Source organism: Amblyomma maculatum, chromosome 1 (genome assembly GCF_055883805.1).
Source record: "Amblyomma maculatum isolate TAMU_Amacu chromosome 1, ASM5588380v1, whole genome shotgun sequence".
In the NCBI taxonomy this organism is placed as follows: Eukaryota; Metazoa; Arthropoda; class Arachnida; order Ixodida; family Ixodidae; genus Amblyomma; species Amblyomma maculatum.
Genome location: NC_139344.1, coordinates 495,926,260 through 495,997,825, shown reverse-complemented (window position 1 = coordinate 495,997,825; position 71,566 = coordinate 495,926,260).

Below are 71,566 nucleotides of genomic sequence, written 5' to 3'. Positions count from 1 at the left end.
GTGTGTATTAACTTGTTGCCATTCGCTTTAGCTGCTACGTGCGAACTTGAATCGCAGTTTTCAGCCTAACCCGCGCAAGCTGGATGACCTCGTTTTTCACATCATGCCTAAAAGTGCCTGTAAGGCTTTGTGTGTATTAACTTGTTGCGATTCGTTTGAGCCGCTACGTGCAAACTTGATTCGCAGTTCTGAGCCTAACCCGCGCAAGCTGGATGACCACGTTTTGCACATCATGCCTAAAAGTGCCTTTAAGGCGTTGTGTGTATTAACTTGTTGCGATTCGTTTGAGCCGCTACGTGCAAACTTGAATCGCAGTTCTGAGCCTAACCCGCGCAAGCTGGATGACCGCGTTATGCACATCATGCCTAGAAGTGCCTGTAAGGCTTTGTGTGTATTAACTTGTTGCGATTCGCTTTAGCCGCTATGTGCGAACTTGAATCGCAGTTCTCAACCTAACCCGCGCAAGCTGGATGACCTCGTTTTTCACATCATGCCTAAAAGTGCCTGTAAGGCTTTGTGTGTATTAACTTGTTGCGATTCGCTTTAGCCGCTACGTGCAAACTTGAATCGCAGTTCTGAGCCTAACCCGCGCAAGCTGGATGACCACGTTTTGCACATCATGCCTAAAAGTGCCTTTAAAGCGTTGTGTTTATTAACTTGTTGCAATTCGTTTGAGCCGCTACGTGCAAACTTGAATCGCAGTTCTGAGCCTAACCCGCGCAAGCTGGATAACCGCGTTTTGCACATAATGCCTAGAAGTGCCTGTAAGGCTTTGTGTGTATTAACTTGTTGCGATTCGCTTTAGCCACTATGTGCGAACTTGAATCGCAGTTCTGAGCCTAACCCGCGCAAGCTGGATGACCACGTTTTGCACATCATGCCTAAAAGTGCCTTTAAGGCGTTGTGTGTATTAACTTGTTGCGATTCGTTTGAGCCGCTACGTGCAAACTTGAATCGCAGTTCTGAGCCTAACCCGCGGAAGCTGGATGACCGCGTTATGCACATCATGCCTAGAAGTGCCTGTAAGGCTTTGAGTGTATTAACTTGTTGCGGTTCGTTTGAGCCGCTACGTGCAAACTTGAATCGCAGTTCTGAGCCTAACCCGCGCAAGCTGGATGACCACGTTTTGCACATCATGCCTAAAAGTGCCTTTAAGGCGTTGTGTGTATTAACTTGCGATTCGTTTGAGCCGCTACGTGCAAACTTGAATCGCAGTTCTGAGCCTAACCCGCGCAAGCTGGATGACCCCATTTTGCACAAGCCTAAAAGTGCCTGTAAGGCTTTGTTTGTATTAGCATGTTGCGATTCGTTTTAGCCGCTATGGGCAAACTTGAATCGCAGTTCTGAGCCTAACCCGCGCGAGCTGGATGACCGCGTTATGCACATCATACCTAAAAGTGCCTGTAAGGCTTTGTTTGTATTAGCATGTTGCGATTCGTTTTAGCCGCTATGGGCAAACTTGAATCGCAGTTCTGAGCCTAACCCGCGCAAGCTGGATGACCGCGTTATGCACATCATGCCTAAAAATGCCTGTAAGGCGTTGTGTGTATTAACTTGTTGCGATTCGTTTGAGCCGCTACGTGCAAACTTGAATCGCAGTTCTGAGCCTAACCCGCGCAAGCTGGATGACCCCATTTTGCACAAGCCTAAACGTGCCTGTAAGGCTTTGTTTGTATTAGCATGTTGCGATTCGTTTTAGCCGCTATGGGCAAACTTGAATTGCAGTTCTGAGCCTAACCCGCGCGAGCTGGATGACCGCGTTATGCACATCATGCCTAAAAGTGCCTCTAAGGCTTTGTTTGTATTAGCATGTTGCGATTCGTTTTAGCCGCTATGGGCAAACTTGAATTGCAGTTCTGAGCCTAACCCGCGCGAGCTGGATGACCGCGTTATGCACATCATGCCTAGAAGTGCCTCTAAGGCTTTGTGTGTATTAACTTGTTGCGATTCGCTTTAGCAGCTACGTGCGAACTTGAATCGCAGTTCTGAGCCTAACCCGCGCAAGCTGGATGACCGCGTTATGCACATCATGCCTAGAAGTGCCTGTAAGGCTTTGTGTGTATTAACTTGTTGCGATTCGCTTTAGCCACTATGTGCGAACTTGAATCGCAGTTCTGAGCCTAACCCGCGCAAGCTGGATGACCACGTTTTGCACATCATGCCTAAAAGTGCCTTTAAGGCGTTGTGTGTATTAACTTGTTGCGATTCGTTTGAGCCGCTACGTGCAAACTTGAATCGCAGTTCTGAGCCTAACCCGCGGAAGCTGGATGACCGCGTTATGCACATCATGCCTAGAAGTGCCTGTAAGGCTTTGAGTGTATTAACTTGTTGCGGTTCGTTTGAGCCGCTACGTGCAAACTTGAATCGCAGTTCTGAGCCTAACCCGCGGAAGCTGGATGACCGCGTTATGCACATCATGCCTAGAAGTGCCTGTAAGGCTTTGAGTGTATTAACTTGTTGCGGTTCGTTTGAGCCGCTACGTGCAAACTTGAATCGCAGTTCTGAGCCTAACCCGCGCAAGCTGGATGACCACGTTTTGCACATCATGCCTAAAAGTGCCTTTAAGGCGTTGTGTGTATTAACTTGCGATTCGTTTGAGCCGCTACGTGCGAACTTGAATCGCAGTTCTGAGCCTAACCCGCGCAAGCTGGATGACCACGTTTTGCACATCATGCCTAAAAGTGCCTTTAAGGCGTTGTGTGTATTAACTTGTTGCGATTCGTTTGAGCCGCTACGTGCAAACTTGAATCGCAGTTCTGAGCCTAACCCGCGGAAGCTGGATGACCGCGTTATGCACATCATGCCTAGAAGTGCCTGTAAGGCTTTGAGTGTATTAACTTGTTGCGGTTCGTTTGAGCCGCTACGTGCAAACTTGAATCGCAGTTCTGAGCCTAACCCGCGCAAGCTGGATGACCACGTTTTGCACATCATGCCTAAAAGTGCCTTTAAGGCGTTGTGTGTATTAACTTGCGATTCGTTTGAGCCGCTACGTGCAAACTTGAATCGCAGTTCTGAGCCTTACCCGCGCAAGCTGGATGACCCCATTTTGCACAAGCCTAAAAGTGCCTGTAAGGCTTTGTTTGTATTAGCATGTTGCGATTCGTTTTAGCCGCTATGGGCAAACTTGAATCGCAGTTCTGAGCCTAACCCGCGCGAGCTGGATGACCGCGTTATGCACATCATACCTAAAAGTGCCTGTAAGGCTTTGTTTGTATTAGCATGTTGCGATTCGTTTTAGCCGCTATGGGCAAACTTGAATCGCAGTTCTGAGCCTAACCCGCGCAAGCTGGATGACCGCATTATGCACATCATGCCTAAAAATGCCTGTAAGGCGTTGTGTGTATTAACTTGTTGCGATTCGTTTGAGCCGCTACGTGCAAACTTGAATCGCAGTTCTGAGCCTAACCCGCGCAAGCTGGATGACCCCATTTTGCACAAGCCTAAACGTGCCTGTAAGGCTTTGTTTGTATTAGCATGTTGCGATTCGTTTTAGCCGCTATGGGCAAACTTGAATTGCAGTTCTGAGCCTAACCCGCGCGAGCTGGATGACCGCGTTATGCACATCATGCCTAAAAGTGCCTCTAAGGCTTTGTTTGTATTAGCATGTTGCGATTCGTTTTAGCCGCTATGGGCAAACTTGAATTGCAGTTCTGAGCCTAACCCGCGCGAGCTGGATGACCGCGTTATGCACATCATGCCTAGAAGTGCCTCTAAGGCTTTGTGTGTATTAACTTGTTGCGATTCGCTTTAGCAGCTACGTGCGAACTTGAATCGCAGTTCTGAGCCTAACCCGCGCAAGCTGGATGACCGCGTTATGCACATCATGCCTAGAAGTGCCTGTAAGGCTTTGTGTGTATTAACTTGTTGCGATTCGCTTTAGCCACTATGTGCGAACTTGAATCGCAGTTCTGAGCCTGACCCGCGCAAGCTGGATGACCGCGTTATGCACATCATGGCTAGAATTGCCTGTAAGGCTTTGAGTGTATTAACTTGTTGCGATTCGTTTGAGCCGCTACGTGCAAACTTGAATCGCAGTTCTGAGCCTAACCAGCGCAAGCTGGATGACCGCGTGATGCACATCATGCCTAGAAGTGCCTGTAAGGCTTTGTGTGTATTAACTTGTTGCGATTCGCTTTAGCTGCTACGTGCGAACTTGAATCGCAGTTTTCAGCCTAACCCGCGCAAGCTGGATGACCTCGTTTTTCACATCATGCCTAAAAGTGCCTGTAAGGCTTTGTGTGTATTAACTTGTTGCGATTCGTTTGAGCCGCTACGTGCAAACTTGATTCGCAGTTCTGAGCCTAACCCGCGCAAGCTGGATGACCACGTTTTGCACATCATGCCTAAAAGTGCCTTTAAGGCGTTGTGTGTATTAACTTGTTGCGATTCGTTTGAGCCGCTACGTGCAAACTTGAATCGCAGTTCTGAGCCTAACCCGCGCAAGCTGGATGACCGCGTTATGCACATCATGCCTAGAAGTGCCTGTAAGGCTTTGTGTGTATTAACTTGTTGCGATTCGCTTTAGCCGCTATGTGCGAACTTGAATCGCAGTTCTCAACCTAACCCGCGCAAGCTGGATGACCTCGTTTTTCACATCATGCCTAAAAGTGCCTGTAAGGCTTTGTGTGTATTAACTTGTTGCGATTCGCTTTAGCTGCTACGTGCGAACTTGAATCGCAGTTTTCAGCCTAACCCGCGCAAGCTGGATGACCTCGTTTTTCACATCATGCCTAAAAGTGCCTGTAAGGCTTTGTGTGTATTAACTTGTTGCGATTCGTTTGAGCCGCTACGTGCAAACTTGATTCGCAGTTCTCAACCTAACCCGCGCAAGCTGGATGACCACGTTTTGCACATCATGCCTAAAAGTGCCTTTAAAGCGTTGTGTTTATTAACTTGTTGCAATTCGTTTGAGCCGCTACGTGCAAACTTGAATCGCAGTTCTGAGCCTAACCCGCGCAAGCTGGATAACCGCGTTTTGCACATAATGCCTAGAAGTGCCTGTAAGGCTTTGTGTGTATTAACTTGTTGCGATTCGCTTTAGCCACTATGTGCGAACTTGAATCGCAGTTCTGAGCCTAACCCGCGCAAGCTGGATGACCACGTTTTGCACATCATGCCTAAAAGTGCCTTTAAGGCGTTGTGTGTATTAACTTGTTGCGATTCGTCTGAGCCGCTACGTGCAAACTTGAATCGCAGTTCTGAGCCTAACCCGCGGAAGCTGGATGACCGCGTTATGCACATCATGCCTAGAAGTGCCTGTAAGGCTTTGAGTGTATTAACTTGTTGCGGTTCGTTTGAGCCGCTACGTGCAAACTTGAATCGCAGTTCTGAGCCTAACCCGCGCAAGCTGGATGACCACGTTTTGCACATCATGCCTAAAAGTGCCTTTAAGGCGTTGTGTGTATTAACTTGCGATTCGTTTGAGCCGCTACGTGCAAACTTGAATCGCAGTTCTGAGCCTAACCCGCGCAAGCTGGATGACCCCATTTTGCACAAGCCTAAAAGTGCCTGTAAGGCTTTGTTTGTATTAGCATGTTGCGATTCGTTTTAGCCGCTATGGGCAAACTTGAATCGCAGTTCTGAGCCTAACCCGCGCGAGCTGGATGACCGCGTTATGCACATCATACCTAGAAGTGCCTGTAAGGCTTTGTGTGTATTAACTTGTTGCGATTCGTTTGAGCCGCTACGTGCAAACTTGATTCGCAGTTCTGAGCCTAACCCGCGCAAGCTGGATGACCGCGTTATGCACATCATGCCTAGAAGTGCCTGTAAGGCTTTGTGTGTATTAACTTGTTCCGATTCGTTTGAGCCGCTACGTGCAAACTTGATTCGCAGTTCTGAGCCTAACCCGCGCAAGCTGGATGACCGCGTTATGCACATCATGCCTAGAAGTGCCTGTAAGGCTTTGTGTGTATTAACTTGTTGCGATTCGCTTTAGCCACTATGTGCGAAATTGAATCGCAGTTCTGAGCCTAACCCGCGCAAGCTGGATGACCGCGTATGCACATCATGCCTAGAAGTGCCTGTAAGGCTTTGAGTGTATTAACTTGTTGCGATTCGTTTGAGCCGCTACGTGCAAACTTGAATCGCAGTTCTGAGCCTAACCAGCGCAAGCTGGATGACCTCGTTTTTCACATCATGCCTAAAAGTGCCTGTAAGGCTTTGTGTGTATTAACTTGTTGCGATTCGCTTTAGCCGCTACGTGCAAACTTGATTCGCAGTTCTGAGCCTAACCTGCGCAAGCTGGATGACCACGTTTTGCACATCATGCCTAAAAGTGCCTTTAAGGCGTTGTGTGTATTAACTTGTTGCAAATCGTTTGAGCCGCTACGTGCAAACTTGAATCGCAGTTCTGAGCCTAACCCGCGCAAGCTGGATGACCGCGTTATGCACATCATGCCTAGAAGTGCCTGTAAGGCTTTGTGTGTATTAACTTGTTGCGATTCGCTTTAGCCGCTATGTGCGAACTTGAATCGCAGTTCTCAACCTAACCCGCGCAAGCTGGATGACCTCGTTTTTCACATCATCTCAAAAAGTGCCTGTAAGGCTTTGTGTGTATTAACTTGTTGCGATTCGCTTTAGCCGCTACGTGCAAACTTGAATCGCAGTTCTGAGCCTAACCCGCGCAAGCTGGATGACCACGTTTTGCACATCATGCCTAAAAGTGCCTTTAAAGCGTTGTGTTTATTAACTTGTTGCAATTCGTTTGAGCCGCTACGTGCAAACTTGAATCGCAGTTCTGAGCCTAAACCGCGCAAGCTGGATGACCGCGTTTTGCACATAATGCCTAGAAGTGCCTGTAAGGCTTTGTGTGTATTAACTTGTTGCGATTCGCTTTAGCCACTATGTGCGAACTTGAATCGCAGTTCTGAGCCTAACCCGCGCAAGCTGGATGACCACGTTTTGCACATCATGCCTAAAAGTGCCTTTAAGGCGTTGTGTGTATTAACTTGTTGCGATTCGTTTGAGCCGCTACGTGCAAACTTGAATCGCAGTTCTGAGCCTAACCCGCGGAAGCTGGATGACCGCGTTATGCACATTATGCCTAGAAGTGCCTGTAAGGCTTTGTGTGTATTAACTTGTTGCGATTCGCTTTAGCCACTATGTGCGAACTTGAATCGCAGTTCTGAGCCTAACCCGCGCAAGCTGGATGACCGCGTTATGCACATCATGCCTAGAAGTGCCTGTAAGGCTTTGAGTGTATTAACTTGTTGCGATTCGTTTGAGCCGCTACGTGCAAACTTGAATCGCAGTTCTGAGCCTAACCCGCGCAAGCTGGATGACCGCGTTATGCACATCATGCCTAGAAGTGCCTTTAAGGCGTTGTGTGTATTAACTTGTTGCGATTCGTTTGAGCCGCCACGTGCAAACTTGAATCGCAGTTCTGAGCCTAACCGCGGAAGCTGGATGACCGCGTTATGCACATCATGCCTAGAAGTGCCTGTAAGGCTTTGAGTGTATTAACTTGCGGCGGTTCGTTTGAGCCGCTACGTGCAAACTTGAATCGCAGTTCTGAGCCTAACCCGCGCAAGCTGGATGACCGCGTTATGCACATCATGCCTAAAAATGCCTGTAAGGCGTTGTGTTTATTAACTTGTTGCGATTCGTTTGAGCCGCTACGTGCAAACTTGAATCGCAGTTCTGAGCCTAACCCGCGCAAGCTGGATGACCGCGTTTTGCACATAATTCCTAAAAGTGCCTGTAAGGCGTTGTGTGTATTGTTGCGATTCGTTTGAGCCGCTACGTGCAAACTTGAATCGCAGTTCTGAGCCTAACCCGCGCAAGCTGGATGACCGCGTTATGCACATCATGCCTAGAAGTGCCTGTAAGGCTTTGAGTGTATTAACTTGTTGCGATTCGCTTTAGCCGCTACGTGCAAACTTGAATCGCAGTTCTGAGCCTAACCCGCGCAAGCTGGATGACCGCGTTATGCACATCATGCCTAGAAGTGCCTGTAAGGCTTTGAGTGTATTAACTTGTTGCGATTCGCTTTAGCCTCTATGTGCGAACTTGAATCGCAGTTCTCAGCCTAACCCGCGCAAGCTGGATGACCACGTTTTGCACATCATGCCTAAAAGTGCCTTTAAAGCGTTGTGTTGATTAACTTGTTGCGATTCGTTTGAGCCGCTACGTGCAAACTTGAATCGCAGTTCTGAGCCTAACCCGCGCAAGCTGGATGACCGCCTGATGCACATCATGCCTAGAAGTGCCTGTAAGGCTTTGTGTGTATTAACTTGTTGCGATTCGCTTTAGCCGCTATGTGCGAACTTGAATCGCAGTTCTCAGCCTAACCCGCGCAAGCTGGATGACCTCGTTTTTCACATCATGCCTAAAAGTTCCTGTAAGGCTTTGTGTGTATTAACTTGTTGCGATTCGTTTGAGCCGCTACGTGCAAACTTGATTCGCAGTTCTGAGCCTAACCCGCGCAAGCTGGATGACCACGTTTTGCACATCATGCCTAAAAGTGCCTTTAAGGCGTTGTGTGTATTAACTTGTTGCGATTCGTTTGAGCCGCTACGTGCAAACTTGAATCGCAGTTCTGAGCCTAACCCGCGCAAGCTGGATGACCGCGTTATGCACATCATGCCTAGAAGTGCCTGTAAGGCTTTGTGTGTATTAACTTGTTGCGATTCGCTTTAGCCGCTATGTGCGAACTTGAATCGCAGTTCTCAGCCTAACCCGCGCAAGCTGGATGACCTCGTTTTTCACATCATGCCTAGAAGTGCCTGTAAGCCGTTGTGTGTATTGTTGCGATTCGTTTGAGCCGCTACGTGCAAACTTGAATCGCAGTTCTGAGCCTAACCCGCGCAAGCTGGATGACCGCGTTATGCACATCATGCCTAGAAGTGCCTGTAAGGCTTTGTGTGTATTAACTTGTTGCGATTCGTTTGAGCCGCTACGTGCAAACTTGAATCGCAGTTCTGAGCCTAACCCGCGCAAGCTGGATGACCGCGTTATGCACATCATGCCTAGAAGTGCCTGTAAGGCTTTGTGTGTATTAACTTGTTGCGATTCGTTTGAGCCGCTACGTGCAAACTTGATTCGCAGTTCTGAGCCTAACCCGCGCAAGCTGGATGACCAAGTTTTGCACATCATGCCTAAAGTGCCTTTAAGGCGTTGTGTGTAATAACTTGTTGCGATTCGTTTGAGCCGCTACGTGCAAACTTGAATCGCATTTCTGAGCCTAACCCGCGCAAGCTGGATGACCGCGTGATGCACATCATGCCTAGAAGTGCCTGTAAGGCTTTGTGTGTATTAACTTGTTCCGATTCGCTTTAGCCGCTATGTGCGAACTTGATTCGCAGTTCTGAGCCTAACCCGCGCAAGCTGGATGACCACGTTTTGCACATCATGCCTAAAAGTGCCTTTAAGGCGTTGTGTGTATTAACTTGTTGCGATTCGTTTGAGCCGCTACGTGCAAACTTGAATCGCAGTTCTGAGCCTAACCCGCGGAAGCTGGATGACCGCGTTATGCACATCATGCCTAAAAGTGCCTTTCAGGCATTGTGTGTATTAACTTGTTGCGATTCGTTTCAGCCGCTACGTGCAAACTTGAATCGCAGTTCTGAGCCTAACCCGCGCAAGCTGGATGACCCCGTTTTGCACATCAAGCCTAAAAGTGCCTTTAAGGCGTTGTGTGTATTAACTTGTTGCGATTCGTTTCAGCCGCTACGTGCGAACTTGAATCGCAGTTCTGAGCCTAACCCGCGCAAGCTGGATGACCGCGTATGCCCATCATGCCTAGAAGTGCCTGTAAGGCTTTGAGTGTATTAACTTGTTGCGATTCGTTTGAGCCGCTACGTGCAAACTTGAATCGCAGTTCTGAGCCTAACCCGCGCAAGCTGGATGACCGCGTTATGCACATCATGCCTAGAAGTGCCTGTAAGGCTTTGTGTGTATTAACTTGTTGCGATTCGCTTTAGCCGCTATGTGCGAACTTGAATCGCAGTTCTCAGCCTAACCCGCGCAAGCTGGATGACCTCGTTTTTCACATCATGCCTAGAAGTGCCTGTAAGCCGTTGTGTGTATTGTTGCGATTCGTTTGAGCCGCTACGTGCAAACTTGAATCGCAGTTCTGAGCCTAACCCGCGCAAGCTGGATGACCGCGTTATGCACATCATGCCTAGAAGTGCCTGTAAGGCTTTGTGTGTATTAACTTGTTGCGATTCGTTTGAGCCGCTACGTGCAAACTTGATTCGCAGTTCTGAGCCTAACCCGCGCAAGCTGGATGACCAAGTTTTGCACATCATGCCTAAAGTGCCTTTAAGGCGTTGTGTGTAATAACTTGTTGCGATTCGTTTTAGCCGCTACGTGCAAACTTGAATCGCAGTTCTGAGCCTAACCCGCGCAAGCTGGATGACCGCGTGATGCACATCATGCCTAGAAGTGCCTGTAAGGCTTTGTGTGTATTAACTTGTTCCGATTCGCTTTAGCCGCTATGTGCGAACTTGAATCGCAGTTCTCAGCCTAACCCGCGCAAGCTGGATGACCTCGTTTTTCACATCATGCCTAAAAGCGCCTGTAAGGCTTTGTGTGTATTAACTTGTTGCGATTCGTTTGAGCCGCTACGTGCAAACTTGATTCGCAGTTCTGAGCCTAACCCGCGCAAGCTGGATGACCACGTTTTGCACATCATGCCTAAAAGTGCCTTTAAGGCGTTGTGTGTATTAACTTGTTGCGATTCGTTTGAGCCGCTACGTGCAAACTTGAATCGCAGTTCTGAGCCTAACCCGCGGAAGCTGGATGACCGCGTTATGCACATCATGCCTAAAAGTGCCTTTCAGGCATTGTGTGTATTAACTTGTTGCGATTCGTTTCAGCCGCTACGTGCAAACTTGAATCGCAGTTCTGAGCCTAACCCGCGCAAGCTGGATGACCCCGTTTTGCACATCAAGCCTAAAAGTGCCTTTAAGGCGTTGTGTGTATTAACTTGTTGCGATTCGTTTCAGCCGCTACGTGCAAACTTGAATCGCAGTTCTGAGCCTAACCCGCGCAAGCTGGATGACCCCGTTTTGCACATCAAGCCTAAAAGTGCCTTTAAGGCGTTGTGTGTATTAACTTGTTGCGATTCGTTTGAGCCGCTACGTGCGAACTTGAATCGCAGTTCTGAGCCTAACCCGCGCAAGCTGGATGACCGCGTATGCACATCATGCCTAGAAGTGCCTGTAAGGCTTTGAGTGTATTAACTTGTTGCGATTCGTTTGAGCCGCTACGTGCAAACTTGAATCGCAGTTCTGAGCCTAACCAGCGCAAGCTGGATGACCTCGTTTTTCACATCATGCCTAAAAGTGCCTGTAAGGCTTTGTGTGTATTAACTTGTTGCGATTCGTTTGAGCCGCTACGTGCAAACTTGAATCGCAGTTCTGAGCCTAACCCGCGCAAGCTGGATGACCGCGTTATGCACATCATGCCTAGAAGTGCCTGTAAGGCTTTGTGTGTATTAACTTGTTGCGATTCGCTTTAGCCGCTATGTGCGAACTTGAATCGCAGTTCTCAACCTAACCCGCGCAAGCTGGATGACCTCGTTTTTCACATCATGCCTAAAAGTGCCTGTAAGGCTTTGTGTGTATTAACTTGTTGCGATTCGCTTTAGCCGCTACGTGCAAACTTGAATCGCAGTTCTGAGCCTAACCCGCGCAAGCTGGATGACCACGTTTTGCACATCATGCCTAAAAGTGCCTTTAAAGCGTTGTGTTTATTAACTTGTTGCAATTCGTTTGAGCCGCTACGTGCAAACTTGAATCGCAGTTCTGAGCCTAACCCGCGCAAGCTGGATGACCGCGTTTTGCACATAATGCCTAGAAGTGCCTGTAAGGCTTTGTGTGTATTAACTTGTTGCGATTCGCTTTAGCCACTATGTGCGAACTTGAATCGCAGTTCTGAGCCTAACCCGCGCAAGCTGGATGACCACGTTTTGCACATCATGCCTAAAAGTGCCTTTAAGGCGTTGTGTGTATTAACTTGTTGCGATTCGTTTGAGCCGCTACGTGCAAACTTGAATCGCAGTTCTGAGCCTAACCCGCGGAAGCTGGATGACCGCGTTATGCACATCATGCCTAGAAGTGCCTGTAAGGCTTTGAGTGTATTAACTTGTTGCGGTTCGTTTGAGCCGCTACGTGCAAACTTGAATCGCAGTTCTGAGCCTAACCCGCGCAAGCTGGATGACCACGTTTTGCACATCATGCCTAGAAGTGCCTGTAAGGCTTTGAGTGTATTAACTTGTTGCGATTCGTTTGAGCCGCTACGTGCAAACTTGAATCGCAGTTCTGAGCCTAACCCGCGCAAGCTGGATGACCGCGTTATGCACATCATGCCTAGAAGTGCCTTTAAGGCGTTGTGTGTATTAACTTGTTGCGATTCGTTTGAGCCGCTACGTGCAAACTTGAATCGCAGTTCTGAGCCTAACCCGCGCAAGCTGCATGACCGCGTTATGCACATCATGCCTAGAAGTGCCTGTAAGGCTTTGTGTGTATAACCTTTTTGCGATTCGCTTTAGCCACTATGTGCGAACTTGAATCGCAGTTCTGAGCCTAACCCGCGCAAGCTGGATGACCGCGTTATGCACATCATGCCTAGAAGTGCCTTTAAGGCGTTGTGTGTATTAACTTGCGATTCGTTTGAGCCGCTACGTGCAAACTTGAATCGCAGTTCTGAGCCTAACCCGCGCAAGCTGGATGACCGCGTTATGCACATCATGCCTAGAAGTGCCTGTAAGGCTTTGTGTGTATAACCTTTTTGCGATTCGCTTTAGCCACTATGTGCGAACTTGAATCGCAGTTCTGAGCCTAACCCGCGCAAGCTGGATGACCACGTTTTGCACATAATGCGTAAAAGTGCCTGTAAGGCTTTGTGTGTATTAACTTGCTGCGATTCGCTTTAGCCACTATGTGCGAACTTGAATCGCAGTTCTGAGCCTAACCCGCGCAAGCTGGATGACCCCGTTTTGCACATCATGCCTAAAAGTGCCTTTAAGGCGTTGTGTGTATTAACTTGTTGCGATTCGTTTGAGCCGCTACGTGCAAACTTGAATCGCAGTTCTGAGCCTAACCCGCGCAAGCTGGATGACCGCGTTATGCACATCATGCCTAGAAGTGCCTGTAAGGCTTTGTGTGTATTAACTTGTTGCGATTCGTTTGAGCCGCTACGTGCAAACTTGAATCGCAGTTCTGAGCCTAACCCGCGCAAGCTGGATGACCGCGTTATGCACATCATGCCTAGAAGTGCCTGTAAGGCTTTGTGTGTATTAACTTGTTGCGATTCGTTTGAGCCGCTACGTGCAAACTTGATTCGCAGTTCTGAGCCTAACCCGCGCAAGCTGGATGACCAAGTTTTGCACATCATGCCTAAAGTGCCTTTAAGGCGTTGTGTGTAATAACTTGTTGCGATTCGTTTGAGCCGCTACGTGCAAACTTGAATCGCAGTTCTGAGCCTAACCCGCGCAAGCTGGATGACCCCGTTTTGCACATCATGCCTAAAAGTTCTTTTAAGGCGTTGTGTGTATTAACTTGTTGCGATTCGTTTGAGTCGCTACGTGCAAACTTGAATCGCAGTTCTGAGCCTAACCCGCGCAAGCTGGATGACCGCGTTATGCACATCATGCCTAGAAGTGCCTGTAAGGCTTTGTGCGTATTAACTTGGTGCGATTCGCTTTAGCCACTATGTGCGAACTTGAATCGCAGTTCTGAGCCTAACCCGCGCAAGCTGGATGACAGCGTTTTGCACATAATGCGTAAAAGTGCCTGTAAGGCGTTGTGTGTATTAACTTGTTGCGATTCGTTTGAGCCGCTACGTGCAAACTTGAATCGCAGTTCTGAGCCTAACCCGCGCAAGCTGGATGACCGCGTTATGCACATCATGCCTAGAAGTGCCTTTAAGGCGTTGTGTGTATTAACTTGTTGCGATTCGTTTGAGCCGCCACGTGCAAACTTGAATCGCAGTTCTGAGCCTAACCGCGGAAGCTGGATGACCGCGTTATGCACATCATGCCTAGAAGTGCCTGTAAGGCTTTGTGTGTATTAACTTGTTGCGATTCGCTTTAGCCGCTATGTGCGAACTTGAATCGCAGTTCTCAGCCTAACCCGCGCAAGCTGGATGACCTCGTTTTTCACATCATGCCTAAAAGTGCCTGTAAGGCTTTGTGTGTATTAACTTGTTGCGATTCGTTTGAGCCGCTACGTGCAAACTTGATTCGCAGTTCTGAGCCTAACCCGCGCAAGCTGGATGACCACGTTTTGCACATCATGCCTAAAAGTGCCTTTAAGGCGTTGTGTGTATTAACTTGTTGCGATTCGTTTGAGCCGCTACGTGCAAACTTGAATCGCAGTTCTGAGCCTAACCCGCGCAAGCTGGATGACCGCGTTATGCACATCATGCCTAGAAGTGCCTGTAAGGCTTTGTGTGTATTAACTTGTTGCGATTCGCTTTAGCCGCTATGTGCGAACTTGAATCGCAGTTCTCAGCCTAACCCGCGCAAGCTAGATGACCTCGTTTTTCACATCATGCCTAGAAGTGCCTGTAAGCCGTTGTGTGTATTGTTGCGATTCGTTTGAGCCGCTACGTGCAAACTTGAATCGCAGTTCTGAGCCTAACCCGCGCAAGCTGGATGACCGCGTTATGCACATCATGCCTAGAAGTGCCTGTAAGGCTTTGTGTGTATTAACTTGTTGCGATTCGTTTGAGCCGCTACGTGCAAACTTGAATCGCAGTTCTGAGCCTAACCCGCGCAAGCTGGATGACCGCGTTATGCACATCATGCCTAGAAGTGCCTGTAAGGCTTTGTGTGTATTAACTTGTTGCGATTCGTTTGAGCCGCTACGTGCAAACTTGATTCGCAGTTCTGAGCCTAACCCGCGCAAGCTGGATGACCAAGTTTTGCACATCATGCCTAAAGTGCCTTTAAGGCGTTGTGTGTATTAACTTGTTGCGATTCGTTTGAGCCGCTACGTGCAAACTTGAATCGCAGTTCTGAGCCTAACCCGCGCAAGCTGGATGACCGCGTGAGCCACATCATGCCTAGAAGTGCCTGTAAGGCTTTGTGTGTATTAACTTGTTCCGATTCGCTTTAGCCGCTATGTGCCAACTTGAATCGCAGTTCTCAGCCTAACCCGCGCAAGCTGGATGACCTCGTTTTTCACATCATGCCTAAAAGTGCCTGTAAGGCTTTGTGTGTATTAACTTGTTGCGATTCGTTTGAGCCGCTACGTGCAAACTTGATTCGCAGTTCTGAGCCTAACCCGCGCAAGCTGGATGACCACGTTTTGCACATCATGCCTAAAAGTGCCTTTAAGGCGTTGTGTGTATTAACTTGTTGCGATTCGTTTGAGCCGCTACGTGCAAACTTGAATCGCAGTTCTGAGCCTAACCCGCGGAAGCTGGATGACCGCGTTATGCACATCATGCCTAAAAGTGCCTTTAAGGCGTTGTGTGTATTAACTTGTTGCGATTCGTTTGAGCCGCTACGTGCAAACTTGAATCGCAGTTCTGAGCCTAACCCGCGCAAGCTGGATGACCCCGTTTTGCACATCAAGCCTAAAAGTGCCTTTAAGGCGTTGTGTGTATTAACTTGTTGCGATTCGTTTGAGCCGCTACGTGCAAACTTGAATCGCAGTTCTGAGCCTAACCCGCGCAAGCTGGATGACCGCGTTTTTCACATCATGCCTAAAAGTGCCTGTAAGGCTTTGTGTGTATTAACTTGTTGCGATTCGTTTGAGCCGCTATGTGCGAACTTGAATCGCAGTTCTCAGCCTAACCCGCGCAAGCTGGATGACCTCGTTTTTCACATCATGCCTAAAAGTGCCTGTAAGGCTTTGTGTGTATTAACTTGTTGCGATTCGTTTGAGCCGCTACGTGCAAACTTGAATCGCAGTTCTGAGCCTAACCCGCGCAAGCTGGATGACCGCGTTATGCACATCATGCCTAGAAGTGCCTGTAAGGCTTTGTGTGTATTAACTTGTTGCGATTCGCTTTAGCCGCTATGTGCGAACTTGAATCGCAGTTCTCAACCTAACCCGCGCAAGCTGGATGACCTCGTTTTTCACATCATGCCTAAAAGTGCCTGTAAGGCTTTGTGTGTATTAACTTGTTGCGATTCGCTTTAGCCGCTACGTGCAAACTTGAATCGCAGTTCTGAGCCTAACCCGCGCAAGCTGGATGACCACGTTTTGCACATCATGCCTAAAAGTGCCTTTAAAGCGTTGTGTTTATTAACTTGTTGCAATTCGTTTGAGCCGCTACGTGCAAACTTGAATCGCAGTTCTGAGCCTAACCCGCGCAAGCTGGATGACCGCGTGATGCACATCATGCCTAGAAGTGCCTGTAAGGCTTTGTGTGTATTAACTTGTTCCGATTCGCTTTAGCCGCTATGTGCGAACTTGAATCGCAGTTCTCAGCCTAACCCGCGCAAGCTGGATGACCTCGTTTTTCACATCATGCCTAAAAGCGCCTGTAAGGCTTTGTGTGTATTAACTTGTTGCGATTCGTTTGAGCCGCTACGTGCAAACTTGATTCGCAGTTCTGAGCCTAACCCGCGCAAGCTGGATGACCACGTTTTGCACATCATGCCTAAAAGTGCCTTTAAGGCGTTGTGTGTATTAACTTGTTGCGATTCGTTTGAGCCGCTACGTGCAAACTTGAATCGCAGTTCTGAGCCTAACCCGCGGAAGCTGGATGACCGCGTTATGCACATCATGCCTAAAAGTGCCTTTCAGGCATTGTGTGTATTAACTTGTTGCGATTCGTTTCAGCCGCTACGTGCAAACTTGAATCGCAGTTCTGAGCCTAACCCGCGCAAGCTGGATGACCCCGTTTTGCACATCAAGCCTAAAAGTGCCTTTAAGGCGTTGTGTGTATTAACTTGTTGCGATTCGTTTCAGCCGCTACGTGCAAACTTGAATCGCAGTTCTGAGCCTAACCCGCGCAAGCTGGATGACCCCGTTTTGCACATCAAGCCTAAAAGTGCCTTTAAGGCGTTGTGTGTATTAACTTGTTGCGATTCGTTTGAGCCGCTACGTGCGAACTTGAATCGCAGTTCTGAGCCTAACCCGCGCAAGCTGGATGACCGCGTATGCACATCATGCCTAGAAGTGCCTGTAAGGCTTTGAGTGTATTAACTTGTTGCGATTCGTTTGAGCCGCTACGTGCAAACTTGAATCGCAGTTCTGAGCCTAACCAGCGCAAGCTGGATGACCTCGTTTTTCACATCATGCCTAAAAGTGCCTGTAAGGCTTTGTGTGTATTAACTTGTTGCGATTCGTTTGAGCCGCTACGTGCAAACTTGAATCGCAGTTCTGAGCCTAACCCGCGCAAGCTGGATGACCGCGTTATGCACATCATGCCTAGAAGTGCCTGTAAGGCTTTGTGTGTATTAACTTGTTGCGATTCGCTTTAGCCGCTATGTGCGAACTTGAATCGCAGTTCTCAACCTAACCCGCGCAAGCTGGATGACCTCGTTTTTCACATCATGCCTAAAAGTGCCTGTAAGGCTTTGTGTGTATTAACTTGTTGCGATTCGCTTTAGCCGCTACGTGCAAACTTGAATCGCAGTTCTGAGCCTAACCCGCGCAAGCTGGATGACCACGTTTTGCACATCATGCCTAAAAGTGCCTTTAAAGCGTTGTGTTTATTAACTTGTTGCAATTCGTTTGAGCCGCTACGTGCAAACTTGAATCGCAGTTCTGAGCCTAACCCGCGCAAGCTGGATGACCGCGTTTTGCACATAATGCCTAGAAGTGCCTGTAAGGCTTTGTGTGTATTAACTTGTTGCGATTCGCTTTAGCCACTATGTGCGAACTTGAATCGCAGTTCTGAGCCTAACCCGCGCAAGCTGGATGACCACGTTTTGCACATCATGCCTAAAAGTGCCTTTAAGGCGTTGTGTGTATTAACTTGTTGCGATTCGTTTGAGCCGCTACGTGCAAACTTGAATCGCAGTTCTGAGCCTAACCCGCGGAAGCTGGATGACCGCGTTATGCACATCATGCCTAGAAGTGCCTGTAAGGCTTTGAGTGTATTAACTTGTTGCGGTTCGTTTGAGCCGCTACGTGCAAACTTGAATCGCAGTTCTGAGCCTAACCCGCGCAAGCTGGATGACCACGTTTTGCACATCATGCCTAGAAGTGCCTGTAAGGCTTTGAGTGTATTAACTTGTTGCGATTCGTTTGAGCCGCTACGTGCAAACTTGAATCGCAGTTCTGAGCCTAACCCGCGCAAGCTGGATGACCGCGTTATGCACATCATGCCTAGAAGTGCCTTTAAGGCGTTGTGTGTATTAACTTGTTGCGATTCGTTTGAGCCGCTACGTGCAAACTTGAATCGCAGTTCTGAGCCTAACCCGCGCAAGCTGCATGACCGCGTTATGCACATCATGCCTAGAAGTGCCTGTAAGGCTTTGTGTGTATAACCTTTTTGCGATTCGCTTTAGCCACTATGTGCGAACTTGAATCGCAGTTCTGAGCCTAACCCGCGCAAGCTGGATGACCGCGTTATGCACATCATGCCTAGAAGTGCCTTTAAGGCGTTGTGTGTATTAACTTGCGATTCGTTTGAGCCGCTACGTGCAAACTTGAATCGCAGTTCTGAGCCTAACCCGCGCAAGCTGGATGACCGCGTTATGCACATCATGCCTAGAAGTGCCTGTAAGGCTTTGTGTGTATAACCTTTTTGCGATTCGCTTTAGCCACTATGTGCGAACTTGAATCGCAGTTCTGAGCCTAACCCGCGCAAGCTGGATGACCACGTTTTGCACATAATGCGTAAAAGTGCCTGTAAGGCTTTGTGTGTATTAACTTGCTGCGATTCGCTTTAGCCACTATGTGCGAACTTGAATCGCAGTTCTGAGCCTAACCCGCGCAAGCTGGATGACCCCGTTTTGCACATCATGCCTAAAAGTGCCTTTAAGGCGTTGTGTGTATTAACTTGTTGCGATTCGTTTGAGCCGCTACGTGCAAACTTGAATCGCAGTTCTGAGCCTAACCCGCGCAAGCTGGATGACCGCGTTATGCACATCATGCCTAGAAGTGCCTGTAAGGCTTTGTGTGTATTAACTTGTTGCGATTCGTTTGAGCCGCTACGTGCAAACTTGAATCGCAGTTCTGAGCCTAACCCGCGCAAGCTGGATGACCGCGTTATGCACATCATGCCTAGAAGTGCCTGTAAGGCTTTGTGTGTATTAACTTGTTGCGATTCGTTTGAGCCGCTACGTGCAAACTTGATTCGCAGTTCTGAGCCTAACCCGCGCAAGCTGGATGACCAAGTTTTGCACATCATGCCTAAAGTGCCTTTAAGGCGTTGTGTGTAATAACTTGTTGCGATTCGTTTGAGCCGCTACGTGCAAACTTGAATCGCAGTTCTGAGCCTAACCCGCGCAAGCTGGATGACCCCGTTTTGCACATCATGCCTAAAAGTTCTTTTAAGGCGTTGTGTGTATTAACTTGTTGCGATTCGTTTGAGTCGCTACGTGCAAACTTGAATCGCAGTTCTGAGCCTAACCCGCGCAAGCTGGATGACCGCGTTATGCACATCATGCCTAGAAGTGCCTGTAAGGCTTTGTGCGTATTAACTTGGTGCGATTCGCTTTAGCCACTATGTGCGAACTTGAATCGCAGTTCTGAGCCTAACCCGCGCAAGCTGGATGACAGCGTTTTGCACATAATGCGTAAAAGTGCCTGTAAGGCGTTGTGTGTATTAACTTGTTGCGATTCGTTTGAGCCGCTACGTGCAAACTTGAATCGCAGTTCTGAGCCTAACCCGCGCAAGCTGGATGACCGCGTTATGCACATCATGCCTAGAAGTGCCTTTAAGGCGTTGTGTGTATTAACTTGTTGCGATTCGTTTGAGCCGCCACGTGCAAACTTGAATCGCAGTTCTGAGCCTAACCGCGGAAGCTGGATGACCGCGTTATGCACATCATGCCTAGAAGTGCCTGTAAGGCTTTGTGTGTATTAACTTGTTGCGATTCGCTTTAGCCGCTATGTGCGAACTTGAATCGCAGTTCTCAGCCTAACCCGCGCAAGCTGGATGACCTCGTTTTTCACATCATGCCTAAAAGTGCCTGTAAGGCTTTGTGTGTATTAACTTGTTGCGATTCGTTTGAGCCGCTACGTGCAAACTTGATTCGCAGTTCTGAGCCTAACCCGCGCAAGCTGGATGACCACGTTTTGCACATCATGCCTAAAAGTGCCTTTAAGGCGTTGTGTGTATTAACTTGTTGCGATTCGTTTGAGCCGCTACGTGCAAACTTGAATCGCAGTTCTGAGCCTAACCCGCGCAAGCTGGATGACCGCGTTATGCACATCATGCCTAGAAGTGCCTGTAAGGCTTTGTGTGTATTAACTTGTTGCGATTCGCTTTAGCCGCTATGTGCGAACTTGAATCGCAGTTCTCAGCCTAACCCGCGCAAGCTAGATGACCTCGTTTTTCACATCATGCCTAGAAGTGCCTGTAAGCCGTTGTGTGTATTGTTGCGATTCGTTTGAGCCGCTACGTGCAAACTTGAATCGCAGTTCTGAGCCTAACCCGCGCAAGCTGGATGACCGCGTTATGCACATCATGCCTAGAAGTGCCTGTAAGGCTTTGTGTGTATTAACTTGTTGCGATTCGTTTGAGCCGCTACGTGCAAACTTGAATCGCAGTTCTGAGCCTAACCCGCGCAAGCTGGATGACCGCGTTATGCACATCATGCCTAGAAGTGCCTGTAAGGCTTTGTGTGTATTAACTTGTTGCGATTCGTTTGAGCCGCTACGTGCAAACTTGATTCGCAGTTCTGAGCCTAACCCGCGCAAGCTGGATGACCAAGTTTTGCACATCATGCCTAAAGTGCCTTTAAGGCGTTGTGTGTATTAACTTGTTGCGATTCGTTTGAGCCGCTACGTGCAAACTTGAATCGCAGTTCTGAGCCTAACCCGCGCAAGCTGGATGACCGCGTGAGCCACATCATGCCTAGAAGTGCCTGTAAGGCTTTGTGTGTATTAACTTGTTCCGATTCGCTTTAGCCGCTATGTGCCAACTTGAATCGCAGTTCTCAGCCTAACCCGCGCAAGCTGGATGACCTCGTTTTTCACATCATGCCTAAAAGTGCCTGTAAGGCTTTGTGTGTATTAACTTGTTGCGATTCGTTTGAGCCGCTACGTGCAAACTTGATTCGCAGTTCTGAGCCTAACCCGCGCAAGCTGGATGACCACGTTTTGCACATCATGCCTAAAAGTGCCTTTAAGGCGTTGTGTGTATTAACTTGTTGCGATTCGTTTGAGCCGCTACGTGCAAACTTGAATCGCAGTTCTGAGCCTAACCCGCGGAAGCTGGATGACCGCGTTATGCACATCATGCCTAAAAGTGCCTTTAAGGCGTTGTGTGTATTAACTTGTTGCGATTCGTTTGAGCCGCTACGTGCAAACTTGAATCGCAGTTCTGAGCCTAACCCGCGCAAGCTGGATGACCCCGTTTTGCACATCAAGCCTAAAAGTGCCTTTAAGGCGTTGTGTGTATTAACTTGTTGCGATTCGTTTGAGCCGCTACGTGCAAACTTGAATCGCAGTTCTGAGCCTAACCCGCGCAAGCTGGATGACCGCGTTTTTCACATCATGCCTAAAAGTGCCTGTAAGGCTTTGTGTGTATTAACTTGTTGCGATTCGTTTGAGCCGCTATGTGCGAACTTGAATCGCAGTTCTCAGCCTAACCCGCGCAAGCTGGATGACCTCGTTTTTCACATCATGCCTAAAAGTGCCTGTAAGGCTTTGTGTGTATTAACTTGTTGCGATTCGTTTGAGCCGCTACGTGCAAACTTGAATCGCAGTTCTGAGCCTAACCCGCGCAAGCTGGATGACCGCGTTATGCACATCATGCCTAGAAGTGCCTGTAAGGCTTTGTGTGTATTAACTTGTTGCGATTCGCTTTAGCCGCTATGTGCGAACTTGAATCGCAGTTCTCAACCTAACCCGCGCAAGCTGGATGACCTCGTTTTTCACATCATGCCTAAAAGTGCCTGTAAGGCTTTGTGTGTATTAACTTGTTGCGATTCGCTTTAGCCGCTACGTGCAAACTTGAATCGCAGTTCTGAGCCTAACCCGCGCAAGCTGGATGACCACGTTTTGCACATCATGCCTAAAAGTGCCTTTAAAGCGTTGTGTTTATTAACTTGTTGCAATTCGTTTGAGCCGCTACGTGCAAACTTGAATCGCAGTTCTGAGCCTAACCCGCGCAAGCTGGATGACCGCGTTTTGCACATAATGCCTAGAAGTGCCTGTAAGGCTTTGTGTGTATTAACTTGTTGCGATTCGCTTTAGCCACTATGTGCGAACTTGAATCGCAGTTCTGAGCCTAACCCGCGCAAGCTGGATGACCACGTTTTGCACATCATGCCTAAAAGTGCCTTTAAGGCGTTGTGTGTATTAACTTGTTGCGATTCGTTTGAGCCGCTACGTGCAAACTTGAATCGCAGTTCTGAGCTTAACCCGCGGAAGCTGGATGACCGCGTTATGCACATCATGCCTAGAAGTGCCTGTAAGGCTTTGAGTGTATTAACTTGTTGCGATTCGTTTGAGCCGCTACGTGCAAACTTGAATCGCAGTTCTGAGCCTAACCCGCGCAAGCTGGATGACCGCGTTATGCACATCATGCCTAGAAGTGCCTGTAAGGCTTTGTGTGTATTAACTTGTTGCGATTCGCTTTAGCCGCTATGTGCGAACTTGAATCGCAGTTCTCAGCCTAACCCGCGCAAGCTAGATGACCTCGTTTTTCACATCATGCCTAGAAGTGCCTTTAAGGCGTTGTGTGTATTAACTTGTTGCGATTCGTTTGAGCCGCTACGTGCAAACTTGAATCGCAGTTCTGAGCCTAACCCGCGCAAGCTGGATGACCGCGTTATGCACATCATGCCTAGAAGTGCCTGTAAGGCTTTGTGTGTATAACCTTTTTGCGATTCGCTTTAGCCACTATGTGCGAACTTGAATCGCAGTTCTGAGCCTAACCCGCGCAAGCTGGATGACCACGTTTTGCACATAATGCGTAAAAGTGCCTGTAAGGCTTTGTGTGTATTAACTTGCTGCGATTCGCTTTAGCCACTATGTGCGAACTTGAATCGCAGTTCTGAGCCTAACCCGCGCAAGCTGGATGACCGCGTTATGCACATCATGCCTAGAAGTGCCTTTAAGGCGTTGTGTGTATTAACTTGTTGCGATTCGTTTGAGCCGCTACGTGCAAACTTGAATCGCAGTTCTGAGCCTAACCCGCGCAAGCTGCATGACCGCGTTATGCACATCATGCCTAGAAGTGCCTGTAAGGCTTTGTGTGTATAACCTTTTTGCGATTCGCTTTAGCCACTATGTGCGAACTTGAATCGCAGTTCTGAGCCTAACCCGCGCAAGCTGGATGACCGCGTTATGCACATCATGCCTAGAAGTGCCTTTAAGGCGTTGTGTGTATTAACTTGCGATTCGTTTGAGCCGCTACGTGCAAACTTGAATCGCAGTTCTGAGCCTAACCCGCGCAAGCTGGATGACCGCGTTATGCACATCATGCCTAGAAGTGCCTGTAAGGCTTTGTGTGTATAACCTTTTTGCGATTCGCTTTAGCCACTATGTGCGAACTTGAATCGCAGTTCTGAGCCTAACCCGCGCAAGCTGGATGACCACGTTTTGCACATAATGCGTAAAAGTGCCTGTAAGGCTTTGTGTGTATTAACTTGCTGCGATTCGCTTTAGCCACTATGTGCGAACTTGAATCGCAGTTCTGAGCCTAACCCGCGCAAGCTGGATGACCCCGTTTTGCACATCATGCCTAAAAGTGCCTTTAAGGCGTTGTGTGTATTAACTTGTTGCGATTCGTTTGAGCCGCTACGTGCAAACTTGAATCGCAGTTCTGAGCCTAACCCGCGCAAGCTGGATGACCGCGTTATGCACATCATGCCTAGAAGTGCCTGTAAGGCTTTGTGTGTATTAACTTGTTGCGATTCGTTTGAGCCGCTACGTGCAAACTTGAATCGCAGTTCTGAGCCTAACCCGCGCAAGCTGGATGACCGCGTTATGCACATCATGCCTAGAAGTGCCTGTAAGGCTTTGTGTGTATTAACTTGTTGCGATTCGTTTGAGCCGCTACGTGCAAACTTGATTCGCAGTTCTGAGCCTAACCCGCGCAAGCTGGATGACCAAGTTTTGCACATCATGCCTAAAGTGCCTTTAAGGCGTTGTGTGTAATAACTTGTTGCGATTCGTTTGAGCCGCTACGTGCAATCTTGAATCGCAGTTCTGAGCCTAACCCGCGCAAGCTGGATGACCCCGTTTTGCACATCATGCCTAAAAGTTCTTTTAAGGCGTTGTGTGTATTAACTTGTTGCGATTCGTTTGAGTCGCTACGTGCAAACTTGAATCGCAGTTCTGAGCCTAACCCGCGCAAGCTGGATGACCGCGTTATGCACATCATGCCTAGAAGTGCCTGTAAGGCTTTGTGCGTATTAACTTGGTGCGATTCGCTTTAGCCACTATGTGCGAACTTGAATCGCAGTTCTGAGCCTAACCCGCGCAAGCTGGATGACAGCGTTTTGCACATAATGCGTAAAAGTGCCTGTAAGACGTTGTGTGTATTAACTTGTTGCGATTCGTTTGAGCCGCTACGTGCAAACTTGAATCGCAGTTCTGAGCCTAACCCGCGCAAGCTGGATGACCGCGTTATGCACATCATGCCTAGAAGTGCCTTTAAGGCGTTGTGTGTATTAACTTGTTGCGATTCGTTTGAGCCGCCACGTGCAAACTTGAATCGCAGTTCTGAGCCTAACCGCGGAAGCTGGATGACCGCGTTATGCACATCATGCCTAGAAGTGCCTGTAAGGCTTTGTGTGTATTAACTTGTTGCGATTCGCTTTAGCCGCTATGTGCGAACTTGAATCGCAGTTCTCAGCCTAACCCGCGCAAGCTGGATGACCTCGTTTTTCACATCATGCCTAAAAGTGCCTGTAAGGCTTTGTGTGTATTAACTTGTTGCGATTCGTTTGAGCCGCTACGTGCAAACTTGATTCGCAGTTCTGAGCCTAACCCGCGCAAGCTGGATGACCACGTTTTGCACATCATGCCTAAAAGTGCCTTTAAGGCGTTGTGTGTATTAACTTGTTGCGATTCGTTTGAGCCGCTACGTGCAAACTTGAATCGCAGTTCTGAGCCTAACCCGCGCAAGCTGGATGACCGCGTTATGCACATCATGCCTAGAAGTGCCTGTAAGGCTTTGTGTGTATTAACTTGTTGCGATTCGCTTTAGCCGCTATGTGCGAACTTGAATCGCAGTTCTCAGCCTAACCCGCGCAAGCTAGATGACCTCGTTTTTCACATCATGCCTAGAAGTGCCTGTAAGCCGTTGTGTGTATTGTTGCGATTCGTTTGAGCCGCTACGTGCAAACTTGAATCGCAGTTCTGAGCCTAACCCGCGCAAGCTGGATGACCGCGTTATGCACATCATGCCTAGAAGTGCCTGTAAGGCTTTGTGTGTATTAACTTGTTGCGATTCGTTTGAGCCGCTACGTGCAAACTTGAATCGCAGTTCTGAGCCTAACCCGCGCAAGCTGGATGACCGCGTTATGCACATCATGCCTAGAAGTGCCTGTAAGGCTTTGTGTGTATCAACTTGTTGCGATTCGTTTGAGCCGCTACGTGCAAACTTGATTCGCAGTTCTGAGCCTAACCCGCGCAAGCTGGATGACCAAGTTTTGCACATCATGCCTAAAGTGCCTTTAAGGCGTTGTGTGTATTAACTTGTTGCGATTCGTTTGAGCCGCTACGTGCAAACTTGAATCGCAGTTCTGAGCCTAACCCGCGCAAGCTGGATGACCGCGTGAGGCACATCATGCCTAGAAGTGCATGTAAGGCTTTGTGTGTATTAACTTGTTCCGATTCGCTTTAGCCGCTATGTGCCAACTTGAATCGCAGTTCTCAGCCTAACCCGCGCAAGCTGGATGACCTCGTTTTTCACATCATGCCTAAAAGTGCCTGTAAGGCTTTGTGTGTATTAACTTGTTGCGATTCGTTTGAGCCGCTACGTGCAAACTTGATTCGCAGTTCTGAGCCTAACCCGCGCAAGCTGGATGACCACGTTTTGCACATCATGCCTAAAAGTGCCTTTAAGGCGTTGTGTGTATTAACTTGTTGCGATTCGTTTGAGCCGCTACGTGCAAACTTGAATCGCAGTTCTGAGCCTAACCCGCGGAAGCTGGATGACCGCGTTATGCACATCATGCCTAAAAGTGCCTTTAAGGCGTTGTGTGTATTAACTTGTTGCGATTCGTTTGAGCCGCTACGTGCAAACTTGAATCGCAGTTCTGAGCCTAACCCGCGCAAGCTGGATGACCCCGTTTTGCACATCAAGCCTAAAAGTGCCTTTAAGGCGTTGTGTGTATTAACTTGTTGCGATTCGTTTGAGCCGCTACGTGCAAACTTGAATCGCAGTTCTGAGCCTAACCCGCGCAAGCTGGATGACCGCGTTTTTCACATCATGCCTAAAAGTGCCTGTAAGGCTTTGTGTGTATTAACTTGTTGCGATTCGTTTGAGCCGCTACGTGCAAACTTGAATCGCAGTTCTGAGCCTAACCCGCGCAAGCTGGATGACCGCGTTATGCACATCATGCCTAGAAGTGCCTGTAAGGCTTTGTGTGTATTAACTTGTTGCGATTCGTTTGAGCCGCTACGTGCAAACTTGATTCGCAGTTCTGAGCCTAACCCGCGCAAGCTGGATGACCAAGTTTTGCACATCATGCCTAAAGTGCCTTTAAGGCGTTGTGTGTAATAACTTGTTGCGATTCGTTTGAGCCGCTACGTGCAAACTTGAATCGCAGTTCTGAGCCTAACCCGCGCAAGCTGGATGACCCCGTTTTGCACATCATGCCTAAAAGTTCTTTTAAGGCGTTGTGTGTATTAACTTGTTGCGATTCGTTTGAGTCGCTACGTGCAAACTTGAATCGCAGTTCTGAGCCTAACCCGCGCAAGCTGGATGACCGCGTTATGCACATCATGCCTAGAAGTGCCTGTAAGGCTTTGTGCGTATTAACTTGGTGCGATTCGCTTTAGCCACTATGTGCGAACTTGAATCGCAGTTCTGAGCCTAACCCGCGCAAGCTGGATGACAGCGTTTTGCACATAATGCGTAAAAGTGCCTGTAAGGCGTTGTGTGTATTAACTTGTTGCGATTCGTTTGAGCCGCTACGTGCAAACTTGAATCGCAGTTCTGAGCCTAACCCGCGCAAGCTGGATGACCGCGTTATGCACATCATGCCTAGAAGTGCCTTTAAGGCGTTGTGTGTATTAACTTGTTGCGATTCGTTTGAGCCGCCACGTGCAAACTTGAATCGCAGTTCTGAGCCTAACCGCGGAAGCTGGATGACCGCGTTATGCACATCATGCCTAGAAGTGCCTGTAAGGCTTTGTGTGTATTAACTTGTTGCGATTCGCTTTAGCCGCTATGTGCGAACTTGAATCGCAGTTCTCAGCCTAACCCGCGCAAGCTGGATGACCTCGTTTTTCACATCATGCCTAAAAGTGCCTGTAAGGCTTTGTGTGTATTAACTTGTTGCGATTCGTTTGAGCCGCTACGTGCAAACTTGATTCGCAGTTCTGAGCCTAACCCGCGCAAGCTGGATGACCACGTTTTGCACATCATGCCTAAAAGTGCCTTTAAGGCGTTGTGTGTATTAACTTGTTGCGATTCGTTTGAGCCGCTACGTGCAAACTTGAATCGCAGTTCTGAGCCTAACCCGCGCAAGCTGGATGACCGCGTTATGCACATCATGCCTAGAAGTGCCTGTAAGGCTTTGTGTGTATTAACTTGTTGCGATTCGCTTTAGCCGCTATGTGCGAACTTGAATCGCAGTTCTCAGCCTAACCCGCGCAAGCTAGATGACCTCGTTTTTCACATCATGCCTAGAAGTGCCTGTAAGCCGTTGTGTGTATTGTTGCGATTCGTTTGAGCCGCTACGTGCAAACTTGAATCGCAGTTCTGAGCCTAACCCGCGCAAGCTGGATGACCGCGTTATGCACATCATGCCTAGAAGTGCCTGTAAGGCTTTGTGTGTATTAACTTGTTGCGATTCGTTTGAGCCGCTACGTGCAAACTTGAATCGCAGTTCTGAGCCTAACCCGCGCAAGCTGGATGACCGCGTTATGCACATCATGCCTAGAAGTGCCTGTAAGGCTTTGTGTGTATTAACTTGTTGCGATTCGTTTGAGCCGCTACGTGCAAACTTGATTCGCAGTTCTGAGCCTAACCCGCGCAAGCTGGATGACCAAGTTTTGCACATCATGCCTAAAGTGCCTTTAAGGCGTTGTGTGTATTAACTTGTTGCGATTCGTTTGAGCCGCTACGTGCAAACTTGAATCGCAGTTCTGAGCCTAACCCGCGCAAGCTGGATGACCGCGAGGCACATCATGCCTAGAAGTGCCTGTAAGGCTTTGTGTGTATTAACTTGTTCCGATTCGCTTTAGCCGCTATGTGCCAACTTGAATCGCAGTTCTCAGCCTAACCCGCGCAAGCTGGATGACCTCGTTTTTCACATCATGCCTAAAAGTGCCTGTAAGGCTTTGTGTGTATTAACTTGTTGCGATTCGTTTGAGCCGCTACGTGCAAACTTGATTCGCAGTTCTGAGCCTAACCCGCGCAAGCTGGATGACCACGTTTTGCACATCATGCCTAAAAGTGCCTTTAAGGCGTTGTGTGTATTAACTTGTTGCGATTCGTTTGAGCCGCTACGTGCAAACTTGAATCGCAGTTCTGAGCCTAACCCGCGGAAGCTGGATGACCGCGTTATGCACATCATGCCTAAAAGTGCCTTTAAGGCGTTGTGTGTATTAACTTGTTGCGATTCGTTTGAGCCGCTACGTGCAAACTTGAATCGCAGTTCTGAGCCTAACCCGCGCAAGCTGGATGACCCCGTTTTGCACATCAAGCCTAAAAGTGCCTTTAAGGCGTTGTGTGTATTAACTTGTTGCGATTCGTTTGAGCCGCTACGTGCAAACTTGAATCGCAGTTCTGAGCCTAACCCGCGCAAGCTGGATGACCGCGTTTTTCACATCATGCCTAAAAGTGCCTGTAAGGCTTTGTGTGTATTAACTTGTTGCGATTCGTTTGAGCCGCTATGTGCGAACTTGAATCGCAGTTCTCAGCCTAACCCGCGCAAGCTGGATGACCTCGTTTTTCACATCATGCCTAAAAGTGCCTGTAAGGCTTTGTGTGTATTAACTTGTTGCGATTCGTTTGAGCCGCTACGTGCAAACTTGAATCGCAGTTCTGAGCCTAACCCGCGCAAGCTGGATGACCGCGTTATGCACATCATGCCTAGAAGTGCCTGTAAGGCTTTGTGTGTATTAACTTGTTGCGATTCGCTTTAGCCGCTATGTGCGAACTTGAATCGCAGTTCTCAACCTAACCCGCGCAAGCTGGATGACCTCGTTTTTCACATCATGCCTAAAAGTGCCTGTAAGGCTTTGTGTGTATTAACTTGTTGCGATTCGCTTTAGCCGCTACGTGCAAACTTGAATCGCAGTTCTGAGCCTAACCCGCGCAAGCTGGATGACCACGTTTTGCACATCATGCCTAAAAGTGCCTTTAAAGCGTTGTGTTTATTAACTTGTTGCAATTCGTTTGAGCCGCTACGTGCAAACTTGAATCGCAGTTCTGAGCCTAACCCGCGCAAGCTGGATGACCGCGTTTTGCACATAATGCCTAGAAGTGCCTGTAAGGCTTTGTGTGTATTAACTTGTTGCGATTCGCTTTAGCCACTATGTGCGAACTTGAATCGCAGTTCTGAGCCTAACCCGCGCAAGCTGGATGACCACGTTTTGCACATCATGCCTAAAAGTGCCTTTAAGGCGTTGTGTGTATTAACTTGTTGCGATTCGTTTGAGCCGCTACGTGCAAACTTGAATCGCAGTTCTGAGCCTAACCCGCGGAAGCTGGATGACCGCGTTATGCACATCATGCCTAGAAGTGCCTGTAAGGCTTTGAGTGTATTAACTTGTTGCGGTTCGTTTGAGCCGCTACGTGCAAACTTGAATCGCAGTTCTGAGCCTAACCCGCGCAAGCTGGATGACCACGTTTTGCACATCATGCCTAGAAGTGCCTGTAAGGCTTTGAGTGTATTAACTTGTTGCGATTCGTTTGAGCCGCTACGTGCAAACTTGAATCGCAGTTCTGAGCCTAACCCGCGCAAGCTGGATGACCGCGTTATGCACATCATGCCTAGAAGTGCCTTTAAGGCGTTGTGTGTATTAACTTGTTGCGATTCGTTTGAGCCGCTACGTGCAAACTTGAATCGCAGTTCTGAGCCTAACCCGCGCAAGCTGGATGACCGCGTTATGCACATCATGCCTAGAAGTGCCTGTAAGGCTTTGTGTGTATAACCTTTTTGCGATTCGCTTTAGCCACTATGTGCGAACTTGAATCGCAGTTCTGAGCCTAACCCGCGCAAGCTGGATGACCACGTTTTGCACATAATGCGTAAAAGTGCCTGTAAGGCTTTGTGTGTATTAACTTGCTGCGATTCGCTTTAGCCACTATGTGCGAACTTGAATCGCAGTTCTGAGCCTAACCCGCGCAAGCTGGATGACCGCGTTATGCACATCATGCCTAGAAGTGCCTTTAAGGCGTTGTGTGTATTAACTTGTTGCGATTCGTTTGAGCCGCTACGTGCAAACTTGAATCGCAGTTCTGAGCCTAACCCGCGCAAGCTGCATGACCGCGTTATGCACATCATGCCTAGAAGTGCCTGTAAGGCTTTGTGTGTATAACCTTTTTGCGATTCGCTTTAGCCACTATGTGCGAACTTGAATCGCAGTTCTGAGCCTAACCCGCGCAAGCTGGATGACCGCGTTATGCACATCATGCCTAGAAGTGCCTTTAAGGCGTTGTGTGTATTAACTTGCGATTCGTTTGAGCCGCTACGTGCAAACTTGAATCGCAGTTCTGAGCCTAACCCGCGCAAGCTGGATGACCGCGTTATGCACATCATGCCTAGAAGTGCCTGTAAGGCTTTGTGTGTATAACCTTTTTGCGATTCGCTTTAGCCACTATGTGCGAACTTGAATCGCAGTTCTGAGCCTAACCCACGCAAGCTGGATGACCACGTTTTGCACATAATGCGTAAAAGTGCCTGTAAGGCTTTGTGTGTATTAACTTGCTGCGATTCGCTTTAGCCACTATGTGCGAACTTGAATCGCAGTTCTGAGCCTAACCCGCGCAAGCTGGATGACCCCGTTTTGCACATCATGCCTAAAAGTGCCTTTAAGGCGTTGTGTGTATTAACTTGTTGCGATTCGTTTGAGCCGCTACGTGCAAACTTGAATCGCAGTTCTGAGCCTAACCCGCGCAAGCTGGATGACCGCGTTATGCACATCATGCCTAGAAGTGCCTGTAAGGCTTTGTGTGTATTAACTTGTTGCGATTCGTTTGAGCCGCTACGTGCAAACTTGAATCGCAGTTCTGAGCCTAACCCGCGCAAGCTGGATGACCGCGTTATGCACATCATGCCTAGAAGTGCCTGTAAGGCTTTGTGTGTATTAACTTGTTGCGATTCGTTTGAGGCGCTACGTGCAAACTTGATTCGCAGTTCTGAGCCTAACCCGCGCAAGCTGGATGACCAAGTTTTGCACATCATGCCTAAAGTGCCTTTAAGGTGTTGTGTGTAATAACTTGTTGCGATTCGTTTGAGCCGCTACGTGCAAACTTGAATCGCAGTTCTGAGCCTAACCCGCGCAAGCTGGATGACCCCGTTTTGCACATCATGCCTAAAAGTTCTTTTAAGGCGTTGTGTGTATTAACTTGTTGCGATTCGTTTGAGTCGCTACGTGCAAACTTGAATCGCAGTTCTGAGCCTAACCCGCGCAAGCTGGATGACCGCGTTATGCACATCATGCCTAGAAGTGCCTGTAAGGCTTTGTGCGTATTAACTTGGTGCGATTCGCTTTAGCCACTATGTGCGAACTTGAATCGCAGTTCTGAGCCTAACCCGCGCAAGCTGGATGACAGCGTTTTGCACATAATGCGTAAAAGTGCCTGTAAGGCGTTGTGTGTATTAACTTGTTGCGATTCGTTTGAGCCGCTACGTGCAAACTTGAAAAGCAGTTCTGAGCCTAACCCGCGCAAGCTGGATGACCGCGTTATGCACATCATGCCTAGAAGTGCCTTTAAGGCGTTGTGTGTATTAACTTGTTGCGATTCGTTTGAGCCGCCACGTGCAAACTTGAATCGCAGTTCTGAGCCTAACCGCGGAAGCTGGATGACCGCGTTATGCACATCATGCCTAGAAGTGCCTGTAAGGCTTTGTGTGTATTAACTTGTTGCGATTCGCTTTAGCCGCTATGTGCGAACTTGAATCGCAGTTCTCAGCCTAACCCGCGCAAGCTGGATGACCTCGTTTTTCACATCATGCCTAAAAGTGCCTGTAAGGCTTTGTGTGTATTAACTTGTTGCGATTCGTTTGAGCCGCTTCGTGCAAACTTGATTCGCAGTTCTGAGCCTAACCCGCGCAAGCTGGATGACCACGTTTTGCACATCATGCCTAAAAGTGCCTTTAAGGCGTTGTGTGTATTAACTTGTTGCGATTCGTTTGAGCCGCTACGTGCAAACTTGAATCGCAGTTCTGAGCCTAACCCGCGCAAGCTGGATGACCGCGTTATGCACATCATGCCTAGAAGTGCCTGTAAGGCTTTGTGTGTATTAACTTGTTGCGATTCGCTTTAGCCGCTATGTGCGAACTTGAATCGCAGTTCTCAGCCTAACCCGCGCAAGCTAGATGACCTCGTTTTTCACATCATGCCTAGAAGTGCCTTTAAGGCGTTGTGTGTATTAACTTGTTGCGATTCGTTTGAGCCGCTACGTGCAAACTTGAATCGCAGTTCTGAGCCTAACCCGCGCAAGCTGCATGACCGCGTTATGCACATCATGCCTAGAAGTGCCTGTAAGGCTTTGTGTGTATAACCTTTTTGCGATTCGCTTTAGCCACTATGTGCGAACTTGAATCGCAGTTCTGAGCCTAACCCGCGCAAGCTGGATGACCACGTTTTGCACATAATGCGTAAAAGTGCCTGTAAGGCTTTGTGTGTATTAACTTGCTGCGATTCGCTTTAGCCACTATGTGCGAACTTGAATCGCAGTTCTGAGCTTAACCCGCGCAAGCTGGATGACCGCGTTATGCACATCATGCCTAGAAGTGCCTTTAAGGCGTTGTGTGTATTAACTTGTTGCGATTCGTTTGAGCCGCTACGTGCAAACTTGAATCGCAGTTCTGAGCCTAACCCGCGCAAGCTGCATGACCGCGTTATGCACATCATGCCTAGAAGTGCCTGTAAGGCTTTGTGTGTATAACCTTTTTGCGATTCGCTTTAGCCACTATGTGCGAACTTGAATCGCAGTTCTGAGCCTAACCCGCGCAAGCTGGATGACTGCGTTATGCACATCATGCCTAGAAGTGCCTTTAAGGCGTTGTGTGTATTAACTTGCGATTCGTTTGAGCCGCTACGTGCAAACTTGAATCGCAGTTCTGAGCCTAACCCGCGCAAGCTGGATGACCGCGTTATGCACATCATGCCTAGAAGTGCCTGTAAGGCTTTGTGTGTATAACCTTTTTGCGATTCGCTTTAGCCACTATGTGCGAACTTGAATCGCAGTTCTGAGCCTAACCCGCGCAAGCTGGATGACCACGTTTTGCACATAATGCGTAAAAGTGCCTGTAAGGCTTTGTGTGTATTAACTTGCTGCGATTCGCTTTAGCCACTATGTGCGAACTTGAATCGCAGTTCTGAGCCTAACCCGCGCAAGCTGGATGACCCCGTTTTGCACATCATGCCTAAAAGTGCCTTTAAGGCGTTGTGTGTATTAACTTGTTGCGATTCGTTTGAGCCGCTACGTGCAAACTTGAATCGCAGTTCTGAGCCTAACCCGCGCAAGCTGGATGACCGCGTTATGCACATCATGCCTAGAAGTGCCTGTAAGGCTTTGTGTGTATTAACTTGTTGCGATTCGTTTGAGCCGCTACGTGCAAACTTGAATCGCAGTTCTGAGCCTAACCCGCGCAAGCTGGATGACCGCGTTATGCACATCATGCCTAGAAGTGCCTGTAAGGCTTTGTGTGTATTAACTTGTTGCGATTCGTTTGAGCCGCTACGTGCAAACTTGATTCGCAGTTCTGAGCCTAACCCGCGCAAGCTGGATGACCAAGTTTTGCACATCATGCCTAAAGTGCCTTTAAGGCGTTGTGTGTAATAACTTGTTGCGATTCGTTTGAGCCGCTACGTGCAAACTTGAATCGCAGTTCTGAGCCTAACCCGCGCAAGCTGGATGACCCCGTTTTGCACATCATGCCTAAAAGTTCTTTTAAGGCGTTGTGTGTATTAACTTGTTGCGATTCGTTTGAGTCGCTACGTGCAAACTTGAATCGCAGTTCTGAGCCTAACCCGCGCAAGCTGGATGACCGCGTTATGCACATCATGCCTAGAAGTGCCTGTAAGGCTTTGTGCGTATTAACTTGGTGCGATTCGCTTTAGCCACTATGTGCGAACTTGAATCGCAGTTCTGAGCCTAACCCGCGCAAGCTGGATGACAGCGTTTTGCACATAATGCGTAAAAGTGCCTGTAAGGCGTTGTGTGTATTAACTTGTTGCGATTCGTTTGAGCCGCTACGTGCAAACTTGAATCGCAGTTCTGAGCCTAACCCGCGCAAGCTGGATGACCGCGTTATGCACATCATGCCTAGAAGTGCCTTTAAGGCGTTGTGTGTATTAACTTGTTGCGATTCGTTTGAGCCGCCACGTGCAAACTTGAATCGCAGTTCTGAGCCTAACCGCGGAAGCTGGATGACCGCGTTATGCACATCATGCCTAGAAGTGCCTGTAAGGCTTTGTGTGTATTAACTTGTTGCGATTCGCTTTAGCCGCTATGTGCGAACTTGAATCGCAGTTCTCAGCCTAACCCGCGCAAGCTGGATGACCTCGTTTTTCACATCATGCCTAAAAGTGCCTGTAAGGCTTTGTGTGTATTAACTTGTTGCGATTCGTTTGAGCCGCTACGTGCAAACTTGATTCGCAGTTCTGCGCCTAACCCGCGCAAGCTGGATGACCACGTTTTGCACATCATGCCTAAAAGTGCCTTTAAGGCGTTGTGTGTATTAACTTGTTGCGATTCGTTTGAGCCGCTACGTGCAAACTTGAATCGCAGTTCTGAGCCTAACCCGCGCAAGCTGGATGACCGCGTTATGCACATCATGCCTAGAAGTGCCTGTAAGGCTTTGTGTGTATTAACTTGTTGCGATTCGCTTTAGCCGCTATGTGCGAACTTGAATCGCAGTTCTCAGCCTAACCCGCGCAAGCTAGATGACCTCGTTTTTCACATCATGCCTAGAAGTGCCTGTAAGCCGTTGTGTGTATTGTTGCGATTCGTTTGAGCCGCTACGTGCAAACTTGAATCGCAGTTCTGAGCCTAACCCGCGCAAGCTGGATGACCGCGTTATGCACATCATGCCTAGAAGTGCCTGTAAGGCTTTGTGTGTATTAACTTGTTGCGATTCGTTTGAGCCGCTACGTGCAAACTTGAATCGCAGTTCTGAGCCTAACCCGCGCAAGCTGGATGACCAAGTTTTGCACATCATGCCTAAAGTGCCTTTAAGGCGTTGTGTGTATTAACTTGTTGCGATTCGTTTGAGCCGCTACGTGCAAACTTGAATCGCAGTTCTGAGCCTAACCCGCGCAAGCTGGATGACCGCGTGAGGCACATCATGCCTAGAAGTGCCTGTAAGGCTTTGTGTGTATTAACTTGTTCCGATTCGCTTTAGCCGCTATGTGCCAACTTGAATCGCAGTTCTCAGCCTAACCCGCGCAAGCTGGATGACCTCGTTTTTCACATCATGCCTAAAAGTGCCTGTAAGGCTTTGTGTGTATTAACTTGTTGCGATTCGTTTGAGCCGCTACGTGCAAACTTGATTCGCAGTTCTGAGCCTAACCCGCGCAAGCTGGATGACCACGTTTTGCACATCATGCCTAAAAGTGCCTTTAAGGCGTTGTGTGTATTAACTTGTTGCGATTCGTTTGAGCCGCTACGTGCAAACTTGAATCGCAGTTCTGAGCCTAACCCGCGGAAGCTGGATGACCGCGTTATGCACATCATGCCTAAAAGTGCCTTTAAGGCGTTGTGTGTATTAACTTGTTGCGATTCGTTTGAGCCGCTACGTGCAAACTTGAATCGCAGTTCTGAGCCTAACCCGCGCAAGCTGGATGACCCCGTTTTGCACATCAAGCCTAAAAGTGCCTTTAAGGCGTTGTGTGTATTAACTTGTTGCGATTCGTTTGAGCCGCTACGTGCAAACTTGAATCGCAGTTCTGAGCCTAACCCGCGCAAGCTGGATGACCGCGTTTTTCACATCATGCCTAAAAGTGCCTGTAAGGCTTTGTGTGTATTAACTTGTTGCGATTCGTTTGAGCCGCTATGTGCGAACTTGAATCGCAGTTCTCAGCCTAACCCGCGCAAGCTGGATGACCACGTTTTGCACATCATGCCTAGAAGTGCCTGTAAGGCTTTGTGTGTATTAACTTGTTGCGATTCGTTTGAGCCGCTACGTGCAAACTTGAATCGCAGTTCTGAGCCTAACCCGCGCAAGCTGGATGACCACGTTTTGCACATCATGCCTAAAGTGCCTTTAAGGCGTTGTGTGTATTAACTTGTTGCGATTCGTTTGAGCCGCTACGTGCAAACTTGAATCGCAGTTCTGAGCCTAACCCGCGCAAGCTGGATGACCGCGTTTTGCACATAATGCCTAGAAGTGCCTTTAAGGCGTTGTGTGTATTAACTTGTTGCGATTCGTTTGAGCCGCTACGTGCAAACTTGAATCGCAGTTCTGAGCCTAACCCGCGCAAGCTGGATGACCCCGTTTTGCACATCATGCCTAAAAGTGCTTTTAAGGCGTTGTGTGTATTAACTTGTTGCGATTCGTTTGAGCCGCTACGTGCAAACTTGAATCGCAGTTCTGAGCCTAACCCGCGCAAGCTGGATGACCGCGTTATGCACATCATGCCTAGAAGTGCCTGTAAGGCTTTGTGCGTATTAACTTGGTGCGATTCGCTTTAGCCACTATGTGCGAACTTGAATCGCAGTTCTGAGCCTAACCCGCGCAAGCTGGATGACAGCGTTTTGCACATAATGCGTAAAAGTGCCTGTAAGGCGTTGTGTGTATTAACTTGTTGCGATTCGTTTGAGCCGCTACGTGCAAACTTGAATCGCAGTTCTGAGCCTAACCCGCGCAAGCTGGATGACCGCGTTATGCACATCATGCCTAGAGGTGCCTTTAAGGCGTTGTGTGTATTAACTTGTTGCGATTCGTTTGAGCCGCCACGTGCAAACTTGAATCGCAGTTCTGAGCCTAACCGCGGAAGCTGGATGACCGCGTTATGCACATCATGCCTAGAAGTGCCTGTAAGGCTTTGAGTGTATTAACTTGCTGCGGTTCGTTTGAGCCGCTACGTGCAAACTTGAATCGCAGTTCTGAGCCTAACCCGCGCAAGCTGGATGACCGCGTTATGCACATCATGCCTAAAAATGCCTGTAAGGCGTTGTGTTTATTAACTTGTTGCGATTCGTTTGAGCCGCTACGTGCAAACTTGAATCGCAGTTCTGAGCCTAACCCGCGCAAGCTGGATGACCGCGTTTTGCACATAATTCCTAAAAGTGCCTGTAAGGCGTTGTGTGTATTGTTGCGATTCGTTTGAGCCGCTACGTGCAAACTTGAATCGCAGTTCTGAGCCTAACCCGCGCAAGCTGGATGACCGCGTTATGCACATCATGCCTAGAAGTGCCTGTAAGGCTTTGAGTGTATTAACTTGTTGCGATTCGCTTTAGCCGCTATGTGCCAACTTGAATCGCAGTTCTCAGCCTAACCCGCGCAAGCTGGATGACCTCGTTTTTCACATCATGCCTAAAAGTGCCTGTAAGGCTTTGTGTGTATTAACTTGTTGCGATTCGCTTTAGCCTCTATGTGCGAACTTGAATCGCAGTTCTCAGCCTAACCCGCGCAAGCTGGATGACCACGTTTTGCACATCATGCCTAAAAGTGCCTGTAAGGCTTTGTGTGTATTAACTTGTTGCGATTCGTTTGAGCCGCTATGTGCGAACTTGAATCGCAGTTCTCAGCCTAACCCGCGCAAGCTGGATGACCACGTTTTGCACATCATGCCTAGAAGTGCCTGCAAGGCTTTGTGTGTATTAACTTGTTGCGATTCGTTTGAGCCGCTACGTGCAAACTTGAATCGCAGTTCTGAGCCTAACCCGCGCAAGCTGGATGACCACGTTTTGCACATCATGCCTAAAAGTGCCTTTAAGGCGTTGTGTGTATTAACTTGTTGCGATTTGTTCGAGCCGCTACGTGCAAACTTGAATCGCAGTTCTGAGCCTAACCCGCGCAAGCTGGATGACCGCGTTATGCACATCATGCCTAGAAGTGCCTGTAAGGCTTTGTGTGTATTAACTTGTTGCTATTCGCTTTAGCCGCTATGTGCGAACTTGAATCGCAGTTCTCAACCTAACCCGCGCAAGCTGGATGACCTCGTTTTTCACATCATGCCTAAAAGTGCCTGTAAGGCTTTGTGTGTATTAACTTGTTGCGATTCGCTTTAGCCGCTACGTGCAAACTTGAATCGCAGTTCTGAGCCTAACCCTCGCAAGCTGGATGACCACGTTTTGCACATCATGCCTAAAAGTGCCTTTAAAGCTTTGTGTTTATTAACTTGTTGCGATTCGTTTGAGCCGCTACGTGCAAACTTGAATCGCAGTTCTGAGCCTAACCCGCGCAAGCTGGATGACCGCGTTTTGCACATAATGCCTAGAAGTGCCTTTAAGGCGTTGTGTGTATTAACTTGTTGCGATTCGTTTGAGCCGCTACGTGCAAACTTGAATCGCAGTTCTGAGCCTAACCCGCGGAAGCTGGATGACCGCGTTATGCACATCATGCCTAGAAGTGCCTGTAAGGCTTTGAGTGTATTAACTTGTTGCGGTTCGTCTGAGCCGCTACGTGCGAACTTGAATCGCAGTTCTGAGCCTAACCCCCGCAAGCTGGATGACAGCGTTTTGCACATAATGCGTAAAAGTGCCTGTAAGGCGTTGTGTGTATTAACTTGTTGCGATTCATTTGAGCCGCTACGTGCAAACTTGAATCGCAGTTCTGAGCCTAACCCGCGCAAGCTGGATGACCGCGTTATGCACATCATGCCTAGAAGTGCCTGTAAGGCTTTGTGTGTATTAACTTGTTGCGATTCGCTTTAGCCGCTATGTGCGAACTTGAATCGCAGTTCTCAACCTAACCCGCGCAAGCTGGATGACCTCGTTTTTCACATCATGCCTAAAAGTGCCTGTAAGGCTTTGTGTGTATTAACTTGTTGCGATTCGCTTTAGCCGCTACGTGCAAACTTGAATCGCAGTTCTGAGCCTAACCAGCGCAAGCTGGATGACCACGTTTTGCACATCATGCCTAAAAGTCTTTAAAGCTTTGTGTTTATTAACTTGTTGCGATTCGTTTGAGCCGCTACGTGCAAACTTGAATCGCAGTTCTGAGCCTAACCCGCGCAAGCTGGATGACCGCGTTTTGCACATAATGCCTAGAAGTGCCTTTAAGGCGTTGTGTGTATTAACTTGTTGCGATTCGTTTGAGCCGCTACGTGCAAACTTGAATCGCAGTTCTGAGCCTAACCCGCGCAAGCTGGATGACCCCGTTTTGCACATCATGCCTAAAAGTGCTTTTAAGGCGTTGTGTGTATTAACTTGTTGCGATTCGTTTGAGCCGCTACGTGCAAACTTGAATCGCAGTTCTGAGCCTAACCCGCGCAAGCTGGATGACCGCGTTATGCACATCATGCCTAGAAGTGCCTGTAAGGCTTTGTGCGTATTAACTTGGTGCGATTCGCTTTAGCCACTATGTGCGAACTTGAATCGCAGTTCTGAGCCTAACCCGCGCAAGCTGGATGACAGCGTTTTGCACATAATGCGTAAAAGTGCCTGTAAGGCGTTGTGTGTATTAACTTGTTGCGATTCATTTGAGCCGCTACGTGCAAACCTGAATTGCAGTTCTGAGCCTAACCCGCGCAAGCTGGATGACCGCGTTATGCACATCATGCCTAAAAATGCCTGTAAGGCTTTGTGTGTATTAACTTGTTGCGATTCGTTTGAGCCGCTACGTGCAAACTTGAATCGCAGTTCTGAGCCTAACCCGCGCAAGCTGGATGACCCCATTTTCCACAAGCCTAAAAGTGCCTGTAAGGCTTTGTTTGTATTAGCATGTTGCGATTCGTTTTAGCCGCTATGGGCAAACTTGAATCGCAGTTCTGAGCCTAACCCGCGCGAGCTGGATGACCGCGCTATGCACATCATGCCTAGAAGTGCCTCTAAGGCTTTGTGTGTATTAACTTGTTGCGATTCGCTTTAGCCACTACGTGCGAAGTTGAATCGCAGTTCTGAGCCAACCCGCGCAAGCCGGATGACCGCGTTATGCACATCATGCCTAGAAGTGCCTGTAAGGCTTTGTGTGTATTAACTTGTTGCGATTCGTTTGAGCCGCTACGTGCAAACTTGATTCGCAGTTCTGAGCCTAACCCGCGCAAGCTGGATGACCACGTTTTGCACGTCATGCCTAAAGTGCCTTTAAGGCGTTGTGTGTATTAACTTGTTGCGATTCGTTTGAGCCGCTACGTGCAAACTTGAATCGCAGTTCTGAGCCTAACCCGCGCAAGCTGGATGACCGCGTTATGCACATCATGCCTAGAAGTGCCTGTAAGGCTTTGTGTGTATTAACTTGTTGCGATTCGCTTTAGCCGCTACGTGCGAACTTGAATCGCAGTTCTCAGCCTAACCCGCGCAAGCTTGATGACCTCGTTTTTCACATCATGCCTAAAAGTGCCTGTAAGGCGTTGTGTGTATTAAATTGTTGCGATTCGTTTGAGCCGCTACGTGCAAACTTGAATCGCAGTTCTGAGCCTAACCCGCGCAAGCTGGATGACCACGATTGCACATCATGCCTAAAAGTGCCTTTAAGGCGTTGTGTGTATTAACTTGTTGCGATTCGCTTTAACCACCATGTGCGAACTTGAATCGCAGTTCTGAGCCTAACCCGCGCAAACTGGATGACCACGTTTTGCACATCATGCCTAAAAGTGCCTTTAAGGCGTTGTGTGTATTAACTTGTTGCGATTCGTTTGAGCCGCTACGTGCAAACTTGAATCGCAGTTCTGAGCCTAACCCTCGGAAGCTGGATGACCGCGTTATGCACATCATGCCTAGAAGTGCCTGTAAGGCTTTGAGTGTATTAACTTGTCGCGGTTCGTTTGAGCCGCTACGTGCAAACTTGAATCGCAGTTCTGAGCCTAACCCGCGCAAGCTGGATGACCGCGTTATGCACATCATGCCTAGAAGTGCCTGTAAGGCTTTGTGTGTATTAACTTGTTGCGATTAGTTTGAGCCGCTACGTGCAAACTTGATTCGCAGTTCTGAGCCTAACCCGCGCAAGCTGGATGACCACGTTTTGCACATCATGCCTAAAGTGCCTTTAAGGCGTTGTGTGTATTAACTTGTTGCGATTCGTTTGAGCCGCTACGTGCAAACTTGAATCGCAGTTCTGAGCCTAACCCGCGCAAGCTGGATGACCGCGTGATGCACATCATGCCTAGAAGTGCCTGTAAGGCTTTGTGTGTATTAACTTGTTGCGATTCGCTTTAGCTGCTATGTGCGAACTTGAATCGCAGTTTTCAGCCTAACCCGCGCAAGCTGGATGACCTCGTTTTTCACATCATGCCTAAAAGTACCTGTAAGGCTTTGTGTGTATTAACTTGTTGCGATTCGTTTGAGCCGCTACGTGCAAACTTGATTCGCAGTTCTGAGCCTAACCCGCGCAAGCTGGATGACCACGTTTTGCACATCATGCCTAAAAGTGCCTTTAAGGCGTTGTGTGTATTAACTTGTTGCGATTCGTTTGAGCCGCTACGTGCAAACTTGAATCGCAGTTCTGAGCCTAACCCGCGCAAGCTGGATGACCGCGTTATGCACATCATGCCTAGAAGTGCCTGTAAGGCTTTGAGTGTATTAACTTGTTGCGGTTCGTTTGAGCCGCTACGTGCAAACTTGAATCGCAGTTCTGAGCCTAACCCGCGCAAGCTGGAAGACCACGTTTTGCACATCATGCCTAAAAGTGCCTTTAAGGCGTTGTGTGTATTAACTTGTTGCGATTCGTTTGAGCCGCTACGTGCAATCCTGAATTGCAGTTCTGAGCCTAACCCGCGCAAGCTGGATGACCGCGTTATGCACATCATGCCTAAAAATGCCTGTAAGGCGTTGTGTTTATTAACTTGTTGCGATTCGTTTGAGCCGCTACGTGCAAACTTGAATCGCAGTTCTGAGCCTAACCCGCGGAAGCTGGATGACCGCGTTATGCACATCATGCCTAGAAGTGCCTGTAAGGCTTTGAGTGTATTAACTTGTTGCGATTCGCTTTAGCCGCTATGTGCGAACTTGAATCGCAGTTCTGAGCCTAACCCGCGGAAGCTGGATGACCGCGTTATGCACATCATGCCTAGAAGTGCCTGTAAGGCTTTGAGTGTATTAACTTGCTGCGGTTCGTTTGAGCCGCTACGTGCAAACTTGAATCGCAGTTCTGAGCCTAACCCGCGCAAGCTGGATGACCCCGTTTTGCACATCATGCCTAAAAGTGCCTTTAAGGCGTTGTGTGTATTAACTTGTTGCGATTCGTTTGAGCCGCTACGTGCAAACTTGAATCGCAGTTCTGAGCCTAACCCGCGCAAGCTGGATGACCGCGTTATGCACATCATGCCTAGAAGTGCCTGTAAGGCTTTGTGTGTATTAACTTGTTGCGATTCGCTTTAGCCACAATGTGCGAACTTGAATCGCAGTTCTGAGCCTAACCCGCGCAAGCTGGATGACCGCGTTTTGCACAAGCCTAAAAGTGCCTGTAAGGCTTTGTTTGTATTAGCATGTTGCGATTCGTTTTAGCCGCTATGGGCAAACTTGAATCGCAGTTCTGAGCCTAACCCGCGCGAGCTGGATGACCGCGTTATGCACATCATACCTAGAAGTGCCTCTAAGGCTTTGTGTGTATTAACTTGTTGCGATTCGCTTTAGCCACTACGTGCGAACTTGAATCGCAGTTCTGAGCCTAACCCGCGCAAGCTGGATGACCGCGTTATGCACATCATGCCTAGAAGTGCCTGTAAGGCTTTGAGTGTATTAACTTGTTGCGGTTCGTTTGAGCCGCTACGTGCAAACTTGAATCGCAGTTCTGAGCCTAACCCGCGCGAGCTGGATGACCACGTTTTGCACATCATGCCTAAAAGTGCCTTTAAGGCGTTGTGTGTATTAACTTGTTGCGATTCGTTTGAGCCGCTACGTGCAAACTTGAATCGCAGTTCTGAGCCTAACCCGCGGAAGCTGGATGACCGCGTTATGCACATCATGCCTAGAAGTGCCTGTAAGGCTTTGAGTGTATTAACTTGTTGCGGTTCGTTTGAGCCGCTACGTGCAAACTTGAATCGCAGTTCTGAGCCTAACCCGCGCGAGCTGGATGACCACGTTTTGCACATCATGCCTAAAAGTGCCTTTAAGGCGTTGTGTGTATTAACTTGCGATTCGTTTGAGCCGCTACGTGCAAACTTGAATCGCAGTTCTGAGCCTAACCCGCGCAAGCTGGATGACCCCATTTTGCACAAGCCTAAAAGTGCCTGTAAGGCTTTGTTTGTATTAGCATGTTGCGATTCGTTTTAGCCGCTATGGGCAAACTTGAATCGCAGTTCTGAGCCTAACCCGCGCGAGCTGGATGACCGCGTTATGCACATCATACCTAGAAGTGCCTCTAAGGCTTTGTGTGTATTAACTTGTTGCGATTCGCTTTAGCCACTACGTGCGAACTTGAATCGCAGTTCTGAGCCTAACCCGCGCAAGCTGGATGACCGCGTTATGCACATCATGCCTAGAAGTGCCTGTAAGGCTTTGTGTGTATTAACTTGTTGCGATGCGTTTGAGCCGCTACGTGCAAACTTGATTCGCAGTTCTGAGCCTAACCCGCGCAAGCTGGATGACCGCGTTATGCACATCATGCCTAGAAGTGCCTGTAAGGCTTTGTGTGTATTAACTTGTTGCGAATCGCTTTAGCCACTATGTGCGAACTTGAATCGCAGTTCTGAGCCTAACCCGCGCAAGCTGGATGACCGCGTATGCACATCATGCCTAGAAGTGCCTGTAAGGCTTTGAGTGTATTAACTTGTTGCGATTCGTTTGAGCCGCTACGTGCAAACTTGAATCGCAGTTCTGAGCCTAACCAGCGCAAGCTGGATGACCTCGTTTTTCACATCATGCCTAAAAGTGCCTGTAAGGCTTTGTGTGTATTAACTTGTTGCGATTCGCTTTAGCCGCTACGTGCAAACTTGATTCGCAGTTCTGAGCCTAACCCGCGCAAGCTGGATGACCACGTTTTGCACATCATGCCTAAAAGTGCCTTTAAGGCGTTGTGTGTATTAACTTGTTGCGATTCGTTTGAGCCGCTACGTGCAAACTTGAATCGCAGTTCTGAGCCTAACCCGCGGAAGCTGGATGACCGTGTTATGCACATCATGCCTAGAAGTGCCTGTAAGGCTTTGAGTGTATTAACTTGTTGCGGTTCGTTTGAGCCGCTACGTGCAAACTTGAATCGCAGTTCTGAGCCTAACCCGCGCAAGCTGGATGACCGCGTTGTGCACATCATGCCTAGAAGTGCCTGTAAGGCTTTGTGTGTATTAACTTGTTGCGATTCGCTTTAGCTGCTATGTGCGAACTTGAATCGCAGTTTTCAGCCTAACCCGCGCAAGCTGGATGACCTCGTTTTTCACATCATGCCTAAAAGTGCCTGTAAGGCTTTGTGTGTATTAACTTGTTGCGATTCGTTTGAGCCGCTACGTGCAAACTTGATTCGCAGTTCTGAGCCTAACCCGCGCAAGCTGGATGACGACGTTTTGCACATCATGCCTAAAAGTGCCTTTAAGGCGTTGTGTGTATTAACTTGTTGCGATTCGTTTGAGCCGCTACGTGCAAACTTGAATCGCAGTTCTGAGCCTAACCCGCGCAAGCTGGATGACCGCGTTATGCACATCATGCCTAGAAGTTCCTGTAAGGCTTTGTGTGTATTAACTTGTTGCGATTCGCTTTAGCCGCTATGTGCGAACTTGAATCGCAGTTCTCAACCTAACCCGCGCAAGCTGGATGACCTCGTTTTTCACATCATGCCTAAAAGTGCCTGTAAGGCTTTGTGTGTATTAACTTGTTGCGATTCGCTTTAGCCGCTACGTGAACTTGAATCGCAGTTCTGAGCCTAACCCGCGCAAGCTGGATGACCACGTTTTGCACATCATGCCTAAAAGTGCCTTTAAAGCGTTGTGTTTATTAACTTGTTGCAATTCGTTTGAGCCGCTACGTGCAAACTTGAATCGCAGTTCTGAGCCTAACCCGCGCAAGCTGGATGACCGCGTTTTGCACATAATGCCTAGAAGTGCCTGTAAGGCTTTGTGTGTATTAACTTGTTGCGATTCGCTTTAGCCACTATGTGCGAACTTGAATCGCAGTTCTGAGCCTAACCCGCGCAAGCTGGATGACCACGTTTTGCACACAATGCCTAAAAGTGCCTTTAAGGCGTTGTGTGTATTAACTTGTTGCGATTCGTTTGAGCCACTACGTGCAAACTTGAATCGCAGTTCTGAGCCTAACCCGCGGAAGCTGGATGACCGCGTTATGCACATCATGCCTAGAAGTGCCTGTAAGGCTTTGAGTGTATTAACTTGTTGCGGTTCGTTTGAGCCGCTACGTGCAAACTTGAATCGCAGTTCTGAGCCTATCCCGCGCAAGCTGGATGACCACGTTTTGCACATCATGCCTAAAAGTGCCTTTAAGGCGTTGTGTGTATTAACTTGCGATTCGTTTGAGCCGCTACGTGCAAACTTGAATCGCAGTTCTGAGCCTAACCCGCGCAAGCTGGATGACCGCGTTATGCACATCATGCTTAGAAGTGCCTGTAAGGCTTTGTGTGTATAACCTTTTTGCGATTCGCTTTAGCCACTATGTGCGAACTTGAATCGCAGTTCTGAGCCTAACCCGCGCAAGCTGGATGACCACGTTTTGCACATAATGCGTAAAAGTGCCTGTAAGGCGTTGTGTGTATTGCTGCGATTCGCTTTAGCCACTATGTGCGAACTTGAATCGCAGTTCTGAGCCTAACCCGCGCAAGCTGGATGACCCCGTTTTGCATATCATGCCTAAAAGTGCCTTTAAGGCGTTGTGTGTATTAACTTGTTGCGATTCGTTCGAGCCGCTACGTGCAAACTTGAATCGCAGTTCCGAGCCTAACCCGCGCAAGCTGGATGACCGCGTTATGCACATTATGCCTAGAAGTGCCTGTAAGGCTTTGTGTGTATAAACTTGTTGCGATTCGCTTTAGCCACTATGTGCGAACTTGAATCGCAGTTCTGAGCCTAACCCGCGCAAGCTGGATGACCGCGTTATGCACATCATGCCTAGAAGTGCCTGTAAGGCTTTGAGTGTATTAACTTGTTGCGATTCGTTTGAGCCGCTACGTGCAAACTTGAATCGCAGTTCTGAGCCTAACCCGCGCAAGCTGGATGACCCCGTTTTGCACATCATGCCTAAAAGTGCCTTTAAGGCGTTGTGTGTATTAACTTGTTGCGATTCGTTTGAGCCGCTACGTGCAAACTTGAATCGCAGTTCTGAGCCAAACCCGCGCAAGCTGGATGACCGCGTTATGCACATCATGCCTAGAAGTGCCTTTAAGGCGTTGTGTGTATTAACTTGTTGCGATTCGTTTGAGCCGCTACGTGCAAACTTGAATCGCAGTTCTGAGCCTAACCGCGGAAGCTGGATGACCGCGTTATGCACATCATGCCTAGAAGTGCCTGTAAGGCTTTGAGTGTATTAACTTGCTGCGGTTCGTTTGAGCCGCTACGTGCAAACTTGAATCGCAGTTCTGAGCCTAACCGCGGAAGCTGGATGACCGCGTTATGCACATCATGCCTAGAAGTGCCTGTAAGGCTTTGAGTGTATTAACTTGCTGCGGTTCGTTTGAGCCGCTACGTGCAAACTTGAATCGCAGTTCTGAGCCTAACCCGCGCAAGCTGGATGACCCCGTTTTGCACATCATGCCTAAAAGTGCCTGTAAGGCTTTGTGTGTATTAACTTGTTGCGATTCGCTTTAGCCACTATGTGCGAACTTGAATCGCAGTTCTGAGCCTAACCCGCGCAAGCTGGATGACCGCGTTTTGCACATAATGCGTAAAAGTGCCTGTAAGGGGTTGGTGTATTAACTTGTTGCGATTCATTTGAGCCGCTACGTGCAAACCTGAATTGCAGTTTTGAGCCTAACCCGCGCAAGCTGGATGACCGCGTTATGCACATCATGCCTAAAAATGCCTGTAAGGCGTTGTGTGTATTAACTTGTTGCGATTCGTTTGAGCCGCTACGTGCAAACTTGAATCGCAGTTCTGAGCCTAACCCGCGCAAGCTGGATGACCCCATTTTGCACAAGCCTAAAAGTGCCTGTAAGGCTTTGTTTGTATTAGCATGTTGCGATTCGTTTTAGCCGCTATGGGCAAACTTGAATTGCAGTTCTGAGCCTAACCCGCGCGAGCTGGATGACCGCGTTATGCACATCATGCCTAGAAGTGCCTCTAAGGCTTTGTGTTTATTAACTTGTTGCGATTCGCTTTAGCAGCTACGTGCGAACTTGAATCGCAGTTCTGAGCCTAACCCGCGCAAGCTGGATGACCGCGTTATGCACATCATGCCTAGAAGTGCCTGTAAGGCTTTGTGTGTATTAACTTGTTGCGATTCGTTTGAGCCGCTACGTGCAAACTTGATTCGCAGTTCTGAGCCTAACCCGCGCAAGCTGGATGACCGCGTTATGCACATCATGCCTGGAAGTGCCTGTAAGGCTTTGTGGTAATAACTTGTTGCGATTCGCTTTAGCCACTATGTGCGAACTTGAATCGCAGTTCTGAGCCTGACCCGCGCAAGCTGGATGACCGCGTTATGCACATCATGGCTAGAAGTGCCTGTAAGGCTTTGAGTGTATTAACTTGTTGCGATTCGTTTGAGCCGCTACGTGCAAACTTGAATCGCAGTTCTGAGCCTAACCAGCGCAAGCTGGATGACCGCGTGATGCACATCATGCCTAGAAGTGCCTGTAAGGCTTTGTGCGTATTAACTTGTTGCGATTCGCTTTAGCTGCTATGTGCGAACTTGAATCGCAGTTTTCAGCCTAACCCGCGCAAGCTGGATGACCTCGTTTTTCACATCATGCCTAAAAGTGCCTGTAAGGCTTTGTGTGTATTAACTTGTTGCGATTCGTTTGAGCCGCTACGTGCAAACTTGATTCGCAGTTCTGAGCCTAACCCGCGCAAGCTGGATGACCACGTTTTGCACATCATGCCTAAAAGTGCCTTTAAGGCGTTGTGTGTATTAACTTGTTGCGATTCGTTTGAGCCGCTACGTGCAAACTTGAATCGCAGTTCTGAGCCTAACCCGCGCAAGCTGGATGACCGCGTTATGCACATCATGGCTAGAAGTGCCTGTAAGGCTTTGAGTGTATTAACTTGTTGCGATTCGTTTGAGCCGCTACGTGCAAACTTGAATCGCAGTTCTGAGCCTAACCAGCGCAAGCTGGATGACCGCGTGATGCACATCATGCCTAGAAGTGCCTGTAAGGCTTTGTGCGTATTAACTTGTTGCGATTCGCTTTAGCTGCTATGTGCGAACTTGAATCGCAGTTTTCAGCCTAACCCGCGCAAGCTGGATGACCTCGTTTTTCACATCATGCCTAAAAGTGCCTGTAAGGCTTTGTGTGTATTAACTTGTTGCGATTCGCTTTAGCCACTATGTGCGAACTTGAATCGCAGTTCTGAGCCTAACCCGCGCAAGCTGGATGACCGCGTTTTGCACATCATGCCTAAAAGTGCCTTTAAGGCGTTGTGTGTGTTAACTTGTTGCGATTCGTTTGAGCCGCTACGTGCAAACTTGAATCGCAGTTCTGAGCCTAACCCGCGGAAGCTGGATGACCGTGTTATGCACATCATGCCTAGAAGTGCCTGTAAGGCTTTGAGTGTATTAACTTTTTGCGGTTCGTTTGAGCCGCTACGTGCAAACTTGAATCGCAGTTCTGAGCCTAACCCGCGCAAGCTGGATGACCGCGTTGTGCACATCATGCCTAGAAGTGCCTGTAAGGCTTTGTGTGTATTAACTTGTTGCGATTCGCTTTAGCTGCTATGTGCGAACTTGAATCGCAGTTTTCAGCCTAACCCGCGCAAGCTGGATGACCTCGTTTTTCACATCATGCCTAAAAGTGCCTGTAAGGCTTTGTGTGTATTAACTTGTTGCGATTCGTTTGAGCCGCTACGTGCAAACTTGATTCGCAGTTCTGAGCCTAACCCGCGCAAGCTGGATGACGACGTTTTGCACATCATGCCTAAAAGTGCCTTTAAGGCGTTGTGTGTATTAACTTGTTGCGATTCGTTTGAGCCGCTACGTGCAAACTTGAATCGCAGTTCTGAGCCTAACCCGCGCAAGCTGGATGACCGCGTTATGCACATCATGCCTAGAAGTGCCTGTAAGGCTTTGTGTGTATTAACTTGTTGCGATTCGCTTTAGCCGCTATGTGCGAACTTGAATCGCAGTTCTCAACCTAACCCGCGCAAGCTGGATGACCTCGTTTTTCACATCATGCCTAAAAGTGCCTGTAAGGCTTTGTGTGTATTAACTTGTTGCGATTCGCTTTAGCCGCTACGTGAACTTGAATCGCAGTTCTGAGCCTAACCCGCGCAAGCTGGATGACCACGTTTTGCACATCATGCCTAAAAGTGCCTTTAAAGCGTTGTGTTTATTAACTTGTTGCAATTCGTTTGAGCCGCTACGTGCAAACTTGAATCGCAGTTCTGAGCCTAACCCGCGCAAGCTGGATGACCGCGTTTTGCACATAATGCCTAGAAGTGCCTGTAAGGCTTTGTGTGTATTAACTTGTTGCGATTCGCTTTAGCCACTATGTGCGAACTTGAATCGCAGTTCTGAGCCTAACCCGCGCAAGCTGGATGACCACGTTTTGCACATCATGCCTAAAAGTGCCTTTAAGGCGTTGTGTGTATTAACTTGTTGCGATTCGTTTGAGCCGCTACGTGCAAACTTGAATCGCAGTTCTGAGCCTAACCCGCGGAAGCTGGATGACCGCGTTATGCACATCATGCCTAGAAGTGCCTGTAAGGCTTTGAGTGTCTTAACTTGTTGCGGTTCGTTTGAGCCGCTACGTGCAAACTTGAATCGCAGTTCTGAGCCTATCCCGCGCAAGCTGGATGACCACGTTTTGCACATCATGCCTAAAAGTGCCTTTAAGGCGTTGTGTGTATTAACTTGCGATTCGTTTGAGCCGCTACGTGCAAACTTGAATCGCAGTTCTGAGCCTAACCCGCGCAAGCTGGATGACCGCGTTATGCACATCATGCTTAGAAGTGCCTGTAAGGCTTTGTGTGTATAACCTTTTTGCGATTCGCTTTAGCCACTATGTGCGAAGTTGAATCGCAGTTCAGAGCCTAACCCGCGCAAGCTGGATGACCACGTTTTGCACATAATGCGTAAAAGTGCCTGTAAGGCGTTGTGTGTATTGCTGCGATTCGCTTTAGCCACTATGTGCGAACTTGAATCGCAGTTCTGAGCCTAACCCGCGCAAGCTGGATGACCCCGTTTTGCATATCATGCCTAAAAGTGCCTTTAAGGCGTTGTGTGTATTAACTTGTTGCGATTCGTTCGAGCCGCTACGTGCAAACTTGAATCGCAGTTCTGAGCCTAACCCGCGCAAGCTGGATGACCGCGTTATGCACATTATGCCTAGAAGTGCCTGTAAGGCTTTGTGTGTATTAACTTGTTGCGATTCGCTTTAGCCACTATGTGCGAACTTGAATCGCAGTTCTGAGCCTAACCCGCGCAAGCTGGATGACCGCGTTATGCACATCATGCCTAGAAGTGCCTGTAAGGCTTTGAGTGTATTAACTTGTTGCGATTCGTTTGAGCCGCTACGTGCAAACTTGAATCGCAGTTCTGAGCCTAACCCGCGCAAGCTGGATGACCCCGTTTTGCACATCATGCCTAAAAGTGCCTTTAAGGCGTTGTGTGTATTAACTTGTTGCGATTCGTTTGAGCCGCTACGTGCAAACTTGAATCGCAGTTCTGAGCCAAACCCGCGCAAGCTGGATGACCGCGTTATGCACATCATGCCTAGAAGTGCCTTTAAGGCGTTGTGTGTATTAACTTGTTGCGATTCGTTCGAGCCGCTACGTGCAAACTTGAATCGCAGTTCTGAGCCTAACCCGCGCAAGCTGGATGACCGCGTTATGCACATTATGCCTAGAAGTGCCTGTAAGGCTTTGTGTGTATAAACTTGTTGCGATTCGCTTTAGCCACTATGTGCGAACTTGAATCGCAGTTCTGAGCCTAACCCGCGCAAGCTGGATGACCGCGTTATGCACATCATGCCTAGAAGTGCCTGTAAGGCTTTGAGTGTATTAACTTGTTGCGATTCGTTTGAGCCGCTACGTGCAAACTTGAATCGCAGTTCTGAGCCTAACCCGCGCAAGCTGGATGACCCCGTTTTGCACATCATGCCTAAAAGTGCCTTTAAGGCGTTGTGTGTATTAACTTGTTGCGATTCGTTTGAGCCGCTACGTGCAAACTTGAATCGCAGTTCTGAGCCAAACCCGCGCAAGCTGGATGACCGCGTTATGCACATCATGCCTAGAAGTGCCTTTAAGGCGTTGTGTGTATTAACTTGTTGCGATTCGTTTGAGCCGCTACGTGCAAACTTGAATCGCAGTTCTGAGCCTAACCGCGGAAGCTGGATGACCGCGTTATGCACATCATGCCTAGAAGTGCCTGTAAGGCTTTGAGTGTATTAACTTGCTGCGGTTCGTTTGAGCCGCTACGTGCAAACTTGAATCGCAGTTCTGAGCCTAACCGCGGAAGCTGGATGACCGCGTTATGCACATCATGCCTAGAAGTGCCTGTAAGGCTTTGAGTGTATTAACTTGCTGCGGTTCGTTTGAGCCGCTACGTGCAAACTTGAATCGCAGTTCTGAGCCTAACCCGCGCAAGCTGGATGACCCCGTTTTGCACATCATGCCTAAAAGTGCCTGTAAGGCTTTGTGTGTATTAACTTGTTGCGATTCGCTTTAGCCACTATGTGCGAACTTGAATCGCAGTTCTGAGCCTAACCCGCGCAAGCTGGATGACCGCGTTTTGCACATAATGCGTAAAAGTGCCTGTAAGGGGTTGGTGTATTAACTTGTTGCGATTCATTTGAGCCGCTACGTGCAAACCTGAATTGCAGTTTTGAGCCTAACCCGCGCAAGCTGGATGACCGCGTTATGCACATCATGCCTAAAAATGCCTGTAAGGCGTTGTGTGTATTAACTTGTTGCGATTCGTTTGAGCCGCTACGTGCAAACTTGAATCGCAGTTCTGAGCCTAACCCGCGCAAGCTGGATGACCCCATTTTGCACAAGCCTAAAAGTGCCTGTAAGGCTTTGTTTGTATTAGCATGTTGCGATTCGTTTTAGCCGCTATGGGCAAACTTGAATTGCAGTTCTGAGCCTAACCCGCGCGAGCTGGATGACCGCGTTATGCACATCATGCCTAGAAGTGCCTCTAAGGCTTTGTGTTTATTAACTTGTTGCGATTCGCTTTAGCAGCTACGTGCGAACTTGAATCGCAGTTCTGAGCCTAACCCGCGCAATCTGGATGACCGCGTTATGCACATCATGCCTAGAAGTGCCTGTAAGGCTTTGTGTGTATTAACTTGTTGCGATTCGTTTGAGCCGCTACGTGCAAACTTGATTCGCAGTTCTGAGCCTAACCCGCGCAAGCTGGATGACCGCGTTATGCACATCATGCCTGGAAGTGCCTGTAAGGCTTTGTGGTAATAACTTGTTGCGATTCGCTTTAGCCACTATGTGCGAACTTGAATCGCAGTTCTGAGCCTGACCCGCGCAAGCTGGATGACCGCGTTATGCACATCATGGCTAGAAGTGCCTGTAAGGCTTTGAGTGTATTAACTTGTTGCGATTCGTTTGAGCCGCTACGTGCAAACTTGAATCGCAGTTCTGAGCCTAACCAGCGCAAGCTGGATGACCGCGTGATGCACATCATGCCTAGAAGTGCCTGTAAGGCTTTGTGCGTATTAACTTGTTGCGATTCGCTTTAGCTGCTATGTGCGAACTTGAATCGCAGTTTTCAGCCTAACCCGCGCAAGCTGGATGACCTCGTTTTTCACATCATGCCTAAAAGTGCCTGTAAGGCTTTGTGTGTATTAACTTGTTGCGATTCGTTTGAGCCGCTACGTGCAAACTTGATTCGCAGTTCTGAGCCTAACCCGCGCAAGCTGGATGACCACGTTTTGCACATCATGCCTAAAAGTGCCTTTAAGGCGTTGTGTGTATTAACTTGTTGCGATTCGTTTGAGCCGCTACGTGCAAACTTGAATCGCAGTTCTGAGCCTAACCCGCGCAAGCTGGATGACCGCGTTATGCACATCATGGCTAGAAGTGCCTGTAAGGCTTTGAGTGTATTAACTTGTTGCGATTCGTTTGAGCCGCTACGTGCAAACTTGAATCGCAGTTCTGAGCCTAACCAGCGCAAGCTGGATGACCGCGTGATGCACATCATGCCTAGAAGTGCCTGTAAGGCTTTGTGCGTATTAACTTGTTGCGATTCGCTTTAGCTGCTATGTGCGAACTTGAATCGCAGTTTTCAGCCTAACCCGCGCAAGCTGGATGACCTCGTTTTTCACATCATGCCTAAAAGTGCCTGTAAGGCTTTGTGTGTATTAACTTGTTGCGATTCGCTTTAGCCACTATGTGCGAACTTGAATCGCAGTTCTGAGCCTAACCCGCGCAAGCTGGATGACCGCGTTTTGCACATCATGCCTAAAAGTGCCTTTAAGGCGTTGTGTGTGTTAACTTGTTGCGATTCGTTTGAGCCGCTACGTGCAAACTTGAATCGCAGTTCTGAGCCTAACCCGCGGAAGCTGGATGACCGTGTTATGCACATCATGCCTAGAAGTGCCTGTAAGGCTTTGAGTGTATTAACTTTTTGCGGTTCGTTTGAGCCGCTACGTGCAAACTTGAATCGCAGTTCTGAGCCTAACCCGCGCAAGCTGGATGACCGCGTTGTGCACATCATGCCTAGAAGTGCCTGTAAGGCTTTGTGTGTATTAACTTGTTGCGATTCGCTTTAGCTGCTATGTGCGAACTTGAATCGCAGTTTTCAGCCTAACCCGCGCAAGCTGGATGACCTCGTTTTTCACATCATGCCTAAAAGTGCCTGTAAGGCTTTGTGTGTATTAACTTGTTGCGATTCGTTTGAGCCGCTACGTGCAAACTTGATTCGCAGTTCTGAGCCTAACCCGCGCAAGCTGGATGACGACGTTTTGCACATCATGCCTAAAAGTGCCTTTAAGGCGTTGTGTGTATTAACTTGTTGCGATTCGTTTGAGCCGCTACGTGCAAACTTGAATCGCAGTTCTGAGCCTAACCCGCGCAAGCTGGATGACCGCGTTATGCACATCATGCCTAGAAGTGCCTGTAAGGCTTTGTGTGTATTAACTTGTTGCGATTCGCTTTAGCCGCTATGTGCGAACTTGAATCGCAGTTCTCAACCTAACCCGCGCAAGCTGGATGACCTCGTTTTTCACATCATGCCTAAAAGTGCCTGTAAGGCTTTGTGTGTATTAACTTGTTGCGATTCGCTTTAGCCGCTACGTGAACTTGAATCGCAGTTCTGAGCCTAACCCGCGCAAGCTGGATGACCACGTTTTGCACATCATGCCTAAAAGTGCCTTTAAAGCGTTGTGTTTATTAACTTGTTGCAATTCGTTTGAGCCGCTACGTGCAAACTTGAATCGCAGTTCTGAGCCTAACCCGCGCAAGCTGGATGACCGCGTTTTGCACATAATGCCTAGAAGTGCCTGTAAGGCTTTGTGTGTATTAACTTGTTGCGATTCGCTTTAGCCACTATGTGCGAACTTGAATCGCAGTTCTGAGCCTAACCCGCGCAAGCTGGATGACCACGTTTTGCACATCATGCCTAAAAGTGCCTTTAAGGCGTTGTGTGTATTAACTTGTTGCGATTCGTTTGAGCCGCTACGTGCAAACTTGAATCGCAGTTCTGAGCCTAACCCGCGGAAGCTGGATGACCGCGTTATGCACATCATGCCTAGAAGTGCCTGTAAGGCTTTGAGTGTCTTAACTTGTTGCGGTTCGTTTGAGCCGCTACGTGCAAACTTGAATCGCAGTTCTGAGCCTATCCCGCGCAAGCTGGATGACCACGTTTTGCACATCATGCCTAAAAGTGCCTTTAAGGCGTTGTGTGTATTAACTTGCGATTCGTTTGAGCCGCTACGTGCAAACTTGAATCGCAGTTCTGAGCCTAACCCGCGCAAGCTGGATGACCGCGTTATGCACATCATGCTTAGAAGTGCCTGTAAGGCTTTGTGTGTATAACCTTTTTGCGATTCGCTTTAGCCACTATGTGCGAAGTTGAATCGCAGTTCAGAGCCTAACCCGCGCAAGCTGGATGACCACGTTTTGCACATAATGCGTAAAAGTGCCTGTAAGGCGTTGTGTGTATTGCTGCGATTCGCTTTAGCCACTATGTGCGAACTTGAATCGCAGTTCTGAGCCTAACCCGCGCAAGCTGGATGACCCCGTTTTGCATATCATGCCTAAAAGTGCCTTTAAGGCGTTGTGTGTATTAACTTGTTGCGATTCGTTCGAGCCGCTACGTGCAAACTTGAATCGCAGTTCTGAGCCTAACCCGCGCAAGCTGGATGACCGCGTTATGCACATTATGCCTAGAAGTGCCTGTAAGGCTTTGTGTGTATTAACTTGTTGCGATTCGCTTTAGCCACTATGTGCGAACTTGAATCGCAGTTCTGAGCCTAACCCGCGCAAGCTGGATGACCGCGTTATGCACATCATGCCTAGAAGTGCCTGTAAGGCTTTGAGTGTATTAACTTGTTGCGATTCGTTTGAGCCGCTACGTGCAAACTTGAATCGCAGTTCTGAGCCTAACCCGCGCAAGCTGGATGACCCCGTTTTGCACATCATGCCTAAAAGTGCCTTTAAGGCGTTGTGTGTATTAACTTGTTGCGATTCGTTTGAGCCGCTACGTGCAAACTTGAATCGCAGTTCTGAGCCAAACCCGCGCAAGCTGGATGACCGCGTTATGCACATCATGCCTAGAAGTGCCTTTAAGGCGTTGTGTGTATTAACTTGTTGCGATTCGTTTGAGCCGCTACGTGCAAACTTGAATCGCAGTTCTGAGCCTAACCGCGGAAGCTGGATGACCGCGTTATGCACATCATGCCTAGAAGTGCCTGTAAGGCTTTGAGTGTATTAACTTGCTGCGGTTCGTTTGAGCCGCTACGTGCAAACTTGAATCGCAGTTCTGAGCCTAACCGCGAAAGCTGGATGACCGCGTTATGCACATCATGCCTAGAAGTGCCTGTAAGGCTTTGAGTGTATTAACTTGCTGCGGTTCGTTTGAGCCGCTACGTGCAAACTTGAATCGCAGTTCTGAGCCTAACCCGCGCAAGCTGGATGACCCCGTTTTGCACATCATGCCTAAAAGTGCCTGTAAGGCTTTGTGTGTATTAACTTGTTGCGATTCGCTTTAGCCACTATGTGCGAACTTGAATCGCAGTTCTGAGCCTAACCCGCGCAAGCTGGATGACCGCGTTTTGCACATAATGCGTAAAAGTGCCTGTAAGGGGTTGGTGTATTAACTTGTTGCGATTCATTTGAGCCGCTACGTGCAAACCTGAATTGCAGTTTTGAGCCTAACCCGCGCAAGCTGGATGACCGCGTTATGCACATCATGCCTAAAAATGCCTGTAAGGCGTTGTGTGTATTAACTTGTTGCGATTCGTTTGAGCCGCTACGTGCAAACTTGAATCGCAGTTCTGAGCCTAACCCGCGCAAGCTGGATGACCCCATTTTGCACAAGCCTAAAAGTGCCTGTAAGGCTTTGTTTGTATTAGCATGTTGCGATTCGTTTTAGCCGCTATGGGCAAACTTGAATTGCAGTTCTGAGCCTAACCCGCGCGAGCTGGATGACCGCGTTATGCACATCATGCCTAGAAGTGCCTCTAAGGCTTTGTGTTTATTAACTTGTTGCGATTCGCTTTAGCAGCTACGTGCGAACTTGAATCGCAGTTCTGAGCCTAACCCGCGCAAGCTGGATGACCGCGTTATGCACATCATGCCTAGAAGTGCCTGTAAGGCTTTGTGTGTATTAACTTGTTGCGATTCGTTTGAGCCGCTGCGTGCAAACTTGATTCGCAGTTCTGAGCCTAACCCGCGCAAGCTGGATGACCGCGTTATGCACATCATGCCTAGAAGTGCCTGTAAGGCTTTGTGTGTAATAACTTGTTGCGATTCGCTTTAGCCACTATGTGCGAACTTGAATCGCAGTTCTGAGCCTGACCCGCGCAAGCTGGATGACCGCGTTATGCACATCATGGCTAGAAGTGCCTGTAAGGCTTTGAGTGTATTAACTTGTTGCGATTCGTTTGAGCCGCTACGTGCAAACTTGAATCGCAGTTCTGAGCCTAACCAGCGCAAGCTGGATGACCGCGTGATGCACATCATGCCTAGAAGTGCCTGTAAGGCTTTGTGCGTATTAACTTGTTGCGATTCGCTTTAGCTGCTATGTGCGAACTTGAATCGCAGTTTTCAGCCTAACCCGCGCAAGCTGGATGACCTCGTTTTTCACATCATGCCTAAAAGTGCCTGTAAGGCTTTGTGTGTATTAACTTGTTGCGATTCGTTTGAGCCGCTACGTGCAAACTTGATTCGCTGTTCTGAGCCTAACCCGCGCAAGCTGGATGACCACGTTTTGCACATCATGCCTAAAAGTGCCTTTAAGGCGTTGTGTGTATTAACTTGTTGCGATTCGTTTGAGCCGCTACGTGCAAACTTGAATCGCAGTTCTGAGCCTAACCCGCGCAAGCTGGATGACCGCGTTATGCACATCATGCCTAGAAGTGCCTGTAAGGCTTTGTGTGTATTAACTTGTTGCGATTCGCTTTAGCCGCTATGTGCGAACTTGAATCGCAGTTCTCAACCTAACCCGCGCAAGCTGGATGACCTCGTTTTTCACATCATGCCTAAAAGTGCCTGTAAGGCTTTGTGTGTATTAACTTGTTGCGATTCGCTTTAGCCGCTACGTGCAAACTTGAATCGCAGTTCTGAGCCTAACCCGCGCAAGCTGGATGACCACGTTTTGCACATCATGCCTAAAAGTGCCTTTAAAGCGTTGTGTTTATTAACTTGTTGCAATTCGTTTGAGCCGCTACGTGCAAACTTGAATCGCAGTTCTGAGCCTAACCCGCGCAAGCTGGATAACCGCGTTTTGCACATAATGCCTAGAAGTGCCTGTAAGGCTTTGTGTGTATTAACTTGTTGCGATTCGCTTTAGCCACTATGTGCGAACTTGAATCGCAGTTCTGAGCCTAACCCGCGCAAGCTGGATGACCACGTTTTGCACATCATGCCTAAAAGTGCCTTTAAGGCGTTGTGTGTATTAACTTGTTGCGATTCGTTTGAGCCGCTACGTGCAAACTTGAATCGCAGTTCTGAGCCTAACCCGCGGAAGCTGGATGACCGCGTTATGCACATCATGCCTAGAAGTGCCTGTAAGGCTTTGAGTGTATTAACTTGTTGCGGTTCGTTTGAGCCGCTACGTGCAAACTTGAATCGCAGTTCTGAGCCTAACCCGCGCAAGCTGGATGACCACGTTTTGCACATCATGCCTAAAAGTGCCTTTAAGGCGTTGTGTGTATTAACTTGCGATTCGTTTGAGCCGCTACGTGCAAACTTGAATCGCAGTTCTGAGCCTAACCCGCGCAAGCTGGATGACCGCGTTATGCACATCATGTCTAGAAGTGCCTGTAAGGCTTTGTGTGTATTAACTTGTTGCGATTTGCTTTAGCCGCTATGTGCGAACTTGAATCGCAGTTCTCAACCTTACCCGCGCAAGCTGGATGACCTCGTTTTTCACATCATGCCTAAAAGTGCCTGTAATGCTTTGTGTGTATTAACTTGTTGCGATTCGCTTTAGCCGCTACGTGCAAACTTGAATCGCAGTTCTGAGCCTAACCCGCGCAAGCTGGATGACCACATTTTGCACATCATGCCTAAAAGTGCCTTTAAGGCGTTGTGTGTATTAACTTGCGATTCGTTTGAGCCGCTACGTGCAAACTTGAATCGCAGTTCTGAGCCTAACCCGCGCAAGCTGGATGACCGCGTTATGCACATCATGCCTAGAAGTGCCTGTAAGGCTTTGTGTGTATAACCTTTTTGCGATTCGCTTTAGCCACTATGTGCGAACTTGAATCGCAGTTCTGAGCCTAACCCGCGCAAGCTGGATGACCACGTTTTGCACATCATGCCTAAAAGTGCCTTTAAGGCGTTGTGTGTATTAACTTGTTGCGATTCGTTTGAGCCGCTACGTGCAAACTTGAATCGCAGTTCTGAGCCTAACCCGCGGAAGCTGGATGACCGCGTTATGCACATCATGCCTAGAAGTGCCTGTAAGGCTTTGAGTGTATTAACTTGTTGCGGTTCGTATGAGCCGCTACGTGTAAACTTGAATCGCAGTTCTGAGCCTAACCCGCGCAAGCTGGATGACCACGTTTTGCACATCATGCCTAAAAGTGCCTTTAAGGCGTTGTGTGTATTAACTTGCGATTCGTTTGAGCCGCTACGTGCAAACTTGAATCGCAGTTCTGAGCCTAACCCGCGCAAGCTGGATGACCGCGTTATGCACATCATGCCTAGAAGTGCCTGTAAGGCTTTGTGTGTATAACCTTTTTGCGATTCTCTTTAGCCACTATGTGCGAACTTGAATCGCAGTTCTGAGCCTAACCCGCGCAAGCTGGATGACCACGTTTTGCACATAATGCGTAAAAGTGCCTGTAAGGCTTTGTGTGTATTAACTTGCTGCGATTCGCTTTAGCCACTATGTGCGAACTTGAATCGCAGTTCTGAGCCTAACCCGCGCAAGCTGGATGACCCCGTTTTGCACATCATGCCTAAAAGTGCCTTTAAGGCGTTGTGTGTATTAACTTGTTGCGATTCGTTTGAGCCGCTACGTGCAAACTTGAATCGCAGTTCTGAGCCTAACCCGCGCAATCTGGATGACCGCGTTATGCACATTATGCCTAGAAGTGCCTGTAAGGCTTTGTGTGTATTAACTTGTTGCGATTCGCTTTAGCCACTATGTGCGAACTTGAATCGCAGTTCTGAGCCTAACCCGCGCAAGCTGGATGACCGCGTTATGCACATCATGCCTAGAAGTGCCTGTAAGGCTTTGAGTGTATTAACTTGTTGCGATTCGTTTGAGCCGCTACGTGCAAACTTGAATCGCAGTTCTGAGCCTAACCCGCGCAAGCTGGATGACCGCGTTATGCACATCATGCCTAGAAGTGCCTTTAAGGCGTTGTGTGTATTAACTTGTTGCGATTCGTTTGAGCCGCTACGTGCAAACTTGAATCGCAGTTCTGAGCCTAACCCGCGCAAGCTGGATGACCGCGTTATGCACATCATGCCTAGAAGTGCCTGTAAGGCTTTGTGTGTATAACCTTTTTGCGATTCGCTTTAGCCACTATGTGCGAACTTGAATCGCAGTTCTGAGCCTAACCCGCGCAAGCTGGATGACCACGTTTTGCACATAATGCGTAAAAGTGCCTGTAAGGCTTTGTGTGTATTAACTTGCTGCGATTCGCTTTAGCCACTATGTGCGAACTTGAATCGCAGTTCTGAGCCTAACCCGCGCAAGCTGGATGACCCCGTTTTGCACATCATGCCTAAAAGTGCCTTTAAGGCGTTGTGTGTATTAACTTGTTGCGATTCGTTTGAGCCGCTACGTGCAAACTTGAATCGCAGTTCTGAGCCTAACCCGCGCAAGCTGGATGACCGCGTTATGCACATTATGCCTAGAAGTGCCTGTAAGGCTTTGTGTGTATTAACTTGTTGCGATTCGCTTTAGCCACTATGTGCGAACTTGAATCGCAGTTCTGAGCCTAACCCGCGCAAGCTGGATGACCGCGTTATGCACATCATGCCTAGAAGTGCCTGTAAGGCTTTGAGTGTATTAACTTGTTGCGATTCGTTTGAGCCGCTACGTGCAAACTTGAATCGCAGTTCTGAGCCTAACCCGCGCAAGCTGGATGACCGCGTTATGCACATCATGCCTAAAAATGCCTGTAAGGCGTTGTGTTTATTAACTTGTTGCGATTCGTTTGAGCCGCTACGTGCAAACTTGAATCGCAGTTCTGAGCCTAACCCGCGCAAGCTGGATGACCGCGTTATGCACATCATGCCTAAAAATGCCTGTAAGGCGTTGTGTTTATTAACTTGTTGCAATTCGTTTGAGCCGCTACGTGCAAACTTGAATCGCAGTTCTGAGCCTAACCCGCGCAAGCTGGATGACCGCGTTTTGCACATAATTCCTAAAAGTGCCTGTAAGGCGTTGAGTGTATTAACTTGTTGCGATTCGCTTTAGCCGCTATGTGCGAACTTGAATCGCAGTTCTCAGCCTAACCCGCGCAAGCTGGATGACCTCGTTTTTCACATCATGCCTAAAAGTGCCTGTAAGGCTTTGTGTGTATTAACTTGTTGCGATTCGCTTTAGCCTCTATGTGCGAACTTGAATCGCAGTTCTGAGCCTAACCCGCGCAAGCTGGATGACCGCGTTATGCACATCATGCCTAGAAGTGCCTGTAAGGCTTTGTGTGTATTAACTTGTTGCGATTCGTTTGAGCCGCTACGTGCAAACTTGAATCGCAGTTCTGAGCCTAACCCGCGCAAGCTGGATGACCGCGTGATGCACATCATGCCTAGAAGTGCCTGTAAGGCTTTGTGTGTATTAACTTGTTGCGATTCGCTTTAGCCGCTATGTGCGAACTTGAATCGCAGTTCTCAGCCTAACCCGCGCAAGCTGGATGACCTCGTTTTTCACATCATGCCTAAAAGTGCCTGTAAGGCTTTGTGTGTATTAACTTGTTGCGATTCGTTTGAGCCGCTACGTGCAAACTTGATTCGCAGTTCTGAGCCTAACCCGCGCAAGCTGGATGACCACGTTTTGCACATCATGCCTAAAAGTGCCTTTAAGGCGTTGTGTGTATTAACTTGTTGCGATTCGTTTGAGCCGCTACGTGCAAACTTGAATCGCAGTTCTGAGCCTAACCCGCGCAAGCTGGATGACCGCGTTATGCACATCATGCCTAGAAGTGCCTGTAAGGCTTTGTGTGTATTAACTTGTTGCGATTCGCTTTAGCCGCTATGTGCGAACTTGAATCGCAGTTCTCAGCCTAACCCGCGCAAGCTGGATGACCTCGTTTTTCACATCATGCCTAGAAGTGCCTGTAAGCCGTTGTGTGTATTGTTGCGATTCGTTTGAGCCGCTACGTGCAAATTGAATCGCAGTTCTGAGCCTAACCCGCGCAAGCTGGATGACCGCGTTATGCACATCATGCCTAGAAGTGCCTGTAAGGCTTTGTGTGTATTAACTTGTTGCGATTCGTTTGAGCCGCTACGTGCAAACTTGAATCGCAGTTCTGAGCCTAACCCGCGCAAGCTGGATGACCGCGTTATGCACATCATGCCTAGAAGTGCCTGTAAGGCTTTGTGTGTATTAACTTGTTGCGATTCGTTTGAGCCGCTACGTGCAAACTTGATTCGCAGTTCTGAGCCTAACCCGCGCAAGCTGGATGACCAAGTTTTGCACATCATGCCTAAAGTGCCTTTAAGGCGTTGTGTGTATTAACTTGTTGCGATTCGTTTGAGCCGCTACGTGCAAACTTGAATCGCAGTTCTGAGCCTAACCCGCGCAAGCTGGATGACCGCGTGATGCACATCATGCCTAGAAGTGCCTGTAAGGCTTTGTGTGTATTAACTTGTTCCGATTCGCTTTAGCCGCTATGTGCGAACTTGAATCGCAGTTCTCAGCCTAACCCGCGCAAGCTGGATGACCTTGTTTTTCACATCATGCCTAAAAGTGCCTGTAAGGCTTTGTGTGTATTAACTTGTTGCGATTCGTTTGAGCCGCTACGTGCAAACTTGATTCGCAGTTCTGAGCCTAACCCGCGCAAGCTGGATGACCACGTTTTGCACATCATGCCTAAAAGTGCCTTTAAGGCGTTGTGTGTATTAACTTGTTGCGATTCGTTTGAGCCGCTACGTGCAAACTTGAATCGCAGTTCTGAGCCTAACCCGCGGAAGCTGGATGACCGCGTTATGCACATCATGCCTAAAAGTGCCTTTAAGGCGTTGTGTGTATTAACTTGTTGCGATTCGTTTCAGCCGCTACGTGCAAACTTGAATCGCAGTTCTGAGCCTAACCCGCGCAAGCTGGATGACCCCGTTTTGCACATCAAGCCTAAAAGTGCCTTTAAGGCGTTGTGTGTATTAACTTGTTGCGATTCGTTTGAGCCGCTACGTGCGAACTTGAATCGCAGTTCTGAGCCTAACCCGCGCAAGCTGGATGACCGCGTATGCACATCATGCCTAGAAGTGCCTGTAAGGCTTTGAGTGCATTAACTTGTTGCGATTCGTTTGAGCCGCTACGTGCAAACTTGAATCGCAGTTCTGAGCCTAACCAGCGCAAGCTGGATGACCTCGTTTTTCACATCATGCCTAAAAGTGCCCGTAAGGCTTTGTGTGTATTAACTTGTTGCGATTCGCTTTAGCCGCTACGTGGAAACTTGATTCGCAGTTCTGAGCCTAACCCGCGCAAGCTGGATGACCACGTTTTGCACATCATGCCTAAAAGTGCCTTTAAGGCGTTGTGTGTATTAACTTGTTGCGATTCGTTTGAGCCGCTACGTGCAAACTTGAATCGCAGTTCTGAGCCTAACCCGCGCAAGCTGGATGACCGCGTTATGCACATCATGCCTAGAAGTGCCTGTAAGGCTTTGTGTGTATTAACTTGTTGCGATTCGCTTTAGCCGCTATGTGCGAACTTGAATCGCAGTTCTCAACCTAACCCGCGCAAGCTGGATGACCTCGTTTTTCACATCATGCCTAAAAGTGCCTGTAAGGCTTTGTGTGTATTAACTTGTTGCGATTCGCTTTAGTCGCTACGTGCAAACTTGAATCGCAGTTCTGAGCCTAACCCGCGCAAGCTGGATGACCACGTTTTGCACATCATGCCTAAAAGTGCCTTTAAAGCGTTGTGTTTATTAACTTGTTGCAATTCGTTTGAGCCGCTACGTGCAAACTTGAATCGCAGTTCTGAGCCTAACCCGCGCAAGCTGGATGACCGCGTTTTGCACATAATGCCTAGAAGTGCCTGTAAGGCTTTGTGTGTATTAACTTGTTGCGATTCGCTTTAGCCACTATGTGCGAACTTGAATCGCAGTTCTGAGCCTAACCCGCGCAAGCTGGATGACCACGTTTTGCACATCATGCCTAAAAGTGCCTTTAAGGCGTTGTGTGTATTAACTTGTTGCGATTCGTTTGAGCCGCTACTTGCAAACTTGAATCGCAGTTCTGAGCCTAACCCGCGGAAGCTGGATGACCGCGTTATGCACATCATGCCTAGAAGTGCCTGTAAGGCTTTGAGTGTATTAACTTGTTGCGGTTCGTTTGAGCCGCTACGTGCAAACTTGAATCGCAGTTCTGAGCCTAACCCGCGCAAGCTGGATGACCACGTTTTGCACATCATGCCTAAAAGTGCCTTTAAAGCGTTGTGTTTATTAACTTGTTGCAATTCGTTTGAGCCGCTACGTGCAAACTTGAATCGCAGTTCTGAGCCTAACCCGCGCAAGCTGGATGACCGCGTTTTGCACATAATGCCTAGAAGTGCCTGTAAGGCTTTGTGTGTATTAACTTGTTGCGATTCGCTTTAGCCACTATGTGCGAACTTGAATCGCAGTTCTGAGCCTAACCCGCGCAAGCTGGATGACCACGTTTTGCACATCATGCCTAAAAGTGCCTTTAAGGCGTTGTGTGTATTAACTTGTTGCGATTCGTTTGAGCCGCTACGTGCAAACTTGAATCGCAGTTCTGAGCCTAACCCGCGGAAGCTGGATGACCGCGTTATGCACATCATGCCTAGAAGTGCCTGTAAGGCTTTGAGTGTATTAACTTGTTGCGGTTCGTTTGAGCCGCTACGTGCAAACTTGAATCGCAGTTCTGAGCCTAACCCGCGCAAGCTGGATGACCACGTTTTGCACATCATGCCTAGAAGTGCCTGTAAGGCTTTGAGTGTATTAACTTGTTGCGATTCGTTTGAGCCGCTACGTGCAAACTTGAATCGCAGTTCTGAGCCTAACCCGCGCAAGCTGGATGACCGCGTTATGCACATCATGCCTAGAAGTGCCTTTAAGGCGTTGTGTGTATTAACTTGTTGCGATTCGTTTGAGCCGCTACGTGCAAACTTGAATCGCAGTTCTGAGCCAAACCCGCGCAAGCTGGATGACCGCGTTATGCACATCATGCCTAGAAGTGCCTGTAAGGCTTTGTGTGTATAACCTTTTTGCGATTCGCTTTAGCCACTATGTGCGAACTTGAATCGCAGTTCTGAGCCTAACCCGCGCAAGCTGGATGACCACGTTTTGCACATAATGCGTAAAAGTGCCTGTAAGGCTTTGTGTGTATTAACTTGCTGCGATTCGCTTTAGCCACTATGTGCGAACTTGAATCGCAGTTCTGAGCCTAACCCGCGCAAGCTGGATGACCGCGTTATGCACATCATGCCTAGAAGTGCCTTTAAGGCGTTGTGTGTAATAACTTGTTGCGATTCGTTTGAGCAGCTACGTGCAAACTTGAATCGCAGTTCTGAGCCTAACCCGCGCAAGCTGCATGACCGCGTTATGCACATCATGCCTAGAAGTGCCTGTAAGGCTTTGTGTGTATAACCTTTTTGCGATTCGCTTTAGCCACTATGTGCGAACTTGAATCGCAGTTCTGAGCCTAACCCGCGCAAGCTGGATGACCGCGTTATGCACATCATGCCTAGAAGTGCCTTTAAGGCGTTGTGTGTATTAACTTGCGATTCGTTTGAGCCGCTACGTGCAAACTTGAATCGCAGTTCTGAGCCTAACCCGCGCAAGCTGGATGACCGCGTTATGCACATCATGCCTAGAAGTGCCTGTAAGGCTTTGTGTGTATAACCTTTTTGCGATTCGCTTTAGCCACTATGTGCGAACTTGAATCGCAGTTCTGAGCCTAACCCGCGCAAGCTGGATGACCACGTTTTGCACATAATGCGTAAAAGTGCCTGTAAGGCTTTGTGTGTATTAACTTGCTGCGATTCGCTTTAGCCACTATGTGCGAACTTGAATCGCAGTTCTGAGCCTAACCCGCGCAAGCTGGATGACCCCGTTTTGCACATCATGCCTAAAAGTGCCTTTAAGGCGTTGTGTGTATTAGCTTGTTGCGATTCGTTTGAGCCGCTACGTGCAAACTTGAATCGCAGTTCTGAGCCTAACCCGCGCAATCTGGATGACCGCGTTATGCACATTATGCCTAGAAGTGCCTGTAAGGCTTTGTGTGTATTAACTTGTTGCGATTCGCTTTAGCCACTATGTGCGAACTTGAATCGCAGTTCTGAGCCTAACCCGCGCAAGCTGGATGACCGCGTTATGCACATCATGCCTAGAAGTGCCTGTAAGGCTTTGAGTGTATTAACTTGTTGCGATTCGTTTGAGCCGCTACGTGCAAACTTGAATCGCAGTTCTGAGCCTAACCCGCGCAAGCTGGATGACCGCGTTATGCACATCATGCCTAGAAGTGCCTTTAAGGCGTTGTGTGTATTAACTTGTTGCGATTCGTTTGAGCCGCTACGTGCAAACTTGAATCGCAGTTCTGAGCCTAACCCGCGCAAGCTGGATGACCGCGTTATGCACATCATGCCTAGAAGTGCCTGTAAGGCTTTGTGTGTATAACCTTTTTGCGATTCGCTTTAGCCACTATGTGCGAACTTGAATCGCAGTTCTGAGCCTAACCCGCGCAAGCTGGATGACCACGTTTTGCACATAATGCGTAAAAGTGCCTGTAAGGCTTTGTGTGTATTAACTTGCTGCGATTCGCTTTAGCCACTATGTGCGAACTTGAATCGCAGTTCTGAGCCTAACCCGCGCAAGCTGGATGACCCCGTTTTGCACATCATGCCTAAAAGTGCCTTTAAGGCGTTGTGTGTATTAACTTGTTGCGATTCGTTTGAGCCGCTACGTGCAAACTTGAATCGCAGTTCTGAGCCTAACCCGCGCAAGCTGGATGACCGCGTTATGCACATTATGCCTAGAAGTGCCTGTAAGGCTTTGTGTGTATTAACTTGTTGCGATTCGCTTTAGCCACTATGTGCGAACTTGAATCGCAGTTCTGAGCCTAACCCGCGCAAGCTGGATGACCGCGTTATGCACATCATGCCTAGAAGTGCCTGTAAGGCTTTGAGTGTATTAACTTGTTGCGATTCGTTTGAGCCGCTACGTGCAAACTTGAATCGCAGTTCTGAGCCTAACCCGCGCAAGCTGGATGACCGCGTTATGCACATCATGCCTAAAAATGCCTGTAAGGCGTTGTGTTTATTAACTTGTTGCGATTCGTTTGAGCCGCTACGTGCAAACTTGAATCGCAGTTCTGAGCCTAACCCGCGCAAGCTGGATGACCGCGTTTTGCACATAATTCCTAAAAGTGCCTGTAAGGCGTTGTGTGTATTGTTGCGATTCGTTTGAGCCGCTACGTGCAAACTTGAATCGCAGTTCTGAGCCTAACCCGCGCAAGCTGGATGACCGCGTTATGCACATCATGCCTAGAAGTGCCTGTAAGGCTTTGAGTGTATTAACTTGTTGCGATTCGCTTTAGCCGCTATGTGCGAACTTGAATCGCAGTTCTCAGCCTAACCCGCGCAAGCTGGATGACCTCGTTTTTCACATCATGCCTAAAAGTGCCTGTAAGGCTTTGTGTGTATTAACTTGTTGCGATTCGCTTTAGCCTCTATGTGCGAACTTGAATCGCAGTTCTGAGCCTAACCCGCGGAAGCTGGATGACCGCGTTATGCACATCATGCCTAGAAGTGCCTGTAAGGCTTTGAGTGTATTAACTTGTTGCGGTTCGTTTGAGCCGCTACGTGCAAACTTGAATCGCAGTTCTGAGCCTAACCCGCGCAAGCTGGATGACCACGTTTTGCACATCATGCCTAGAAGTGCCTGTAAGGCTTTGAGTGTATTAACTTGTTGCGATTCGCTTTAGCCGCTATGTGCGAACTTGAATCGCAGTTCTCAGCCTAACCCGCGCAAGCTGGATGACCTCGTTTTTCACATCATGCCTAAAAGTGCCTGTAAGGCTTTGTGTGTATTAACTTGTTGCGATTCGCTTTAGCCTCTATGTGCGAACTTGAATCGCAGTTCTGAGCCTAACCCGCGGAAGCTGGATGACCGCGTTATGCACATCATGCCTAGAAGTGCCTGTAAGGCTTTGAGTGTATTAACTTGTTGCGGTTCGTTTGAGCCGCTACGTGCAAACTTGAATCGCAGTTCTGAGCCTAACCCGCGCAAGCTGGATGACCACGTTTTGCACATCATGCCTAGAAGTGCCTGTAAGGCTTTGAGTGTATTAACTTGTTGCGATTCGTTTGAGCCGCTACGTGCAAACTTGAATCGCAGTTCTGAGCCTAACCCGCGCAAGCTGGATGACCGCGTTATGCACATCATGCCTAAAAGTGCCTTTAAGGCGTTGTGTGTATTAACTTGTTGCGATTCGTTTGAGCCGCTACGTGCAAACTTGAATCGCAGTTCTGAGCCTAACCCGCGGAAGCTGGATGACCGCGTTATGCACATCATGCCTAGAAGTGCCTGTAAGGCTTTGAGTGTATTAACTTGTTGCGGTTCGTTTGAGCCGCTACGTGCAAACTTGAATCGCAGTTCTGAGCCTAACCCGCGCAAGCTGGATGACCACGTTTTGCACATCATGCCTAGAAGTGCCTGTAAGGCTTTGAGTGTATTAACTTGTTGCGATTCGTTTGAGCCGCTACGTGCAAACTTGAATCGCAGTTCTGAGCCTAACCCGCGCAAGCTGGATGACCGCGTTATGCACATCATGCCTAGAAGTGCCTTTAAGGCGTTGTGTGTATTAACTTGTTGCGATTCGTTTGAGCCGCTACGTGCAAACTTGAATCGCAGTTCTGAGCCAAACCCGCGCAAGCTGGATGACCGCGTTATGCACATCATGCCTAGAAGTGCCTGTAAGGCTTTGTGTGTATAACCTTTTTGCGATTCGCTTTAGCCACTATGTGCGAACTTGAATCGCAGTTCTGAGCCTAACCCGGGCAAGCTGGATGACCACGTTTTGCACATAATGCGTAAAAGTGCCTGTAAGGCTTTGTGTGTATTAACTTGCTGCGATTCGCTTTAGCCACTATGTGCGAACTTGAATCGCAGTTCTGAGCCTAACCCGCGCAAGCTGGATGACCGCGTTATGCACATCATGCCTAGAAGTGCCTTTAAGGCGTTGTGTGTAATAACTTGTTGCGATTCGTTTGAGCCGCTACGTGCAAACTTGAATCGCAGTTCTGAGCCTAACCCGCGCAAGCTGCATGACCGCGTTATGCACATCATGCCTAGAAGTGCCTGTAAGGCTTTGTGTGTATAACCTTTTTGCGATTCGCTTTAGCCACTATGTGCGAACTTGAATCGCAGTTCTGAGCCTAACCCGCGCAAGCTGGATGACCGCGTTATGCACATCATGCCTAGAAGTGCCTTTAAGGCGTTGTGTGTATTAACTTGCGATTCGTTTGAGCCGCTACGTGCAAACTTGAATCGCAGTTCTGAGCCTAACCCGCGCAAGCTGGATGACCGCGTTATGCACATCATGCCTAGAAGTGCCTGTAAGGCTTTGTGTGTATAACCTTTTTGCGATTCGCTTTAGCCACTATGTGCGAACTTGAATCGCAGTTCTGAGCCTAACCCGCGCAAGCTGGATGACCACGTTTTGCACATAATGCGTAAAAGTGCCTGTAAGGCTTTGTGTGTATTAACTTGCTGCGATTCGCTTTAGCCACTATGTGCGAACTTGAATCGCAGTTCTGAGCCTAACCCGCGCAAGCTGGATGACCCCGTTTTGCACATCATGCCTAAAAGTGCCTTTAAGGCGTTGTGTGTATTAACTTGTTGCGATTCGTTTGAGCCGCTACGTGCAAACTTGAATCGCAGTTCTGAGCCTAACCCGCGCAATCTGGATGACCGCGTTATGCACATTATGCCTAGAAGTGCCTGTAAGGCTTTGTGTGTATTAACTTGTTGCGATTCGCTTTAGCCACTATGTGCGAACTTGAATCGCAGTTCTGAGCCTAACCCGCGCAAGCTGGATGACCGCGTTATGCACATCATGCCTAGAAGTGCCTGTAAGGCTTTGAGTGTATTAACTTGTTGCGATTCGTTTGAGCCGCTACGTGCAAACTTGAATCGCAGTTCTGAGCCTAACCCGCGCAAGCTGGATGACCGCGTTATGCACATCATGCCTAGAAGTGCCTTTAAGGCGTTGTGTGTATTAACTTGTTGCGATTCGTTTGAGCCGCTACGTGCAAACTTGAATCGCAGTTCTGAGCCTAACCCGCGCAAGCTGGATGACCGCGTTATGCACATCATGCCTAGAAGTGCCTGTAAGGCTTTGTGTGTATAACCTTTTTGCGATTCGCTTTAGCCACTATGTGCGAACTTGAATCGCAGTTCTGAGCCTAACCCGCGCAAGCTGGATGACCACGTTTTGCACATAATGCGTAAAAGTGCCTGTAAGGCTTTGTGTGTATTAACTTGCTGCGATTCGCTTTAGCCACTATGTGCGAACTTGAATCGCAGTTCTGAGCCTAACCCGCGCAAGCTGGATGACCCCGTTTTGCACATCATGCCTAAAAGTGCCTTTAAGGCGTTGTGTGTATTAACTTGTTGCGATTCGTTTGAGCCGCTACGTGCAAACTTGAATCGCAGTTCTGAGCCTAACCCGCGCAAGCTGGATGACCGCGTTATGCACATTATGCCTAGAAGTGCCTGTAAGGCTTTGTGTGTATTAACTTGTTGCGATTCGCTTTAGCCACTATGTGCGAACTTGAATCGCAGTTCTGAGCCTAACCCGCGCAAGCTGGATGACCGCGTTATGCACATCATGCCTAGAAGTGCCTGTAAGGCTTTGAGTGTATTAACTTGTTGCGATTCGTTTGAGCCGCTACGTGCAAACTTGAATCGCAGTTCTGAGCCTAACCCGCGCAAGCTGGATGACCGCGTTATGCACATCATGCCTAAAAATGCCTGTAAGGCGTTGTGTTTATTAACTTGTTGCGATTCGTTTGAGCCGCTACGTGCAAACTTGAATCGCAGTTCTGAGCCTAACCCGCGCAAGCTGGATGACCGCGTTTTGCACATAATTCCTAAAAGTGCCTGTAAGGCGTTGTGTGTATTGTTGCGATTCGTTTGAGCCGCTACGTGCAAACTTGAATCGCAGTT